Raw genomic sequence first — 72089 nt, 5'->3', positions numbered from 1 at the left:
GGAACATGTGCAAGTCTTTGATGCCAAACAATATCCATTCTATTCAGTGTAGCTTCATTACAAGATGACACAGATGGAGACAAAACATTTTGACAAGAACTAGAGTTACACAATGAGCTAGAGCTAGGAACAACAATAGTAGAAGGTAAAGATGGAAAACTATAGGCAGGAGGCACAGTAGAAACATTTTGAGCTGAAGAAGAGAATGCAGTAGTGCAAACAAACTTGTAAAGTCCATCCTCTAGTTTACCAAGCTCCAGAGGCATCTTCAGAGAAGGGCCCTGTAGCAAGCAAGAGTCAGAACTAAACTATGCTATGCATCTTAATAACAAAACAAGTTTGTGCACAGAAATCAGATTATGTTTGAAAGAAGGAATGTAGAGAACATCTGGAAGAACGATGGAAGGATATAAAGAAAAAGACCCAGTGCAAGTAACTTTAACATTATATCCATTAGGAAGTGTGACAAAGTAAGGAATATGCAAAGGTGTAATGTTGGTTAAAAGATTTTTGTTATAAGTCATGTGGTCAGATGCTCCTGAATCAATAATCCATTTATGAGGTGAAGACTGACTCAACATGCAAGCTAGAGAACAAGTCACGACTTTTGGAATGAGCACTTTACCAGCAAAGTTAGTAGAAGCCATGAGGTCAGACTGAGGAGCACTTTACCAATAGTTGCATTTGCTGTAATTTTCTTTCCTTTGGTGAATTTGAAATCAGGAGGAAAACCATGAAGCTTGAAGCACTTATCAATTAAGTGTCCACTCTTCTTACAATATTTGCAGAATAGATTTCCTTTGGCTTGATCAAAATTCACTCTTTGACCATATTGTCTCTGAGTGTTGGAACCAGGAGACTTATAATTTGTGTTAGGACTAGAATGATTATTGAGGTTGATTTTGGCAATGAAGGCAGCTGAATCAGGACCAAACTGAGAATTGGAGTTGATCTGCCTTTGCCTTTCATCTTGAAGAAGAATATTATATGCACTGTCTAGGGTTGGAGGTGGTTGCATCATGAGCAAGTTGCTCTTGACATCGACATAGACTTCATTAAGTCCCATGAGAAACTGATGAAGTCTATCCTCTTCCTCCTCTTTGAGAATACCTTCTTTTGCACCACAAGTGCAGTGATTTCCATGGTTTTTATGAACAATCCTCAATTCATCCCATAATTTCTTTAACTTGTTAAAATATGATGCAATATCTAGGGAGCCTTGACAGGTAGAGGCAAGTTCTTTCTTAATTTCAAAGGCTTTAGTTCCACCTACTGTTCCATATCTTTTATTTAACTGTCTCCATATGTCTTCAGCTGTTTTAGAATACTGGACACTATCCACAATGTCAAGGGATAAAGAACTTGTTAACCATGAAATTACCATGTTATTACACCTATCCCATTGATTAGACTCTATTGAATTATCTGGAGGTTTAGGTAAACTACCATCGACAAATGCAATTTTGTTCGTAGCAGACAGGGAAACAATGATGCTTCTTTTCCAACCCCCAAAGTTTGTCCCAGAAAAGGTAACTGGTATAAGAGAGACACCAGGAACATCTAATGACTGAACAAATAGAGGACCGGAGGGTTTGGGAATAAACTCACGTGTGCCAGACACATTTTCATCAGTAGATCCCATTGTTACTATAACATTCAACAATCAACAATTTTCTGACGAATATTATGCAGAAGGAAACAGATACACAGTGTTACCGGTTTCTTCGCAACCGGAAGTACAGCCTTCAAAACAACACTTCCCAGCAACGCAACAACAATGATGAAATAGGATGAAGTCGTGAAACCCTAGAATTCTTGACTTTGATGACAACTACAGGAACTTGTAGATAATCTTCCACAGTCACTCAAGCAGCAAATACAACTCAAAAAACGTCGAGAGAAGTTAGAGTCGACCAGAAATCCGTCAAAATCAGTATGTAGAAGACGAAATCAATACCTCCATGAGATTGAAATCCTCAACGAAATTCGACGAGGGTAACATCGGAAGATAGAGGGAGATGAGATCGATCGGAATCCTGCTCTAATACCATGAGAACATGAGGAAATCGATCTAGATTTGAGAAATTAGTATTAGGGTTCATGAGAGAGAAGAGAGGAAAAGATGGAACCTTCCAGATCTGATTCTGAGAAAATAATCCTGATGGGCTGATTCGGGTGCCCCTTTCGCTTATATATGGCCCAAATAAAAGTCAAATACAGGTAATATAAAGTGGGCTAGTTCAGTAATTACAAAGGAGCCCAATTACACAAAACACAAGTAAAATAAATAAATGTTGCACTATAAGCAATGTAAGTCTTTCCTTTTGGGCCCAGATGTCATATAATCCATGAGCCCAACATAGATTTTCAGTTTTTATTATGTTTTATCTTTTGCAAAATTTTCGTGGATTTCGAGATGTTCCGAATCGTTTGAGTTAAGTTATTTCCTTGTGATATTGGGCAAATTCCTATATTGCACCTTCAGTCATTATGTTTTCACATGTAAGAACCAGTGCATTTTGAGGCGTAATACGTGGACAAATATCTTCTTTAATTGTATCCTCTACATTTGCTGTAGCTGCACCTTCTAATGGATGTGAACATTTCTGATCTTATCTAATCTTGCATGGTTGCACATCCATCTTAATATTCACATCTTTACGACACTCATCTTGTGGATATTTTGGGGGTTAAGAGTCCTAGAATTCACTCCAATACAACATTGCTAGTCTGGCCGTTCTATAAAATTTGCCTTTCACTTTGGTAGGTAACTTAACATTCCTCTGGCACTCCTTTGTTTCAACCATCCTACATCAATCCTGCCTCCTGGAACATCGAGCCTGCATATTTGAATTGTAGTGCATGTATTGTGTCTTACTTCTACTTATTCTAAATTCCTTACTCTCTTAAGTGTTTCGCCATTTGTTTGAAACTTTTGATTGACACCCACTCTAATTTCATTGATTAACACAATATCGTTTGCAGAGAGCATGCACCATGGTACCTCATCTTTTATGGTACTGTTGGTCAATCATCCTAATTTTCCTCTTGTTGTATCCAAAAATCAGTCAACAGTGTAAACAGTTGGATAGTATCTGGAAGTAAAGAAATTAATCAAGACTATACGCTAAAGATGAAAAGAAGCAGGTCCATGGACCATGATCACTAATTTGCTTTTTCAAGCAAAATAGCATAAAATGATGGCTCGTTGTTTGAAATTCAATATACTGGTGAATTTATGTCATATATTATCAATGAGTAGAACTGCTCACCAGGTAAAATATGATTAGAGAAAGCTATAGAAGAGACTTTAAGATAGTAGTGTAGAAATTAAAATTATTGGATAATTTAAGTTCATAATAAGAATTAATTTGATTTGGGCTGCTCTGGTGAGTTTTTCAACCTGCTGCTTTTAAGATCTTTTTGCTGGTGGGGAAAGAAAATGTTGCAGCCTTGCATAACATTTAGTGGTCGTTTCGTTGGAATACGATTTATACCGGTATAATTTATGCCGGTATAAGTTATATTGGGATAAGTTATGCTGAGATTAGTTATGTTGGAATTGTTGTTTATTCATTGTTTGGTATGTTGTATTAAGAATGACAATTGCATAATTTCTAAGAAGAAGGTATAAGTTATACCGGTACTAATTACCCCACCTTCTATAAGGTATAAGTTATCCCAGTGTTAAAATTAACACCGGGATAACTTATACCTGGTTTGCTAACCAAACAGAGTATTAAGGTGGTATTAAATTTTTATACCACCTTTATACCTTCTTATACCTCATACCAAACGACCCCTTAGTTGTCGATGGATTTCCAAGAGAAAGTTCAAGAATAACGTAATTAAGTTTGCTTCTAGCTTACGTTGTGTACTGCTTTACTTTCTCTATTACAGTTTATGGCGTGGTATTTCACTTGATATTGGAAGATGATATTTGACTGTTATATTATATTAGTTATAGTGGAAAAAATATTAAATTAGTGTTTGAAAGTTAGTCCGGTAGATAAAACATCTCGTCAAAATTTGGAAGTAATGTGAATTGTTTCATCTAGTAGAGAACTTGTATAACTGAATTGTGTCAAATATTGTAGAACATTCCAAAATAGAAAGAGCATCATATAACTTGAAACTGAGGGATTGTTATTAGATTGATAAAAAATATTGCTATCAACGGCCTCTCAAACTCTCAACTTCTCAAAAATTTGTGTATTGTTGCCTTGGCCACTGTATGCTCAGTATTAAATTCAAGAAAGGATACTTTGCTTTCCCGAGTTGCCTTATCAGATGTTGCATAACGATGTGACTATGATGTTAGCGTATAGCAAAGGCAGATAAAAGAGTAATTTGGTTTTCACCGTCTTGTTTTTTTTAAAAAAGTATTTAGCATTCGCCTTTTGAATTTACCAATGAACAGGCTGAACAGAGTGTTACCATGTTTGATGCAGGCAATTGAAGATGGAAGCAGCTGCAACTGAGCGAAGCATGCTTTTCTTTGCTTCAGTGCCATAAGATTATTGTGCTTCTTTTATCCTCATTCTGCATTATTGCTTTTGAGTATTCTTATTGGTATTCTCATGTTTAGGCATATTTGTTTATGCCAACCAGGTCCTGTGTGTTCTTTTGAGACATAATGTGTTGTTGATTGAAGTGCTTCTTTTTCCTCATTCAATTGTGATTCTGCATTCAAATTGTGCACACCATTGTTTGGAAAGACCATCCCGTTCAACCAAAAAATGCGTGTTCTTTTGAGACATAATGTGTTGTTGATTGAAGTGCTTCTTTTTCCTCATTCAATTGTGATTCTGCATTCAAATTGTGCACACCATTGTTTGGAAAGACCATCCCGTTCAACCAAAAAATACGGTCTCATTGCTGTTTAGCAACCTCTTTTTTTTTGTCGTAGTAGATCTTCATGTGATAAGAAAGCAGACCAAGTATTCAGTGGAATAGTTGAGGTTTGCACCAGCTGACCAGGACATCATCTTCGTTAGAAAAATGGTCCTTCTGAAGCACAACAGTTCGATTGATGTAGAATTATATTCTGCTGTGCATTTAATTAATTGAAACTCTGTTTTATTTTGGTTCGTTTTCAGATAGCTTTACTCAACAAGTGAACAAGTACTTGCCTCTTGTATCAGCTACTCAGCTATAGTGTTTCCATTAGGTTAAGGTTCTCTTAATATCAGATTCTTCGATCAATTAGGGTCTCTATTGAAACTCTTGTTTCCGAGAAATACCATGAGATGTGTTGCAAAAGTGCAGTCATATTAGTTTACACTTGCATCGCAAAACACTTGTTGGCTGAATTCCCACTTTACAACTAGTGGTCTATCTAGATATTGTCTAGTGACATCGACCCTTTTCCAAAGAAAATTATTCTCTTTTTTCTTGCTGGTCTTTTATCATCATAAGTGAGAATGATACAACTCCAAAAATTCAGATTAAGAAAAGAGAAATCGAGCTTGTCTAAGAACAAATGTGAAGAATTGCTCTTGAACAGCTTGCTCTGCGATTAGAACTCAACTGAGTTCAGGATGTGTGTGTGAGAGAGAGAGTCTTATTTCTCTTAATTTTCCAGGTGCCTTACAATTGAGGGGGAACATTAGCTTTATAGCAGGGAGTGGGAAAGTTAGTTATAACTAACTTTTGAAATTAGCTACATACGTGCTTCTCACATGAGCTTCTAACTAACCTAACGACCCTATCAATTCAAATAGAAATTGTTATGTTAATCTGCGACAATCAATTCTTTAAAAGAAAGTGAACAAGAATCGAAATGTCACTCATTGTGATCATATCAATTACCCTCCACTTCCGATAGTCCTTGACCCCAAGGATTGAAGTGTGGAAACTTTTGTCGAAGCTCATGGTACACCTCCTTAGGGCTGCTTATCGAGCGGATTGGGCGGTTATTTACTCTTAACGGTTTGACTTATCGGTTATCGATTTTTAAATGTGTTAATCCGCTAGCCACCCGATAAGATATCGGGCGGATTGGTATCGGTTTAGCTCTTATCGGCCTAATTCAATCTATATTGCGTGCATTAATTGTTTGCTGACAGCCTAGCATACAAATTCAGAATAGGAAATTACACATTGAGTCCAGACATACATGTCTGTTAACGCCTACATAAGAATGATGTAATGTGTCATGTGTTGTAGAGTGAAAAAAGCAGAACACATTGTGGGCTTTATCGGCCTAATTCAATCTATATTGCGTGTATTAATTGTTTGCTGACAGCCTAGCATAAAAATTCAGAGTAGACCTTAGAAATATTGATTCTTGTTTATCATGGTGTTTTCTGGTTTCTTGAGTCCATCAGTATTGACTTTAATCTACGTTGGTCGATGATTTTCATTTATTGTGGACATTAAAGTAATCAAAGAGGAAAAGAACGGTTTTTGCGGTGCAAAATTCCCAACAAAAGGACAAGCAAGAAAAATGGAGTTGTCATTTGTATTACTGTATAGTTATGCCACATCCTTGGAAGTTACGAACTAGGGAGAATTCAAGAATTCAACTCTTCAATCACACGGTATTAAAGACTGTAGTATACGTATTTAGGAATTAGGCGTTAGAGATAGAGTACTGGAAGTGGAAGGATTTTTGATATTTAATATATATATGGATAAAAATAAATTATATATATATATAAATATATATATTCTTAACGGGTTAACGGATTATCCGTTAAAAAAATTAAATAATCCGGCCCCAAACCGATAAGTCGTTAATAAAAAAATTTTAATCTGTTCCCCGCCATTAAACCGTTAACCCGATACCAATAAACCATTAAGCATCGGTTTCGGTTCGGTTTTCGATTTCGGTTCGGTTTTGAACACCCCTATTCCTCCCATGTACAATCCTCTTGTGCAGCACTGAACCATTTGGCCGAAATCTGAGCAACAATTTTTCCATGCTTTTGAATCATCCTCCTATATAAGATAGCTTCTAGTTCCAGTAGGACATGCCCAACCTCTAAGTGTACTACTAGTAAGGTGACTGAGGCAGAGTGAGAGCCTATCTTTCTTTTTAGTTGCGAAATGTGAAATGTTGGGTGAATTTGAGTACCAACAAGTAAGGCTAATGTGTATGCTATTGACCCAACTCTTGCTATGGTTTGAAAGGGACCAAAGAATTTTGCTGAGAGTTTCTAAAAGCCATGCTACTTAAGAGATAGTTGTCTGTAAGGTTGCAGCTTGACATATACCCAATCTTCAGCATCATATCTTCTATCAGTTCTATGTTTATCAGCCTGCATCTTCATTCTATTTTGAGCTCTTTCTAAGTAGAACATGAGGGTTCTTAGTGTAGCTTCCCTGGCTTGTAAGCTCCTGTGCACCACATCTAGCGGAGAGTCAAAATTCATAGGAAGGAGTGGAAGTGACTTTTGGCCATAAACTACCTCATAAGGTTTCATGTTTATGCGAGAGTGGAAAGTGGTGTTATACCACCATTCTTCCAGAGGCAACCACTGTGGCCATTCCTTAGATCTTTCAAAGGTCATGCATCTTAAATATCATTCCAAACATCTATTGACAACCTCAGTTCGACTATCTGTTTGAGGGTGGTATGCAGTTGAAGTCAACAATGACACCTTTTGCAGCTTGAATAATTCTTTTCAGAATCTGCTCGTAGATACAACATCTCTATCTGATACAATGGATTTAGGCATTCCATGTAACTCGAAGACCTGCTCCATGAATACTTGAGCCACATCCAAAGTAGTGTATGCATATTTGAGGGCTATGAAGTGAGCAACCTTGCTCAACCTGTCTACTACAACAAGAATCACTTCCTTCCCAGCAGCTTTAGGAAGCCCCTCTATAAAGTCCCTAGAGATGTCTTGCCATACTTTATTGGGTATAGGGAGGGTTGAAGAAGGCCGGGATAAGCTACATTCCCGACCTTGCATTTCTGACACACATCAAAACTCCTCACATAAGTATAGACATCCTACTTCATCTTCTTCCAATAGAAGTCTTGTTTGAGCCTCTTTAAAGTAGCTGTAATACTAGAGTGACCACCCATAGGGATATCATGATAAAAATCTATCAACTTAGTTCTAATTACATCATTATTCCTTACTAGCATCTTGCCTTTCCTCCTCAAGATACCAAATTGGTATCTATAGTAAGGCATGTGGACATGTGCAACCTGTATATTCTTAGTGAGTTGTTGAAGTGCAGGATTTTGCACTCAGGTGCCCTTAAATACTTCCAATAGGTCGAACTATACACCATAAATACTATGTAGTTTGATAGAATCTTCCTTTCTTGACAGTGCATCAGCCACCACATTTTCCTTTCCCTTCTTGTAAGCTATGGAGTAGTCCTAGCCAAGGAGCTTGACCAACCATTTATGTTGGTTTGGAGTGGTAATCCTTTGCTCCAGAAAGTATTTAAGACTGTGATAATCAGTCTTAATTACTTGTTGTTATGCGTTAGTACAACCTCAATTCCTCCACCAGATGCATTAGTCTCCATTGTAAACTCTTTGGAAAATTCTGGAAAGGCTAGGACAGATGCTGATGTGATGGCTAGTTTCAGTCCTTCAAATGCAACAGTGGCTACATAATTCCAATGGAAATTGTATCTCTTCGAGAGGTCATTTAAGGGCCTTGAAATTACTCCATACCCCTTTATCAATATCTTATTGTAGCATGTCAAGCCTAGGAATCCCTTCAACCCTTTGAGAGTAGTTGGTTGAGGCCATTCTAGGACACATTCTACCTTGTGTTTTTCCATAGCCACACCTTGCTTAGAGTTGACATGCCCCAAGTAGTCGATTTGTGTAATCCCAAAAGCACATTTACTTTGCTTTATGAACAAGACATGAGATCTAAGGATCTTGAAGGCTTCCTTTAAATGAACTAGATGATCAACCCAGTTTTAACTATATATTAAAATGTCATAAAAAAAGACCATGAAATATTTTTTGAGACAACTGTGAAAAATTTGGTTCATTGGGCGTTGGAAGGTATAGGGGGAAATAGTTAAACCAAAAGGCATTACTCGAAACTCATAGTAGCTATGGTGATTCCTAAATGTGGTTTTAGGTATGCCAGGTTCAAACATTTAGATTTGATGGTACCTGACCTTAGTTCCAACTTAGATAAGTATTTGGCACCATGTGGCTCATCTAGCAATTCTTCAATCACATGTATCAGGAACTTGTCATTCACTTTCTAGTTGTTTAATTCCTTGTAGTCCACACATAATCTCCATGATCCATCATTTTTCTTTACCATTACAATAGGTGAAGATTAAGGACTGGTACTATGCCTGATAATCCCAGAAGCTAGCATCTCATTCACCATCTTTTCAATCTCATTCTTCTGTATAGTTGGATACCTGTAGGGTCTGATGTTGATAGGAGAAATTCCTCCCTCGGAGTGATCCTATAATCATGTAATCTTGGAGGAGGAAGCTGTGTAGGGACCTCAAACAGATCACTATATTTTTGTAACACCAGCTGCAACCCACTTGTCATCTCTGGTTCCTTTGGCATACCCTTCAGTGTAAACATGCTAGCTTCAGTTCCTTGCTGTTGTCCTTCTAGGAACAGGTCCACATAAATCATTTACAGCTCACTGGTTTAGCTAATAGCTTGTCCATGCTGGCATGATGTATCATCTTGGTTGCATGAGGCTGAATACCCCTCAGTGAGACCTTATGCCCCATGATGCTGAACTACATTTTGAGTTTCTTAAAGTTCCACATGACATCACCCAAAGTGATTGACCACTGAATTTCCAGAACCATGTTATAACCTCCAATTGGTAGGACTAACATGTCAAAATCAAAAGAGACACCTTGCATCTTCCAAATTAGCTTCTTGCATATGTAATTGCTCTGTACCATTTTCCCATTAGCAACATATACAACAAAAAGGGAAATAACAATCAAGACACAGCCTAATTTCTTGGCAGTATTTAGGTCCAAGATATTATGAGTGCTGCTAGAGTCTATTAAAACTTGCAATACCTTTCCCTTGACTGATACAGTTACCCTCATGGTTCTAAAATCATGCAATCCATTCATGGCACGGACTTACACATGAGGTAGGATAAATCCTTCAACATCAGTTTCCAATCCTTGGTCTATCATGGTTAATAACTCAGCAGGGTCTAACATTACTTCCTCCTCTAATTCGACTTCTTCATTACCCTTATCCACTTCCATAGAAAATAATTGCCTCCTGTTCTTACACACATGTCCAAAGCTATATTTTTCATCACAATTATAACACAGAACTTTGCTCCTTCTCTCTTCCGTGTCAGCAGGAGTTAGCTTCTTAGCATTTTTGTAGGTAGGCTTTGCATTACCAGCAGTAAAATTTTAGGGTTTAGTGAGTGGTTGGTTGAATTTAGAGGAAGTTGATCTAGAGTGGTGAGAAAAGAGGGGGTTAACAGAAAAATATTGGGGGTACTTTTGGTTAAGGAAGGGACTGGTGTGCCCATGAAAACTTATTTCTGCACTACTATAATTTGTTCCTTAATCTTGGCTAAACTAATTGCCTTACCTGGTTTTAACTTTTTTACATTCAGGCCAAGTTCAGATTTCAGACCCTTAACAAAACAACTAACAATATTCTCTTCCGATAGTTCAACTCTAGTAAGCAATTCATCAAACATGCCAACATAATATTGTACAGAGTTTACCTGTCTCAAATCCTTGAAATCTCCCATTGGGTCATCGAACATTTTAGATTCAAATCTTGCATATAAACACCCTACATACTCCCCCCCCCCCCCAACGAGGCCACTCTCTAGTCAACTTGTGTTTCATGAAAGATTGGTGCCATTAAAGTGTTTTTCCCTCTTGTTTACACGAGACCAATTTCATCTTAGAGCCCTCAGGAGTTCCATCCACTACAATGAACTGCGCACATTTGTACAACCAATCATTTTATCCATAACCATCAAACTTGGGAGACTTCATGTAATAATCACGAGTGGCCAGCTGGTAACTTCTATTTCTTGCAGCTATCACTTCTGGTCCTTCATTTTCTGCAGGAATTTCAGGTTGATGATTTTCATTGGTGACCAGATTGGTCATCAACATCTTCATGATTTCCTCCATAGCTTGTGTCACTTTGAGATCCACAACACTTCTTAGCTTAGAAACAAAATTAGTAACTGCATCCATTGAACCCTTGTGACTGTCGATTTCCTTATGCAACTCCTGCATACGAGTATTGTGATCATCCATCTCCACAGATACAAGGAATGAGGATTCTGATACCAATGATACAACTCTAAAAGTTCAGATTATGAAAAGGAAAGAAATCAAGCTTGCCTAAAGAACAAATGTGAAGAATTGCTCTTGAATAGCTTGCTCTGCGATTATAACTCAACTGAGTTCACGATGAGTGGGTGTGTGTATGAGAGATATATATAGAGAGAGAGAGAGAGAGGGTAAATGAATCTTATTTCTCTTAATTTTTCAGATGCCTTACAATCAAGGGGGAACATATTACCTTTATAGCAAGGGAGTGGGAAAGTTAGTTATAACTAACTTTTGGTATCAGCTACATAACCCACTTATGCACACGTGCTTCTCACGCGAGCTTCTAACTAACCTAACGACCCTATCAATTCAAATGGAAATTGTTAATCCGCAACAATCAATTCTTTAAAAGAAAGTGAACAAAAATAGAAAGGTCACTCATTGTGATCGTATCAAAGAACCAATTGCCAATGTTTATGGATGCTTTCGAGCTACTTTTGGGCTTATTGCGCATCTTACGTTTCTACTTGTGTGTGCATTTTCATTTTCTTTATAAAATTTATCTTTCTTCCTCGTCATAAATATGACTATGGAATAATTTGACATTATGCCAATGTTTTCACAACTTGTAGCTTACAAAGCCATTTAAGTTATATTATCACTGTAAGAAATTTTACACCATCAAGTTATCTTGCAGGTTATCGATTTTACTTTCAAAATTTTAAATCTTCCAAAGTGAAATATTAGGCGCCATCACGGTTCAAATGTGGAAATTTTGGGTCGTGACAATATATATATATATATATATATATATATATATATATATATATATATATATATATATAACTTAAGCTCCTTTAAAATACGCCGCAACAAATATGAAATGTGAGCATGATCTTCAACTGTATTCTCCTCGAACAATTAGAATTGAACAAACTTATATCAGTAGAGTATTAATTATTCACCGATATTGAGTTGGACATTCCGAACTTCTAGCCGATCATCCATTAATTAACTTACCAAAGATCTGCAACTAGGTGTGTGGCCTAGATATTAATGAAGTGAGTTGAAAAATATAAGGTCTTAGGTTTAAATTCCAACAAGGCAAAAATACTAGAAGGTGATTTTTTCCGTTTGTCCAAGCCTTAAAAACAAAGTTACTGTGTTGTTGGAAGGTAATAGGTATCCCAAAAACTAAATAATTTTTTCCAATTTGTCCAAGTTTGGTGAACAAAATTACTCGATATTTGTGCTGGTGCAAAGTAATAAATACCTCATTGAATTAATCGACATGCACACAAACTTATCTAGACACCACGGTTTAAGAAAAAAAGATCCCAAATAGAGTAGGAGCTGGAGTACTGTTACTATCAAATTGTTCTCTATGAATGCTCAAGCACCCATTGCTTTGACTAACCATTCGTATTTATAACTACGCAACTGGTAATCATAACCAATAGGGGCTTTAGCACCCAAGTTGAGTACTCAACAACTGATCATGGGCCTTATATATTAGATTACTCCGGCATCCATGAAAGCTCAATTTATCAGTCGCTTATCAAGGAAGTCAATAGCTGTATGATATATGCTAATTACGGGATGCGAGGCATGTCAAACTCCAACTATGTTCGGAAGACTTTATATACAAACTTATACTTGTATGGGTCTAAATTTGGACATCTTGGTAAATGCAGACAAATAGGGTCGAGGACAGAGTCGACCACGGCACAATGGCGAGGAGTCATCTCAAGAAGGATTGTTGGCGAGGTTAAGTAGATGGAACAAGGAGGCTGGGATAGGATAGCTTAACAATAGACATCAGGAATATTCCATTGGATATTCCTTATGTTATACTTTTTAGGGTTTCTTAGAGTTATCCCTTATAAATAGGATGCGATAAAGAACATTGGGGGAACTTCACTTTTCTTCATAAGAGCCCTTTGTAAAGAGTTGACTAAGAAGCATATACAAATATTATCTCGTTCACTGACTACTTGGCCCCAACATGCGTTATTCAATCTTTGTTTGTTAGATCCAAAGATTCCTTATCCATCCTCACCTTCCATCATTCCACATTGTTGTTAGAAGAAAGAATCACCCAAGTCATCTAGCATTTGGGTGATAGATTCCTTCTTATTACATTTATTGTTATTATCTACATTTATTGCTAGTTCATGTTATAATATTTATTGATAATCATTGAGTATACATCCGCTATTCAATATTCTCAAACGTTGTTCATCCCGCCAATATCCCCTAATATTGGATCTAGAATTTATTATATTTAACTAGGATTCACCCTCCATTTCATCATAATTAGTTTAACAAAAAGCTTAACACTTTTTTATCAAACAATTTGGCCGTTTGTGGGGAGGTTTTAGTTAAAATTTTAGTTTCTTCTAGATCATAAAGAAAGATAGCCATCTTTTTCTCGTTTGCACAAACTAAAAATGGCAGAAAAAGGAGATGAAAGACAGAAAGCAATAATGGGTGTCACTACGAATATCTTAAACACCATCAACGAGGATGACAGAGAAGACGAGGATAATGTAACGCCGAGTGCTACACCCAGGCGGAGTGATTCACCTCCCCCTCATGTAAGTGTAACCACTTCACGCGAAAGGGGAGCTTCCACGTCCACAGCTGAGGAAGCGCCACCAATAGTGAAAAAATTACTGGAGGAGTGGCTGACAAGTACTCTAAAGAACATACTCGACAAACCCATTCAAAGGGCGAATAGAAACGTCGCGCAAGCGGATATCACAGCGACCACCGGCGAACAACCTTCTCCCCCAATAGGTAACACTCACACCGTTGTTGATGCAGGGTAATGATGCACTTGCAGCCATTCTAAAGAAAATGGAAGAATTGGAAAATGAGAATAAAGCACTCCGCGACCAGATGAGGGAACATCAAGAAAGGGTCGACAAGATATCGGGCGCCCCAAAACTGCTATCAAAATAGGATGTTGGCCGATTCTTCGAACAACCGTATAGCGAGGAGGCAGCCCTGCATGATATACCCAAGACCATCAAAATGCCACCGTATTTGAAGATATACGATGGCACCACAGACCCCGAACATCGTATCATTCAGTACGTCACAACGGTAAAAGGCAACGACCTTTCAAAGGAACAGGTACTATCAGTGTTACTGAAGAAGTTTGGAGAGACCCTAACGGGGGGAGCCTTAACCTGATACTCACAATTATAACACGTTCAATAACAACGTTCGAAGAAATGTCCGACAAGTTCGTCACCGCCCATGCCGGGGCTAAAAAGGCGGAGGCCAGGGTGAATGATATATTCGCTAGGAAATCACCTGGAGAGGGACTTAGAGACTTCCTTGCTCGGTTTAACAGGGTAAGAATAAGCTTACCAAATGTATCAGAAGGGATGGCAGTGACAACTTTCCAAAATGGGTTGAACAGGAATGGGTCGAGAGTGACTAGAAAGTTATTAAGCAGGCTCATGAAATACCCGCCCAACACTGGGGAAGAAATCCACAACGTATACTGCACCGAGGTGAGAGCAGACGAGGATGACCTTAACGGTCCAACCCAATGGTTAACGTCGGTCCAAACGGAGTCAAGGAAAGACTGTCGTAATGACGGTGGAAGAGATCAGTTAGGTCCACGGCTCAATCGAGACATGCATCAACCCTACATTAGAACAGGCATCCCACCATGTCCTCGACATGTGGAAGGGTCGTCCAGGCCACATACAAGGACTCATCGAAACGAAATAGGTATTCCTCCACTCTTATCCGCTCATAATTTTTGTATTTCCCCTTCAGAAATAGTGTACGAACTAGAGAAGATTGGCACAAAGGTGAAGTGGCCACAAAAAATGAAGTCCGACCCAAGTACCTGAAAGTCAAACGTCCTCTGTGAATTTCACCAGGAGCGAGGTCACAAAACCGAGGACTGCATAGCCTTACGGCAAGAAGTAGAGAACATGTTCCACTAAGGGCACCTGAGGGAGCTGATGAGTGACCGAGGACGAGCCAACTTTGCCCGTGGACGAGAACAATACCAAGGCCCTTCAAAGCCACCCTCCCCCGCCTACACTATTCAAATATCATCAGTGGGGGCGATGAAGCAACAATCAACCACATGAAGTTTACCACCATACATAAACTGAAGCAGTCGATCACCCATAAATGGTATGATAACCTCGAAGATAGTATAATCTTCGATAAGTTAGATACCCATGGTTTTACTTTTCCTTACTTCGATGCTCTTGTCATTACTTTACGTATTTCGGATACTGATGTAAGAAAGAATAATGGTAGACGGTGGAAGCAGCCCGTGTATTATCCATCCTCGAGTTCTCACACAAATGAGACTCGAGGAAAAGATAGTACCACATTGAATAACACTAACAGGTTTTAACAATCAGTTGAGCGAGCCTCTGGGGAGATAACGCTACCCGTTCTGGCCGGGGGTGTCACCCTAGAAACAACGTTCCATGTCATAAACCAGGACACAACTTACAATGCCATCATAGGGAGACCATAGATACACGCCATGAGGTCCATCCCATCTAGTATGTATGAAGTAATCTAGTTCCATACTCCATAGGGATATTCAGCATCTGAGGCGAATAACGCACAGCCCTAGAATGCTATGGCATCGCTCAAGATTGTACATACACTCAACAGTTAAAGGGAACAGACTTAGAAGTGTAGCAATTCCCAAAGTCAGGGGCCGAACTTCACGCACAAAAAGACGTCATCAAGGACCCCGACGTCGGAGAAGCCGCATGGTCGACGGTAGAAGACCTCAATCTCATCCAACTAGATAACAACGATAATAGCAAAAACGCTTACATCGGCCATAAACGCTTACATCGGCCATAAACTCTCAGAACCAAGTAGATTCCATAAATTTTTGATTGACAACGCCTTCTCCCATATAGATATGCCAGGTATCCCAAAAGACGTTGCCACACACAAGTTGAACGTCGATCCACTCTACCCTCTGTATGGAAAGTAAGAAGAAAATTCAACGCCGCAATCAACGAGGCCGTCAACGATGAGGTGGATAAACTACTCGCTAACAGTTCCATCCAAGAATCAAAATACCCCCAATAGGTCACCAATGTAGTCGTGGTGAAAAAGAAAAATAGGAAGTGGCGGATGTACGCAGATTTCATGGACCTAAACAAGGCCTGCTCGAAAGACTCCTTTTTGTTGCCTCATATTGATCAACTCATTGAAATATGGTGTAATCACTTTGGAATCACTTCAAACCCTTGTCGTATCTATTTAGAAGGTTTAGGAGAAGTTTGGAGATGAAGTTTAGTTGAAAATGAGTTAAAAATAGGTGTCCAAATCGTTTATAAAGTGAAGTAGGTCGACCACTGCCTAAGTGGGTCCCATTGGGAGCCGCTTGTGCGGTCTCGCGAAAATGCAAATATCTCTCTACTCTGATATCATATCGATGAAAGGTTTAATGCGTTAGAAACTAGACTCGTAGATATTCAATTTGGTAGGTAGATAACCCCATAATTCCAAGTATATTGGGATAAAAGATCAACTACATTTGACGTAATTTTCAGCATATTTATGAATGTAACTTGTGATGACCTTTGCCAACTTTTGTTCCACAACTTGCTTGCCTTCAAAACGTAGCAAATGACTATCATACGACTAAAATGACTCATAGAATAACCTCCTTATAATGTTAATAACCCTAATCTCACCCCAAAGTACATGTTATAATATTCCAAACTTGTCGATTTTCGACGAAACTTATTTTCTTCAATTGGTTTAGCTTCTAAGCTTTCCAACCCTCTTGGTACTCGTTATTCATGATTTTAAATATTTGTAACCTCCAAGGTAACCTGATTATCTTACTTTATTTGCTTCCAAATATAATCTTATTTCTGAGCTTACATCAGTTGACTTACGACGTACTCTCACGTACGAAAAATGGTGTGTAACACCAACACTTAAAATAAATAAGGAAACTAAACTAACAAATAACAACATAATAATATAGAATAAGAGTAAAACTCAAAAAATATATATACATAAGTCTAAAACCAAACACCGTCTATACAACCTCCCAAGATTTGGTTTACAGAGTACATGAGATACTAAGAATACTACATACAAAGTCTGAAATAAAATGTATTACTATTTGATACAAGAAAAATAGTAGTAATGAGAGAGAAAGTGACTCCAGAGTTTACAGATGGGAAATCGACACTACCTCAAGTCTCCCTGATAACCAAGCTATGCTCCTCTCTCAACACTGCTAGGACCCACACCAAAATCTACACAAGAAGTACAAAAGTGTAGTATGAGTACAAATGACCCCATGTACAAGGCTATGACAAGACACTTATCATATAAACATGTACAGTTAATAAGCAACAAAAATAGCAATAGAGATACCATTAATGATAACAAGAATAAAAGGCAAGAAATAGTAAAAGCATCTGATAACAGAAGTGATAACCATATTTTTTGAATAGCATAACCAAAACCCTTTTCAGTAGCTCAAATTAACGGGGAAGAAACATTATCTATAATCAACACAATCAAAACCCATAAAGAAAGGTTATATCAAAAACGACACCAACATTTCATAAAACATACATTTGGCACACACCGATCCGACACACATACAAATATTGTTGCAATGGTAACCCGATCTCATGGCCATACTATTGTTGCAGCGAGCAACCTTGTCCTTATCATAATATTGTTACAACGGCAACCCGATTCAACATATCAATTAAAACAGAATAATCCAACAACACATCCAATAATGAACAAAATTTATAATAACTATTGAGAAGAATAAATAAGCATAAATTTACTAAGAAAAAGATGAGCACGAACAAGAAGTAATGGTAATTACCAAATTCTAGAGCTAATCTTACTCATGTAATGCAGTAAGGATCCAAACAATGTTATTGACATGCAAACGATCAAATGATCACACAATCCTCAACATTCATAGGGAAATAGTCCATGAACAAGAATGGTATGAAACAAGTATAGACATGTTCTAGTAACAACATTTATTAAGTAAAAGCATGTATCTAATAAAAGCATATAATAAGTGAAAACATTTATCAAGTAAAAGCACGCAGCAAGTAAAGCATGTGACAAGTAAGGCATGTAACAAATAAAATCATGGAACAAGTAAAACATGTAATAGATAAAGCACTGAACATGTAAAAGCATGTAATAAATAAGACATAAAATAAATAAATTCTACCGACATGCTTTGATCTGTGACAATGTATATACACTCGTCACCCTGCATATACTCCATCCCCAACACACAATTCATGTAGCAAATAGATCCAATAAAATTCTAATTCTATTAAATCAAGGTTAACCACGATACTTACCTCTTTTCGAAATCAAATCAATAATCCAACACCAATTTTCCTTTAGCACAAGGCTCCAAACCACTCGAATATAGTCAAACAACGCTTAAGTAAGTCAAAACAAGCTTTAAAAACTACCCAAGTATAAAAAAAGTTTGATCTAAAAACTCAACAAAAAGTCAACCCGAACCCACATGGTTGAAATCCCAAAGTAAGACCAATTCCTGTTTGCCCATTCTCTCCCGAGTCCAAATAAGTGATTTGTTTCGAGATCCGACTTAAAATCAAGGTCTAAATCTCTAAAATACAAAATCTTAAGTTTCTACCTGAACCCCAATTTATACTATATGAAATCTTAGATTTATGGATGAAAATCTATTAAGAATCATAAAAATTAATAAAAAAGAAGTTAAACTTACTAACCTATGAAGGTGAGATGAAAATCTTTTCAAAAGTTTCCTCTACACGAAGTCTAGATCTAAAATATGGGAGAAAATGAACTAAAACTCTTATGATTACCCCTTTTCCCAGCTGCAGATGTCACATGTGTGGCAAAAGTAACGTAGAAGCAACACCGCAAAAGCGGACATGTGTCAATACAAATGTCGTAGAAGCGACAATGTTCCTTAGAAGCGGTCATCATATCTGCGGACCAAGGATCACAGATGTGACCTTCCCCCTTAGTCAAGTTGTTCCTAGATGCTAGCAAATATTTGCATATACGGTACTTCACCTGTACTGGACGATGCGAGCCAAACCACCGCAGAAACGGACTCGCACCTTGTGATGACCCAAAAGGTCATCATTTATTTTAAAAAACAAATTTCGTGTTCCGAGGCCTTAAAAACCATTTTTTGTCTCAACTCGATTTGCGTGCGCAGTACGGGCGTGTAGCCAGAAAGCCAATACATGAAAATCTATGAAAAATAATGAATTTTGACTTTAAAATAAATTAAGTTGACTTCGGTCAATATTTTCGGTAAACGGACCCGTGATTTGACGGTCCCGGAGGGTCCGTAGGAAAATATGGGACTTGGGCGTATGCCCGGAATCAAATTCTGAGGTCCCATGCCCGAGAAATAAATTTTTAAAAGAAATTATTTTGCTGAATTAATTATGAAGTAAACAAGAGAATTTATGTTTGAAACCATTGGTATCGGGCCCGTATTTTGGTTCTGGAGCCCGGTACAAGTCTTATATGTGATTTAAGATGAGTCTGTGAAATTAGTAAGAAATGGACTTGAAACGATGTGAATCAGACCGTATTTGAGAAAGTTGGAAAATTTGAAGTTCTTAAGAAATTTCATGATTTTGATGCTAAATTTGTAATTGTTGGTGTTATTTTGGTGGTTTGAATGCACGAGCGAGTCCGTATGATATTTTTAGGTTGGTTAGCATTTTTGGTTTGGAGCCCCGAGGGATCAGTTGAGTTTTGGATAGGCCATAGAGTAGAATTAGACTTGGAATTTTTTTAGGTTTCAGTTGTTCTATTGCAAGACTGTAGGCTTCGCATAGCCAGGCTCGCAAATGAAACTTCGCAAATGCGAGGGCTGGTTCGCAAATGCGAACTAGCCTATTTGCGATGCCCCTCCCCCCAGTTACTGCCTTAGTCGCAAATGCGACTCCTGTATCGCAAATGCGACTTCGCATTTGCGAGAGGTCTATCGCAAATGCGAAGAAGACCGAAAAATAGACTGGGTCGCAAATGTGACATTTTGTTCGCAAATATGAAGGTCTCAGAATTCTTGAGGGTTCGCAACAATTGCGACATCAGAGACCTGTAAATTCATAACTTAGATGCATTACCATTTTTCACACTCTTTCAAAACCAAAACACCTTGGGGCGATTTTTCAAAGGCAACTTCTTCTCCAAATAGATTGTAAGTGATTTCTAACTAGTTTTCTTCAATCCTTAACATCTTTTCACATGATTTCAACTCAAAATCAATGGTTTTCATGGGGGAAATTGGGTGTTTTGGGTAGAACCTAGGTTTTTTAAATTTTGGGAATTTGGACTTCGATTTGAGGTCCAATTTCAAAAAAAATCATATATTTGGGTTCGTGGGGGAATGAGTAATCGGGTTTTGGTTCGAATCTCGGGTTTTGATCATGTGGGCCCGGGGGGCAATTTTTGACTTTTTGGGTAAAACTTTGGAAAGCTTATTTTCATGCATTAGAATTGATTCATTTAGCATTTATTGACGTAATTAAGTAACTTATGGCTAGATACGAATGAATTGGTGGTGAAATCAAGAGGTAAAGTGATAATTGAGGCTTGAATTATGTTCGTGGCATCGAGGTAAGTGTTTGGTTCTAACCTTAGCTTGAGGGATTAGGAGTCGTGTCTTATTTGCTATGTGTTAATTGTGGAGTACGACGTATAGACATGGTGAGGAGTATCTATGTAGGTGCCAAGCATGCACGTGAGTCTTGTATTGTAATTGTTATGACTCCGTTGTGGTTTATTGTGCTTCATATGAGGATTATCATTATTGTTCCCTTGTCGGGATGTTATTATCATTATTGTTCCCTTGCCGGAATATTATTATCATTATTGTTCCCTTACCGGGATATTATTGTCATATTATTGTTCCCTTTCCGGGATGTTTGTTTTGATATTATTGATCCCTTGCTGGGACCCTTTTTTTTGATTGGCGTTGATAAAAGAGATGGGAACGGGTTGCACGCCTACAATGGTAATAAAAGAAATGGGAGCGGGTTGCACACCTACAACGGTAATATCTGAAATGGGAGCGGGTTGCACGCCTGCAACGGTAATATGTGAAATGGGAGAAGGTTGCACGCTTGCAACGGTAATTTGTGAAATGGGAGGGGGTTGCACGTCTGCAACGGTAATTTGTGAAATGGGAGGGGGTTGCACGCCTGCAACGGTAATATGTGAAATGGGAGCGAGTTGTACGCCTGCAATGGTAATATATGAAACGGGATCAGGTTGCACGCCTGCAATGGTATTACGTGTGTACCTGTTTCTTCTATTTCCTTATTTTTTTTGGTAATTGATTTATGGCATTGCTTATGTTTCTCTACTGTCGTTCTGTTGTTACCTGTTACTCGCTGCAGCATGTTTCCCCGAATTTTAATTGTAATTAAATTCTTCTATTTTCGTTGTATATGATTTAACTCCACATGTTTATTTGGTAGTCTGGTCCTAGCCTCGTCACTACTTCGCCGAGGTTAGGCTAGGCATTTACCAGCATATGGGTTCAGTTGTGCTGATACTACACTCTGCACTCTTTTGTGCTAATCCCAGTGCTGTAATTTTTGGACCGCAGTGAGGGTGCTGTCTTCAGTCCACACAGGCGACCCGAGGTAGTCCTGTAGACGTCCGCGGGACTTGGCATCACCTCCTATCTTTCCTTTATCCTAATTCCTTTACTTATTTCAGAAACGGTGTATCTTTTATCTTTCAAACTTTGTATGTAGTATTCTTAGACCGTCTGTGAAACTGTGACACAAGTTCTGGGTAGTCGATGCTCAAGAAGTTGTATTGGATACATATTCAGATAGTTTATTGCATTTCTTCCACTTATTGTATATTCTGCTATCTACACGTTATTGCTTCATAATTGTTAAAGAATATAAAAAGATAATTTGTTCAAACAGTCGGCTTGCGTAACTCACATTAGTAGGCGCCATCACGACTCTCGAGTGCGGGAAATCTGGGTCGTGACAAGTTGGTATCAGATCTCTAGGTTACATGGGTCTCACAGTTCACGTACAAGCTTAGTAGAGTCTGAGGGATCGGTACAGATACGTTTGTATTTATCCCCCAGAGGCTACAGAGTTAGGTAAAAATTCACATTTATTCTTTCCTGTCATGCGATTTGGTTTCTCAATGCTAATTGAACTTATACTCTATTCTTTCACAGATGGCGAGAAAACGCGCTTCCTCATCTACTGACCAGCAGCCCGAGCCCCCAGCAGCAACTCCCACGAGGGGCAGAGGGCGAGGCCGTGCTAGAGGCTGAGGTAGGGCGGAGCTCAGCCCAGAGCAGCAGCACCAACGGCGGAGCCTCAAGTTGACTTTGATGATGAGGTTCCGGCCCCGACAGTTCCGGTGGGCCCAGTTCAGGTCCCAGAGGGGTTTATTGCTACCCCCGTACTCTAGGATGCTCTGGTCTATCTAGTGGGCCTTATGGAGAGTGTCACCCGGACAGGCTTGCTTCCTATAGCACCGGCCGTCTCTCAGGTTGGAGGAGGAGCCCAGACTCCTGCTACTCACACTCCAAAGCAGGTAGCTCCCCATTTCCAGACTCCAACAGTTCAGCCAGTTGGAGCAGTTCAACTGGGTATGGTAGCTCAGACCGGTGATGGAGCAGCTATGTCTGTCTGCGCTTTATGGAGGTTGGACAGGTTCACCAAGCTCTTCACTACTATTTTCAGCGGCGCATCTTCTGAGGATCCCCAGTATTATCTATACAACTATCATGAGGTTCTCAGGAACATGGGGATAGTGGAGACCAATGGGCTCGATTTTGCTACTTTTCGCTTGTCGGGATCCGCCAAGACTTGGTGGAGATATTATTGCTTGGCTAGACTAGCCGGATCACTAGCTTTAACTTGGGAGCAGTTTACTCAGCTATTTCTAGAGAATTTTCTCCCCATCACTTAGAGAAAGGCCTATTGGAGGTAGTTTGAGCGTCTCCAGCAGGGTTCTATGACCGTTACTCAGTATGAGACCAGATTCATCGACTTGGCTTGTCATGCTCTTATCATAGAGAGAGAGAGAGAGAGAGAGAGAGAGAGAGAGAGAGAGAGAGAGAGAGGGTGAGGAGGTTCATTGAGGGACTTATCCAGCCTATTCGACCTCAGATGGCCAAGGATACGGGAAGTGAAATTTCTTTTCAGGAGGTGGCCAATGTGTCCAGGAGAGTTGAGATGGTTTAATCGTAGGGAGGTGGTCAGGGGTCTAACAAGAGGCCTCGTCATTCAGGCAGATTCGGTGGCACCTCATCTGGAGGCAGAGATTCTTTTGGTAGAGGCCATCCTCGTAGTCCTTTTCAGTCAGCACTTCAAGTTTCTCATGGTGCTTTAGGTGGTCGTGGTTCTCATATACAGTATTCTAATCAGCAATCCTATAGTGCACTACCAGCTCCTATCAGTGCACCGCCGTTTTAGTGTTTTCAGAGTCGTCACCCCCAGCAGCTGAGGGCTTGTTTTACTTGTGGCTAAATGAGGCACATTGCTAGGTATTGCCCTTGAGCATCGAGCAACTCTCAGCATCAGGGTTCCCGTGCCATGGTTTAGGCACTGAGTGTTCCACATCCCGCCCAGCCAGCTAGAGGTAGGGGTAGAGGTGCTAGAGGTGGAGATAGAAGTATTAGAGGTGGAGCTTAGGCCGCTAGAGGTGGAGGCTAGCCAGCAGCAGGTTGTCCTAGAGATATAGTTCAGGGTGGTGGGGCCCAACCCCGATATTATGCTCTTCCAGCCAGGCCCGAGGCTGAGGCTTCCGATGCAAAGGTACTGTTCTGGTTTGTAGCAAAGATACTTCAATTTTATTTGATCCAGGATCTACATACTCCTATGTGTCATCTTATTTTGCACCATATCTGGTCATGCCTAGTGATTCTTTAAGTGCTCCTGTTTATGTGTCTATACCGATGGGTGATTCTATTGTGGTAGATCGAGTCAATCGTTCATTTATAGTTGTGATTGGGGGTCTTAAGACTCGTGTAGATTTGCTTCTGCTGGACATGGTGGATTTTGATGTCATTTTGGGGTTGGATTGGTTATCACCATACCATGCTATCTTGGACTGTCATGCCAAGACTGTGACCTTAGCCTTGCCGGGTTTACCTCATTTAGAGTGGATATGGACTCCTGGTCATTCTACTCGTAGTGTTATCTCTTATATGAAGGCTTGACATATGGTCGAGAAGGGGTGTTTGGCCTATTTGGCCTATATTCGTGATTCTAGTGCTGAGGTTCCTTCTATTGATTCTGTGCCCATTGTTCGTGAATTTCCTACGGTATTCCCTTCAGACCTGCAAGTATGCCACCCAACAGGGATATTGACTTTTGCATTGATTTGGCTTCGGGCACTCAGCCCAATTCTATCCTGCCGTATCGTATGGCACTACCTGAGTTTAAAGAGTTGAAGGAGCAGTTGCAAGACTTGATTGAGAAAGGTTTCATTAGACCGAGTTTTTCACCTTGGGGTGCATCGGTGTTGTTTGTTAAGAAGAAGGATGGATCGATGAGAATGTGTATGGATTACCGGCAGTTGAACAAGGTTACAATCTAGAATAAGTATCCATTGCCGAGGATTGATGATTTGTTTGATCAACTTTTGGGTACCAAGGTATTTTCGAAGATTGACTTAAGATCTGGCTACCATCAGTTGAGGATTAGGGCATCCGATGTCCTTAAGACAGCTTTTCGCATTCGGTACAGGCATTATAAGTTCTTGATGATGTTATTCGGATTGACAAATGCCCCAACAGCTTTTATGGATTTGATAAACTGAGTGTTCAGGCCTTACTTGGATTCGTTCGTGATAGCCTTCATTGATGATATTTTGATCTACTCCCGCAGTTGGGAGGAGCATGAGTAGCATCTTAGAGTGGTTCTTCAGACTTTGAGGCATAGTCAATTGTATGCCAAGTTTTCAAAGTGCAATTTCTAGTTGAGTTCAGTGGCATTCCTGGGTCATGTTGTATCAGCGGAGGGTAATCAGGTTGATCCTAAGAAGATTGAGGCAGTATGAAGTATCCTAGACCAACATCAGCTACATAGATCCGGAGTTTCTTAGGATTGGCAGGCTACTATCGTCGGTTTGTGGAGGGGTTTTCATCTATCGAAGCCCCGATGGCCAGGTTGACCCAGAAGGGTGCCCAATTCAGATGGTCGGATGAGTGTGAGGTGAGCTTTCAGAAGCTCAAGACAGCTCTAACTAGGCACCAATGTTGGTTTTGCCCACAAGTTCAGGGCCTTATACAGTTTATTGTGATGCATCTCGTATTAGACTTGGTGCGGTGTTGATGCAGGATGGCAATATCATTGCCTATGCTTCGCAGCAGTTGAAGATTCATGAGAAGAACTATCCGGTTCATGATTTGAAGTTAGTAGCCATTGTTCACGCATTGAAGATTTGGAGGCATTATCTGCATGGCGTGGCATGTGAGGTGTTCACGGCTCACAAGAGTCTTCAGTATTTGTTCAAGTAGAAGGAGCTAAATTTAAGGCAGAAAAGGTGGTTGGAGCTATTAAAGGACTATGATATCACCATCTTATATCATCCGGAAAGGACAATGTGGTGGCCGATGCTTTGAGTAGGAAGTCAGAAAGTATGGGTAGTCTTGCTTATATTCCGTTCGGTGAGAGACTGCTTGCTTTGGATGTTCAGGCTTTGGCCAATCAGTTCGTGAGGTTGGATGTTTCTGAGCCCAGCCGTGTGTTATCTTGCACAGTCGCTCGTTCTTCTTTATTGGAGCGTGTCCGAGATTGGCAATATGATGATCCTTATTTGTGCGTCCTTAGAGACACGGTGCAGCACAGAGGTGCCAAGCAGGTTACCTTAGGAGATGATGGAGTTTTGAGATTGCAAGGTCGAGTTTGTGTGCCTAATGTGGATGGGCTTCGAGAGTTGATTTTAGAGGAGGCCCATAGCTCCCGGTACTCTATTCATCCGGGCGTCGTATCAAGATTTATGGCAGCATTATTGGTGTAGAAGAATGAAGAAGGATATCGTTTCATATATGGATCGATGTTTGAATTGTCAGCAGGTTAAGTATGAGCATCAGAGGCCAGGTGGTTTGATCCAAAAGATTGAGATTCCTGAGTGGAAGTGGGAACATATCACTGTGGACTTCATTGTTAGACTCCCACGGACTCAGAGGAAGTTCGATGCAGTGTGGGTTATTGTTGATAGGCTGACCAAGTCAGCACATTTCATTCCTGTGGCAGTCTCTTATTCTTCCGAGAGGTTAGCTGAGATCTATATCCGGGAGATTGTTCGTCTTCATGGTATGCCTGTGTCTATCATTTCGGACCGAGGTACGCAGTTTACCTCACGTTGCTGGAGGGCAATTCGGCGAGAGTTGGGCACACAGGTTGAGTTGAGCATAGCATTTAATCCTCAGACGGACGGCCAGTCCGAGCGTACTATTTAGATTTTGGAGGATATGCTCCGAGATTGTGTCATTGAATTTGGAGGCTCGTGGGATCAGTTTTTGCCTTTACCAGAGTTTGCCTACAACAACAGCTACCAGTCGAGTATCCAGATGGCTCCTTATGAGGTTTTGTATGGTAGGCGGTGTCGGTCGCCGGTTGGATGGTTCGAGCCGGGGGAAGCTCCATTGTTGGGTACAGATTGGACAAAGTCAGGATCATTCAGGATAGGCTTCGTATAGCTCAGTCCAGGCAAAAAAGTTATGCAAACTGCAAGGTTCGTGATTTGGCATTCATGGTCGGTGAGCGGGCATTGCTTCGAGTGTCGCCTATGAAGGGCTTGATGAGATTTGGGAAGAAAGGCAAGCTTAGCCCTAGGTTCATTGGCCCATTTGAGATTCTTGATCGAGTGGGAGAGGTGGATTACAGACTTACGTTGCCGCCGAGCTTATCAGCCGTGCATCCAGTGTTTCATGTGTCCATGCTTCGGAAGTATCATGGTGATCCATCCTACGTATTAGATTTTAGCACTGTCCAATTGAAGAAGGACTTGTCTTATGAGGAGGAGCTGGTAGCTATTCTAGATCGGCAGGTTCGTCAGTTGAGATCGAAGAGTTTTCCTTCTGTTCGTGTTCAGTGGAGAGGTCAACCCATTGAGGCATCGACCTGGGAGTCCGAGTCCGATATGCCGAGCCATTATCCTCATCTTTTCCCCGACTCAGGTACTTCCTTCTTATGTCCGTTCGAGGACGAACAATTGTTTTAGAGGTGGAGAATGTGATGACCCAAAAGGTCATCACTTATTTTGAAAAACAAATTCCGTGTTCTGAGGCCTTAAAACCTCTTTCTGTCTCACCTCAATTTGCGTGCGTAGTCTGGGCGCATTTCCAGAGAGCCAATATGTGAAAATCTGTGAAAAATGATGAATTTTGACTTTAAAATAAATTAAGTTGACTTCGGTCAATATTTTGAGTAAACGGACCCGGACCCGTAATTTGACTATCCCGGAGGGTCCATAGGAAAATATGGGACTTGGGCGTTTGCCCAGAATTGAATTCTGAGGTCCCAAACCCGAGAAATGAATTTTTGAAAGAAATTATTTTGCTGAATTAATTATGAAGTAAAGAAGAGAATTTATGTTTGAAACCATTTGTATCGGGCCCGTATTTTAGTTCTGGAGCCCGGTACAGGTCTTATATGTGATTTAAGATGAGTCTGTGAAATTTGGTAAGAAACGGACTTGAAACGACGTGAATCGGACCGTATTTGAGAAAGTTGGAAAATTTGAAGTTCTTAAGAAATTTCATGATTTTGATGTTAAATTCATAGTTGTTGATGTTATTTTGGCGGTTTGAATGCATGAGCGAGTCTGTATGATGTTTTTAGGTTGGTGGGCATGTTTTGTTTGGAGCCTCGAGGGCTTGGGTGAGTTTTGGATACGCCACGGAGTAGAATTGGACTTGGAAAAATTGCAGGGTTCAGCTGTTCTATTGCAGGCCTGCAGGCTTCGCATTTGTGAAGCCTGACTCACAAATGCGAGGGCTGGGTCGCAAATGCGAACTAGCCCAGGCCAGCCTTCCCTCGCAAATGCGATGCCCCCCAGCTACTGCCTTAGTCGCAAATGCGACTGCTGTATCAGAAATGCGACTTCGCATTTGCGAGAGGTCTATTGCAAATGTGAAGAAGATCGGAAAATAGACTGGGTCGCAAGTGCGACATTTTGTTCGCAAATGCGAAGGTCTCAGAATTCTGAAGGGTTCGCAATTGCGAACTGTGGTCACAATTTCGACATCAGAGACCTGTAAATTCATAACTTAGACGCATTTCAACCATTTTTCACACTCTTTCAAAACCAAAACACCCTAGGGCGATTTTTCAATTGCAACTTCTTCTCCTAATCGATTGTAAGTGATTTCTAACTAGTTTTCTTCAATCCTTAACATCTTTACACATGATTTCAACTCAAAATCAATGGTTTTCATGGAGGAAATTGGGTGTTTTGGGTAGAACCTAGGTTTTTCAAATTTTGGGGATTTGGACATCGATTTGAGGTCCGATTTCAAAACAAAACATATATTTGGGTTCGTGGGTCAATGGGTAATCGGGGTTTGGGTCGAACTTCGGGTTTTGACTATGTGGGCCCGGGGCGATTTTTGACTTTTTGGGTAAAACTTTGAAAAACTTATTTTCATGCATTAGAATTGATTCATTTAGCATTTATTGACGTAATTAAGTAACATATGGCTAGATACGAGCGAATTGGTGGTGGAATCAAGAGGTAAAGCGATAGTTAAGGCTTGAATTGTATTCGTGGCATCGAGATAAATGTTTGGTCTAACCTTAGCTTGAGGGATTAGGAGTCGAGTCTTAATTGCTACGTGTTAACTGTGGAGTACGATGTATAGGCATGGTGACGAGTATCTATACGTCGGTGTCAAGCATGCCCATGAGTCTTGTATTATAATTGTTATTACTCCGTTGTGGTTTATTGCGCTTCATATGAGGATTATCATTATTATTCCCTTGATGGGATGTTATCATCATTATTGTTCCCTTGCCGGGATGTTATTGTCATATTATTGTTCCCTTGTCGGGATGTTTGTTTTGATATTATTGATCCCTTGTCGGGACCCTTTTTTTATTGGAGTTGATAAAAGAAATGGGAGCGGGTTGCATGCTTGCAACGGTAATAAAAGAAATGGGAGCGGGTTGCACGCCTGCAACAGTAATATCTGAAATGGGAGCGGGTTGCATGCCTGCAACGGTAATAAAAGAAATGGGAGCGGGTTGCACGCCTGCAACGGTAATATGTGGAATGGGAGCGGGTTGCACGCCTGCAATGGTAATTTGTGAAATGGGAGCAGATTACATGCCTGCAACGGTAATATGTGAAATGGGAGCGGGTTGCACGCCTGCAATGGTAATATGTGAAATGGAAGCGTGTTGCACGCCTGCAACGGTAATATATGAAATGGGATCAGGTTGCACGCCTGCAACGGTATTACATGTGTGCCTATTTCTTCTATTTCCTTATTTTTGCTGGTAATTGATTTATGACATTCCTTATGTTTCTCTACTGTCGTTCTGTTGTTACCTGTTACTCCCCGCAACATGTTTCCCCCGCCTAATTTTAATTGTAACTATCTGCTTCTATTTCCGTTGTATATGATTTAACTGCACATGTTTATTTGGTAGTATGGTCCTAGCCTCGTCACTACTTCGCCGAGGTTAGGCTAGGCACTTACTAGCACATGGGGTCGGTTGTGCTGAGACTACACTCTGCACTCTTTTGTGCTAATCCAGTGCTGTAGATTTCGGACCGTAGTGAGGGTGCTGTCTTCAGTCCACACAGGCTACCCGAGGTAGTCTTACAGACGTCTGCGGGCCTTGGCGTCACATCCTATCTTCCTTTATCCTGTTTCCTTTACTTACAATGTATCTTTTATCTTTCAGACTTTGTATGTAGTATTCTTAGACCGTCTGTGAAACTGTAACACCAGTTCTGGGTAGTCGATGCTCTAGAAGTTGTATTGGATACATATTCAGATAGTTTATTGCATTTCTTCCGCTTATTGTAAATTCCACTATCTACCCATTATTGTTTCATAATTGTTAAAGAATACAAAAAGATAATTTGTTCAAACAGTCGGCTTGCCTAGCTCACATTAGTAGGCGCCATCATGACTCCCGAGGGTAGAAAATCCGGGTCGTGACAAGTTGGTATCAGATCTCTAGGTTACATGGGTCTCATAGTTCATAGACAAGCTTAGTAGAGTCTGAGGGATAGGTACGAAGACGTCTGTATTTATCGCCTAGAGGCTATAGAGTTAGGAAAAACTTCACATTTATTCTTTCCTGTCGTGCAGTTTGGTTTCTCAATGCTAATTGAACTTCTACTCTGTTCTTTCGTAGATGACGAGAATACGCGCTTCCTTATACACTGACCAGTAGCCCGAGCCCCCAACAGCAGCTCCCACGAGGGGCAGAGGGCGAGGCCGAGGCCGAGGTAGGGGCAGAGCTCAGCCTAGAGCAGCAACACCAGTGGCGGAGCCTCAGGTTGACTTTGATGATGAGGTTCCAGCCCCGACAGTTCTGGTGGGCCCAGCTTAGGTACCAGAGGGGTTTATTGCTACCCACGTACTCTAGGATGCTCTAGTCTGTCTAGAGGGCCTTATGGAGAGTGTCACCCAGGCAGACTTGATTCCTGTAGCACCGGCCATCTCTCAGGCTGGACGAGGAGCCCAGAATCCTACTACTCACACTCCGAAGCAGGTAGCTCCCTAGTTCCAGACTCTAGCAGTTCAGCCAGTTAGAACAGTTCAGCCGGGCGTGGTAGCTCAGATCGGTGATGGAGCAGCTATGTCTGCCGACGCTTTGTGGAGGTTGGACAGGTTCACCAAGCTCTTCACTACTACTTTCAGCGACGCATCTTCTGAGGATCCCTAGGATTATCTAGACAGTTGTCATGAGGTTCTCTTGAACATGGGGATAGTGGAGAGACCAATGGGGTCGATTTTACTACTTTTCGCTTGTAGGGATCCGCCAAGACTTGGCGGAGAGATTACTGCTTGGCTAGACCAGCCGGATCACCAGTTTTGACTTGGGAGTAGTTTACTTATGGGTGTTTATATGGCCGGGCTGACCCATTTTCAGCCCGCTTCAGCTCGGGTAAGCCCGGATCAGCCCGCTACTGTTCACGTTGGGGCGGGTTGGGACGGGTTGGGATGGGGTCCGGGTCGTGTACGTTCCCATTTAGACTAACGGTGCCTCGAACCCGTTAAGCCTGAATTCCCTTAACGGGCTGAACACGGGTTGCAGCCCGATTTCCGTTTGAATTTTTTTTAATTAAATTGGACCGTTCCCAACGGTCAAATTCAGAAATGACCGTTGGGGAACGGCCAGAAATTGCAGAAATGGACAATTTTGGCCCCCCCCCCATTAATAATATAGCCCTCCCACCCCAAAATCTATAAATAGCCCCCCTTCTTCTTCATTTTTTCTCACAAATTCACTCTCTTACTACTCCAATTCTCTCTCAAGTATCAAACTCTCAATTCTCTCTTGATATTATAGTTCTTAAATTCTCAAATCTCAAATTCTCAATTATTTATTATTTCAAGTTTCATTAATTATATAGTTTATCTATTACAAAATTATTATTATCAAATATCAATTATTCAAGTGAAGTGTGGTATCAATTATCAAGTATTCAAGTATTATCAACTATCAAGTTTCGGTCTATCAATTGAAGTTTGAATTTTGATATCAAAAATTCAAAATTAGTGCGACATAAGGAATCCCGGTACACTCGTTTCATCTCTTTCTCTTATTTGGTGTACACTTATTTTATTAATTAGTTTCTTAATTTAATTTCTTAATTTAGTTTCTTAATTTAATTTCTTACTTGAATTTCTTAATTTAATTTCTTAATTTAATTTCTTACTTTAATTTGTTACTTTAATTTCTTACTTTAATTTATATAATGGATTTACTTAGGGCGGCCAAAAAAGCGTGCACTAGAGGTGGTAGTAAGAAAACTTCAAAAAGAACAAGAGGTGGTGTTTGTTCTTCTAGTAGCTTTACACATATTTCTGAAAGTTCACCTGAAGATTTAAATGTAGATTATGAGCGAATGCAAGAAAATTATGGTGTAGATGATGATTTAGATGCTTTGTTAGATGATATTCAATCACCCAATAATCTTGACACACACCACCTACACCTGGTAATGCTAGTCAAACTCAAAATGTTAGGGGTGCAGGTGCAACAAGTAAGCCTCCTCTCCCTATTAAGAAGAATCAACGATTATGAAGTAAGTGTTGGATGTTTTTTGAAAGATTAGAAGATCAAAAAAAATATGTAAAATGTAAAATTTGTAGTGAACATTATAAACATGAGCCAGGTAAAGGAGGGGGAACGAGTCAACTTCGTAGGCATATGGAAGAGAAACACCCTCTTGAATGGGGAGTAGATGAGTTATCTGGGCAACAAAGACTTAACCCGAGTACTGGTGGGTTATTTGGGAAATATGATATTAAGAAAAATCGGGAAGAATTAGCTAAAATGATTGTTTTAGGTTGTTTACCTTTTAGTTTTGCTTCTTCACCGTATCTTGTTACTTATATTCAAAGAATTTATAACCCTATGTTTAAAGGTATTCCTAGAAGTACTTGTAGAGCTGATATCTTTAGGCTTTTTGGACAATATCAGACATATATACGTTATTTGTTCGCAAGTCTTCCTTGTAAAGTTTCTCTTACTTCTGATATTGGTCGTGCTGTGAATGGAAATGATTATTTGACTGTTACATGCCATTGGATAGATGATAATTTTTGTATGCAAAAACGTATTATTGCTTTTAAATATGATGAAGATCAAAAGTCATACTGGTGCATTTATAAGTAATACTATACATGAAGTTGCTATATTTTATAATCTTGCAGAAAAAGTTTTGTGTATGTCATTTGATAATGCTTCTAACAACACTGCTGCTATTACAATATTAAAATTGCATCTACACCCACCAATTCCTGAAATATTTCATGTTAGATGTGCATGTCATATTTATAACTTGATTGTGAAGAGTGGCCTTGAATTATTTAGAGATGAAATTACTTTAATTAGGAGAGCTGTTGGTGTAATTCAAGGAAATAATAGAAGTGCTAGATTAAATGCATTTAAGGAAAAATGTGTACACTATGGACTAAAACCAAGACTCATGCCTGAAGAAATAGTTACTAGGTGAAATTATACTTATTTGTTCTTAAGATGTTGTTATAAATATAGAATGCCTATAACTGAAGTTGCTAATTCTCATTGTACCGATCCGAACCGTTTGTTAACATCTAGAACTTGGGAAGTCCTTCATGACGTTATACAATTTTTACAAAAATTTTATGTGGCTACACTTGAGTTTTCTGGAGCTTATTATCCTACCATTTCAAATGGTTTAGTTCATATTGCTGAAATTTCTCTTTTACTACATAATTTGAAGCAGAAAGAAGGATATGCTACTGTTGTTGAATCTATGCTAGATAAGTTTAAAAAGTATTTCTACCCAATTCCCTATATTTACCTAATTGGTGCTATTTTAAACCCTACTGTCAAAATGATAAAGTGTCGCCAATTAATTAGAGCTTTATATACTTATATGGATATTGGCCCAACTGAAACTCCTGATATTGACACTTGTATTTCTGAGCTACACACACATTTACAAACTTTATATAATTATTATGCTAATATTGTTGATGCTTCTTCGGTTGTAGATGCAAATATTTCTTCAACTAATCCTTCAACATCTAGAACAACTATGGATGATGATGATTGTGTTCAAGATTATCAGATTTGGTCTACACTAGGAGAGCATCAACAAACCAGTATCAGAAATATTGATGAACTACAATTCTACTTGCAAAAGTCACCAGAGCCCCTCACAAAGGATTTTCTACCGCTGAATTGGTGGAGGATCAACTCAAATCAATTTCATGTTCTTTCGGCCATGGCTCGAGATGTGCTAAATGTGCCGATTTCAACAGTCGCATCAGAGAGCGCATTTAGCCAAGCAAGGCAGCAGCTAGGAGATACCCGTCATTCATTGGGCAGCAATGCTTTGGAAATTCTAGTGTGCTTCAGAGATAGGATAAGATCAGAACGGCGAAATCAAGGGCATGACGAGGTAGACGAAGAGGAGGACCAAAAAATTGGAGATATAATGGTTTAAGGTTCCGATTCAACCAATCCCGGAAACCAAGAACCTCATGTTGACATGGAAGAACGTACAAAAATGATGCAAAGCATGTGATGTACTATTTCTTATTTTTTTATAATTATTGTAAACTTTTAAGTTTTAATTTGCAAGTTCAAAAATAAAAAAAAATCAAAAAAGAACTTGCAAATTAATTTGAAATATTAAAAATATAAATGAAAGCCTTCGGAGTTTGTTCCTTAGATTTGCTTATTGATCTTATACTCTTATTAAATAATTTTTTGTAGCCACTTACTTTCCAATTTCAATTTTATAATTATAAAATACAAATTTCAAATTTAAAACTTTAAACTTTAAATTTCAAAGTTTAATTCTAACCCTTAAAAGTTTGCAAATACTTAACTATCAATAACATTGAATAAGAAAAATAAAATTTAAATTTAAAAAAAAAAATGAGCCCGGCCCACCCGAGCCCGCCAGAGCCCTAACCCGTACGGGCCCACAAAAACCCGAAAAATCCTAGCCCTATAACAGCTCGTTAACCCCAGCCCGCTAACCGAATGGGCTGGGGTTTTTCCCGTTCAGCCCATCCCAGCCCGCCTGATAAACACCCTTAAGTTTACTCAGCTATTTCTAGAGAAGTTTCTCCCCATCACTAAGAGAAAGGCCTATTGGAGGTAGTTTGAGCGTCTCCAGCAGGGTTCTGTGACCGTTACTCAGTATGAGACCAGTTTCATCGACTTGACTTGTCATGCTCTTATCATTACTTCCCACTGAGAGAGAGAGAGAGGGTGATGAGGTTCATTAAGGGACTTATCCCGCCTATTCGACTTCAGTTGGCCAAGGAGACGGGAAGTGAAATTTCTTTTCAGGAGGCAGCCAATGTGGCCATGATAGTTGAGATGGTTCTATCGTAGGGAGGTGGTCAGGGGTCTGACAAGAGGCCTCGTCATTCAGGCAGATTCGGTGGCGCCTCGTCTGGAGGTAGAGATTGTTTTGGTAGAGGCCATCCTCCTAGGCCTTTTCAGTCAGCACTTCAGGTTTCTCACGGTGCTTTAGGTGGCCGTGGATCTCATATGCAGTATTCTAATCAGCAGTCCTACAGTGCACCACCAGCTCCTATCAGTGCACCGCCGCTTCAGAGTTTTCAGGGTCGTCAGCCCTAGCAGCCGAGGGCTTGTTTTACTTGTGGCAAAACAAGGCACATTGCTAGGTATTTCCCTCGAGCATCAAGCAGCTCTCAGCATCAGGGTTCCCGTGCCATGGTTCAGGCACCGAGTGTTCCACATCCCGCCCAGCCAACTAGAGGTGGGGGTAGAGGTGCTAGAGGTGGAGGTAGAGGTATTAGAGGTGGAGCTCAGGCCGCTAGAGGTGGAGGCCAATCAACAACAGGCCATCCTAGAGATGTAGTTTAGGGTGGTGGGGCCCAGCCCCGATGGTATGCTCTTCCATCTAGGCCCGAGGCTGAGGCTTCCGATGCAGTTATCACAGGTACTATTCTGGTTTATAGCAGAGATGTTCAGTTTTATTTGATCCAGGATCTACATACTCCTATGTGTCGTCCTATTTTTCACCATATCTGGTCATGCCTAGTGATTCTTTGAGTGCTCCTGTTTATGTGTCTATACCGGTAGGTGATTCTATTGTAGTATATCGAGTCAACCTTTCATGTAAAGTTGTGATTAGGGTTCTTGAGACTCGTTTGGATTTGCTTCTACTGGGCATGGTGGATTTCGATGTCATATTAAGGATGGACTGGTTATCACCTTACCACGCTATCTTGGACTGTCATGCCAAGACTGTGACCTTAGACTTGCCAGGTTTACCTTATTTAGAGTGGAGATGGACTCCTAGTCATTCTACTCGCTGTGTTATCTCTTATATGAAGGCTCGACGTATGGTCAATAAGGGGTGTTTGGCCTATTTGGCCTATGTTCGTGATTCTAGTACTGAGGTTCCTTCTATTGATTTTATGCCCATTGTTCGTGAATTTCCTGAGGTATTCCCTTCAGACCTACCGGGTAAGTCACCCGACAGGGATATTGACTTTTGCATTAATTTGGCTCCAGGCACTCAGCCCATTTCTATCCTACCGTATCGTATGGCCTCGCCTGAGTTGAAAGAGTTGAAGGAGCAGTTGCAAGACTTGCTTAAGAAAGCTTTCATTAGACCGAGTGTTTAACCTTGGGGTGCGGCGGTGTTGTTTGTTAAGAAGAAGTATGGATCGATGAGAATGTGTATTGATTACCGGCAGTTGAACAAGGTTACAATCAAGAATAAGTATCCATTGCCGATGATTGATGATTTGTTTGATCAGCTTCAGGGTGCCAAGGTATTTTCGAAGATTGACTTGAGATTTGACTACCATCAGTTGAAGATTAGGGCATCCGATGTCCCTAAGACAGCTTTTCGCACTCGGTAGAGGCATTATAAGTTCTTGGTGATGTTATTCGGATTGTCAAATGCCCCAGCAACTTTTATGGATTTGGTAAACTGAGTGTTTAGGCCTTACTTGGATTCGTTGGTGATAGTCTTCATTGATGATATTTTGATCTACTCCCGTAGCCGGGAGGAGCATGAGCATCATCTTAGAGTGGTTCTTCAGACTTTGAGGGATAGTCAGTTGTATGCCAAGTTTTCGAAGTGCGAGTTCTAGTTGAGTTCAGTGGCATTCCTGGGTCATGTTGTATCAGCGGAGGGTATTCAGGTTGATCCTAAGAAGATTGAGGCAGTCAAGAACTGGCCTAGACCAACATCAGCTACAGAGATCCGAAGTTTCTTAGGATTGGCAGGCTACTATCGTCTGTTTGTGGAGGGGTTTTAATCTATCGTAGCCCTGATGACCAGGTTCACCCAGAAGGGTGCCCAGTTCAGATGGTCGTACGAGTGTGAGGTGAGATTTTAGAAGCTCAAGACAGCTCTGACTAAGGCATCGGTGTTGGTTTTGCCTATAGGTTCAGGGCCTTATACAGTTTATTGTGATGCATCTCGGATTGGACGTGGTGCGGTGTTGATGCAGGATGGCAAGGTCATTGCCTATGCTTCGCAGCAGTTGAATATTCATAAGAAGAACTATCCGGTTCATGATTTGGAGTTAGCAGCCATTGTTCACACGCTGAAGATTTGGAGGCATTATCTGTATGGCGTGGCATGTGAGGTGTTCACGGATCACTAGAGTCTGCAGTATTTGTTCAAGTAGAAGGAGCTAAATTTGAGGCAGAGATGGTGGTTGGAGCTATTAAAGGACTATGATATCACAATCTTATATCATCCGGGAAAGGCCAATGTGGTGGCTGATGCTTTGAGTAGGAAGTCAGCCAGTATGGGCAGTCTTGCTTATATTCCGGTCGGTGAGAGACCGCTTGCTTTGGATGTTCAGGCTTTGGCCAATCAGTTCGTGAGGTTGGATGTTTCTAAGCCCAGTCATGTGTTATATTGCACAGTCGCTTGTTCTTCTTTATTGGAGCGTGTCCGAGATCGGCAGTATGATGATCCTCATTTGTGTGCCTTAGAGACATGGTGCAGCATGGAGGTGTCAAGCAGGTTACCTTAGGAGATGATAAAATTTTGAGATTGCAAGGTCGAGTTTGTGTGCCTAATGTGGATGGGCTTCGAGAGTTGATTTTAGAGGAGGCTCATAGCTCCCGGTACTCTATTCATCCAGGCGTCGTATCAGGATTTGCGGCAGCATTATTGATGGAGAAGAATGAAGAAGGATATCCTTGCATATGTGGTTCGGTGTTTGAATTGTCTGCAGGTTAAGTATGAGCATTAGAGGCCTGGTGGTTTGTTCCAGAAGATTGAGATTTCTGAGTGGAAGTGGGAACGTATCACTATGGACTTTGTAGTTGGACTCCCACAAACTCAGAGGAAGTTCGATGCAGTGTGGGTTATTGTTGACAGGCTGACAAAATCAGCACATTTCATTCCTGTGGCAGTCTCCTATTCTTCCGAGGGGTTAGCTATGATCTATATCCGGAAGATTGTTCGTCTTCATGGTATGCTTGTGTCTATCATTTCGGACCGAGGTACGCAGTTTACCTCACATTTTTGAAGGGCAGTTCAGCGAGAGTTGGGCTCACAGGTTGAGTTGAGCATAGCATTTAATCTTCAGACGGACGGCCAGTCCGAACATACTATTCAAATTTTACAGGATATGCTCCGAGCTTGTGTCATTGACTTTGGAGGTTCGTGGGATTAGTTTCCTTTAGCAGAGTTTGCCTACAATAACAACTACCAGTCGAGTATCCAGATGGCTCCTTATGAGGCTTTGTATAGTAGGGGGTGTCGGTCGTCAATTGGATAGCTCGAGCTGGGGAAGCTCGGTTGTTGGGTACGGATCTAGTGCAGGATGCCTTGGACAAGGTCAGGATCATTCAGGATAGGCTTCATTAGTCTAGGAAAAAGAGTTATGCCGATCGCAAGGTTCATGATTTGGCATTCATGGTCAATGAGCGGGCATTGCTTCGAGTGTCGCCTATGAAGGGCGTGATGATATTTGGGAAGAAGGGCAAGCTTAGCCCTAGGTTCATTGGTCTATTTGAGATTCTTGATCGAGTGAGAGAGGTGGCTTACAGACTTGCGTGGCCGCCGAGCTTACCAGCCGTGCATCTAGTGTTTCATGTGTCCATGCTTCGGAAGTATCATGGCGATCAATCCCACGTGTTAGATTGTAGCACTGTCCAGTTGGACAAGGACTTATCTTATGTGGAGAAGCTGGTAGCTATTCTAGACCGGCAGGTTCGTCAGTTGAGATAGAATAGTTTTCCTTATGTTCGTGTTCAGTGGAGAGGTCAGCCTGCTGAGCATCGACCTGGGAGTCTGAGTCCGATATGCCGAGCCGTTATCCTCATCTTTTCCCCGACTCAGATACTTCCTTCTTATGTCCGTTTGAGGACGAACAATTGTTTTAGAGGTGGAGAATGTGATGACCTAAAAAACAAATTCCGTGTTCTAAGGCCTTAAAACCTCTTTCTGTCTCACCTCGATTTGCATGCATAGTCTGGGCGCATAGCCAGAAAGCCAATATGTGAAAATCTGTGAAAAATGATGAATTTTAACTTTAAAATGAATTAAGTTGACTTCGGTCAATATTTTGGGTAAACGGACCCGAACCCGTGATTTAATGGTCCTGGAGGATCCGTAGGTAAATATGGGACTTGGGCGTATGCCCGAAATGGAATTCTGAGGTCCCAAGCCCGAGAAATGAATTTTTGAAAGAAATTATTTTGCTGAATTAATTATGAAGTAAAGAAGAGAATTTATGTTTGAAACCATTGGTATCGGGCACGTATTTTGATTTTGGAGCCCGGTATAGGTCTTATATGTGATTTAAGATGAGTCTGTAAAATTCGGTAAAAAATGGACTTGAAACGACATGAATTGGAGCATATTTGAGAAAGTTGAAAATTTTGAAGTTCTTAAGAAATTTCATGATTTTGATGCTAAATTCATAGTTGTTGATGTTATTTTGGTGGTTTGAATGCACGAGCGAATCCGTATGATGTTTTTAGGTTGGTGGGCATGTTTGGTTTGGAGCTCCGAGGGCTCGGGTGAGTTTTGGATAGACCCCGAAGTAGAATTGAACTTGGAAAAATTGCAGGTTTCAGCTATTCTATTGCAGGCCTGCAGGCTTCGCACTCGCAAATGCAAGTTTGCAAATGCGAGGGCTGGGTCACAAATGCGAACTAACCCAGGCCAGCCTTCCCTCGCAAATGCGAGTTTTCCATCGCAAATGCGATGTCCCCCCAGTTACTGCCTTAGTCGCAAATGCGACTCCTGTATCACAAATGCGACTTCGCATTTGCGAGAGGTCTATCGCAAATGCGAAGAAGACCGGAAAATAGACTGGGTCGCAAGTGCGACATTTTGTTCGCAATTGCGAAATGTCTCAGAATTCTGAAGGATTCGCAATTGCGAACCCTGGTCGCAATTGCAACATCAGAGACCTGTAAATTCATAGCTTAGACGCATTTCAACCATTTTTCACACTCTTTCAAAACCAAAACACCCTAGAGCGATTTTTCAATTGCAACTTCTTCTCCAAATCGATTGTAAGTGATTTCTAACTAGTTTTCTTGTCTCCTTAACATCTTTTCACATGATTTTAACTCAAAATCAATGGTTTTCATGGGGAAATTGGGTGTTTTGGGTAGAACCTTGGTGTTTCAAATTTTTGGGATTTGGACCTCGATTTGAGGTCCGATTTCAAAACAAATCATATATTTTGGTTCGTGGGGGAATGTGTAATCGAGTTTTGATTTGAACCTCGGGTTTTGACCATGAGGGCCCGAGGGTGATTTTTGAGTTTTGGGTAAAACTTTGAAAAACTTATTTTCATGCATTAGAATTGATTCATATAGCATTTATTGACGTAATTACGTAATCTATGGCTAGATACGAGAGAATTGGTGGGAGAATCAAGAGGTAAAGCGATAACTGAAACTTGAATTGTGTTCGTGGCATCGAGGTAAATGTTTGGTCTAACCTTAGCTTGAGGGATTAGGAGTCGTGTGTTATTTGCTTTGTGTTAATTGTGGAGTACGACGTATAATCATGGTGACGAGTATCTATACGTCGGTGTCAAGCATGCCCGTGAGTCTTGTATTGTAATTGTTATGACTTCGTTGTGGTTTATTGCGCTTCGTATGAGGATTATCATTATTGTTCCCTTGTCGGGATGTTATTATCATTATTGTTCCCTTGCCGGGATATTATTGTTCCCTTACCGGGATGTTTGTTTTGATATTATTGATCCCTTGCCGTGACCCTTTTTTTTATTGGAATTGATAAAAGAAATAGGAGCGGGTTGCACGCCTGCAATGGTAATAAAAGAAATGGGAGCAGGTTGCATGCCTGCAACGACAATATGTGATATGGGAGCGGGTTGCATGCCTGCAACGGTAATAAAAGAAATGGGAGCGGGTTGCACGCCTATAATGATAATCTGTGAAATGGGATCGGGTTGTATGTCTGCAACATTAATATGTGAAATGAGAGTGGGTTGCACGCCTGTAACGGTAATATGTGAAATGGGAGCGGGTTGCACGTCTGCAACGGTAATATGTGAAATGGGAGCGGGTTTCACACCTACAATGGTAATATATGAAATGAGATCGGGTTGCACACCTGCAACGGTATTACATGTGTGCTTGTTTCTTCTATTTCTTTATTTTTACTGGTAATTGATTTATGGCATTCCTTATGTTTCTCTACTATCGTTCTGTTGTTACCCGTTCCTCCCCGCAACATGTTTGCCCCGCCCAATTTTAATTGTAATTATCTGCTTCTATTTCCGCTGTATATGATTTAACTGCACAGGTTTATTTGGTAGTCTGGTCCTAGCCTCGTCACTACTTTGCCGAGGTTAGGCTAGGCACTTGCCAGCACATGGGGTCGGTTGTGCTGATACTATACTTTGCACTCTTTTGTACAGATCCCAGTGCTGTAGATTTTGGACCGCAGTAAAGGTGCTGTCTTTAGTCCACACAGGTGACCAGAGGTAGTCCTGCTGACGTCCACGGGCCTTGGCGTCACCTCCTATCTTTCCTTTATCCTGTTTCCTTTACTTATTTCACAAATAATGTAACCTTTATCTTTCAGACTTTGTATGCAGTATTCTTAGACCGTTTGTGAAACTGTGATACCAGTTCTGGGTAGTCGATGCTCAAGAAGTTGTATTGGATATATATTCGGATAATTTATTGCATTTCTTCCGCTTATTGTAAATTCTGTCGTCTACACGTTATTGCTTCATAATTGTTAAAGAATATTAAAAGATAATTTGTTCAAATAGTCGGCTTGTCTAGCTCACATTAGTAGGCGTCATCACGACTCCTGAGGGAGGGAATTCCGGATCGTGACACACCTGCACGACTACCCATCATAGGTGCGATATATGCAGTACCATCAATAACACTTCTTGCCCAAAAAAATCTGAAATCAATCCGAAACACTTGAACCCCATGGGCCCCAATCCAAAAATTTATACAAGTATAAAAACCTCATACAAAAGCTCAAAAAACTTAAATAACATCAATAATCTTGAATCAACCATCAAAACTCACAGATTTTAAAGTACTTAAGTTCTAATTTTTAACTTTTACAATAAGCGCCGAAACGGCCTCGGGTTACTCGGTACCCCAATCAAACTTGCGTACAAGTCTAAATCATCATACCAACTTGTCAAAATTGTCAAAACACCGATCCAAAGTCATTTACCAACAATGTTGACCGTGGTCAGCTCCAACCATTTTAAAGCTCAAAGATGAGAGCATTAAAATATACTAATAAAGTTTATACTAAACACTATCTGCAGAAATATTAATGGTTCTATAATGCTTCATGTCAGCATGATTTCATGAATGGAAGAAACGCAGAAAAAGAGCAGATTTTATTACAAAAATCAATAGTTTTTAACTTAAAAAAACAGCAGCTTTACAGTTGCTAAAATATGAATTTTAACCTAGGAATAAAGTGATACTAACCTTGATTTTTGCTACCCGTAGAAGGTCGACGGATCAGTTGATTAGCAGCTTGTGCAGAGGTAGCTTCTCCTAGTGACAAAACAGTCAATGTTGCTAGTATGTTTGGATTAATTAATCCTGCTTGTTGAAGTTGAGCAATTACATCTGTAGTAATTTCTTGTCGCATAGTTCTTTTTTGTTCCTCCATTTTTCGAATCCTTTCTTGTATTTCTTGCACCGTATCATTTGTGGTGTTTGAAGTCGGCTCGGAATGGCCCGCTTTTCCTTTCAAAGTAGTCTTTGTAACTCCACGTCCATATAATCTTAAACGTCCCGGATATTCAGGACCCATGACAGATGAAAACACATCAACAGATTGATTGCCATCTACACTTTGTTGTGTTTTAATTTTTTTCCATTTCAGCCTAACAAAGTAAATTCAACAAAAGAATTAAAGTAAAAAAGAATAAGGAAGAAGAATAAAAAAATGATCTCATCTAAAACTTGCAAATAAATATTCGTACAATTTTAGTAGTTGTATTTTCGTAAGTCCTTGTACAAACGCCCAGGTTTTCTTGCTCTTGTGGCCACAAAAATGTCTTTAAGTGAGACAGATTCCTTAGTTTTTTCCTAGTCGCATGAAAATGGATATAAGAGATCTTTAAGAAACACAAGTTTAGATATAATAATAAATAAGAGTACACACCAATTCATTGCGAATTACAAGAAAACTTGTTTTACCAACAGTGTGTGGATCCTTCAACTTTTTCCGATTCTCCTTGTTAATTTTGGATGATTTATGCAAACAAAATGAGTCAATACAATATATCTAAACAACACAATTAGTAGCATTTTGAAAAGAAAAAAAAAACAGAAGAAAAAAAGACAATATGTTCATAAAACAAAGTACATTTTTTTACAACTTCATCAAGAGGACCTGTAGGGTTTAGAGGAAACAAAGTATCTTTAGCAGGTTTGCTACTTTAGGAAAAAATGAAAGCCCCCTTTTAAAGTCCTATATATAGACATTGCCTCTAAGTTCTTAATCAGATTTGATTAGATTATATATAGATGACATAAATTTATACGACATACTTGTGTGTTTCACAGGTATAAACAAGTGCAATAATGGAGAAAACAGAAGCTAATTGTGAAAGGAAACTAGTTGCTCACTTGCTCAGTTCGAACACTAACCGCTATCACAGTCTTATTAATTCAATCATCTAAACATAGTAAGAATCTTTCCTATTGTCATGATCTTTATCCAACAACCAATTAAAGAAGATGAAAAAGAGTTCCTAATGGTTTCTACAAGTCTGGACATGTCCATTATACACAGATATTAGAATATACTCTCAAGGTATGACTTCAGTAAAGCATTACAATAGAATATTTTAACATATACATGGTTATGATTCAGATCATATATATTAACACTGCCTAATTTTTGATCTTTTAAGAACCAAATATATCTCAAAGACAAACCAAAATTATCTAAAGCAGATTAATCCAGACAGAAGAAAGGGGCAATGTATCATTCATGTATCGATTATGCTCAAAACATTACTGGTGACAACATGATAATCCTATTAGCATGATATCTATACATTATAATATTTACTTCAAGTCATAACCATTCAGTATTTAGACTAATAGACGAATTATCTATGTATTCGACATAAAATGAAACCAACAATAAATTAAGTTACTGATAATGATCCAAGAGAAAGATTGGAACATAAGCCAGCCCCATATTAAGTTAGTTATGGAGAGTTAAATTCAGTTAGAAAATAAAAAGAAAATATGTAGCGCACTAACACCACATTTCACATAAAACAGAACTGAAAATTCAGCACCAGATGGTGTAAAATATAAATAAATTGCCCAATTCAAGTATTGGTGTAATTGTCTGCTCCTAAATAGAAGTTTCCAGAACTATACGACAATACTATTTAGGACAACACAAATTTAAATTCATATGAAATATCCTACAGTGTTACCTACTGAAGAAAATTATTTTGTAACGCAATTAGAGTTCTCCAGTATTAACAAATTGTGGAGACTATTGTCAAGACCATGGTTTATATTTACCTGTAGTTTATCAAAACTCCAATATTTCAGGAGTTCTTTAAACTGATATTCTGGTATATAATCAGGTCTTTTTGTCATTCGAACATCATCATTTTGATAGGCATCATAATGATCTTTCTTCAGTTGACTTTTATGCCTTCTCCAAGCATTTCCAATTGAATATAAAGTCCATGTTTTTGTAGCATCTGGAATATCATACTTCGACTACAATTTGATTTCTTTGATTAGCGAAAATTGTAACATACTTTTAACAAGTAAATGAACATTTGGATCAGAACTTCAAACCTTGGTAGATGTCCATAAATCATCTTTTGTGTCCATTTTCCTCCAGTCCAATATATCCAGTGGGCAATGGGTTGTAGTCCTTGCCAATGTACCGAGGAAGCTACCAAACTCTCTTACATCTTTTTTAGTAGGACCAATGGGCTGATTGAGATTGTTAAGTGTGATCACATTACGCATCTTTCGGCCATGGACACTACGCATTTGTGTCCTGCCTCTCTTTCTTTTTTGAGTCGCAGGACCAGAAGCTACAATAAAATACAAAAAATCAGAGGTCATGGATGAATTCAGTAAGATTCTAAGTTATGTGGTCTTGCCTTGTTCTTCAGATTGTTCATTAGCTGTAGGAGTGGTAGAATCTATTTGCATCTGCTCATCTACAATTTGCTCCTCTACAGATTGCTCCTCAACATGTCGTTCATTTGCTTCAGATCGTGGTCCTATTGTTGGTTGTTCTTCAATTAATTTTAGCAGATGCTCTTTCTCTGACCGTATAGCTTGAACAGTTTCTTTTGTTGTCAATGACATTCTTTTTTTTTTTTTGCCAAACATGATAAACTTCCAACTTGAACTTATGACAGGCTTTTTCCTTTTTTATTTTTTCTTGAAGACCCTTCTTGACCCATACTATCTAAATCTGTGCATGTTTAAGACAATCAAAGGTAATCATGTTAGAAGAAGGTTAGTTGAAGCATCAGGTAGACAACGCAATAATGGCACTGAACATTACCAAAAAAAGGAAGAAAAAGCATGACGCATTATATCAATAATAAGTACTTGAAACAATTTTGTGCCACTTACTTGAAAGATAAACTTTATGCAACTTACTTGGATTGTAATCTACAATTAGTAACACTTGTTGGTATATAATCTGTAAAATTGAAGCAATTCAGAATAAAACTCTAAGAAAAAAACAAATGCAAAAGGACTAAAAACATATAAACAAGAAAAATAGTCACATAATATTTCTAAGGAATGGCATTATTACTCGCTACAAAATAATGACGAGTATATATTTAAAGAAGTTTAGAATATCCTTCATCAATCATCAGCCTCCATCCAATCCCAATCAGTATCATCATACTCATCCTCCTCTTCCGATGTTTCCATAGTTGTATTAGATAAAAGGAAAAGAGTGGTGCCCTAACAACGAATAAGGTTTAATTACCAAAATCTATCTATCTCGTTTGTTACCCACTTTTATGACTTAGGAAAAAAATATACATATTGACAGAAAGCAACAAAAATGCAAATAAAGAGACTTACTTATAAGAGAGGAAAATAATTTTTTCCATCTGTTATCAGGTGAGCTAAAGCTCATATAGTTTACTTACTCATGAACTATACTTGAAAACGGATTCACAAACGGCATCATAATTCCTCTCTGGGAAATGGATTCCCAACCCTATGAACAACAACAACACACAATACCTCCCAAACCCCCAGATATTGATCAAAGCATGATCAAACCTAGCTTCAAAGATATGCTTACCACTTCGAACCCTTTACTCTTCACCACTATTAAAAATCATCAAGATATATATCCCCCAATGATGGACTCAGAAGATCAAGTAGTTGATCAACCAACCTTAACGACCTCAAAGGGTATCAAATTCATAACACTCTCTGATGAGGAGAAGGTACAAATCTATGAGCCATGGAAAAATTTAATCATAGTAAAGCTAGTGGGCAAGCGTATGTTACACCACTATCTAAAGAAAAAAATTCAAGAACTATGGAAACCAACTGAAGATTTCCAGTTGATTGACCTTGGAGTAGACTACTACATAATCAAATTCAAGAAAAAGGAATATGGACAAGGTAATGCATCAAGGCCCTTGGTTCATTAACGGACATTTCCTCTCTATTACGAGATGGAAACCAAACTTTGTTGCCACTCAAGAGAAAGTCACAAACTCTGCAGTATGGATTAGACTTCCTCAATTACCTACAAAATTTTACGATGGCAAAATTCTAGAAAAATTGGTAATGCAATTGGCCGGCTCCTAAAAATTGATGTTTGCACATCAACAACTCTGAGAGGTCGTTATGCAAGATTATGTGTGGAATTACTATTGGAAGTTCCAGTTCAACCGTTCATCTATGTTGGCCACCACAAACAAGCAATACACTATGAAGGTAAAAATTTTCTTTGTAAAAACTGTGGACGATTGGGGCACATAGCACAAAAATGCTCCTTTATTATTCAGAAAAATAGAGATAGAAATAATGAAGATACAAGCAAGGAATTATCAACAATTACAAATGATGGGGAAAAAGAACAATGGACAACAATTTCTTTTTCCAAAGGAAGACATCAAGGTGCAAAAGGTCCTCAAAAACAACCTATTGCAAATCCGATTAAACAAACTAATGGCCCAGGTATCCCTGTCAAGTTATTCAATGCCAACACCGGTAAGTATTTAGACACTCAACTCTTACAATATAAATCAAAAGATCACAGAAATACTACCCCATCACCACACACTAACAATCTTCAATCTTCGACTTTTTTGATTGGTGATCAAAATAAATTGACAACAAAAAACAACTTTTCTATCCTATCTGAAGAGCCCCTGGTTTTGAACAAAAACACTAAAGAAATTAATAATCAAAAAATTATTATTAATAAATCACATGCAAGTGAACAAATGTCACAAACTACCAATGATATTGACATGTTGGACACAATCGTGTCTTCTATTACAAATCCTACAAATCAATTAGTTAAGGTGGCCATGCAAAATAACGTCCATAATGACCCTACTACCCCCATTAAAAATCACAGCACTACTAATAATACTACCCTTTCTAGTGGGCAAATTAGTAACAATCTGTCCACTAACCACAATCTCAAAAGTAAGAACTTTCATCAAGATCTGCTTATCCACAAAGGCCTAAGCATGTTAGACAAATGGCAATGACAGAAGAACATCCAAGCCAAATGGCTAAAAATCCAGTACACGCAAAGGATTTGGGAACTCAGCCTATAAACTCCACCCTTGGGGACTCAAACGACCTGCAAAAGATATCCCCAATCATTACCTATCAACCAATCCATCCCTTATACCTAATAGCTCCTCCCCCACGCCTGATTTAGAGTTATTAAGTAACCTAAACACTGATCATAATGCTAACATTACCATCATCCCTAAGGAGGAGACAAAGACTTCTCTAAATTCTTCGACAAACCAGAATCACCATGGAAAACCTCCCATCTCTCCAACCTCAACCAGTAAACCCTCAAATAATTTATGTTCAACCACCTCACGCTCAAAACTATCAACCTGTGTCATGGATGGAGATGGGTATGATGGGCCATGCATGCTCGTTCAATATCCAGATAAATGGCTAGGACTCGATTATAATCCTCCACGACACTCAGTATCTAGCCCAGTTAGTGACAGAAGGCATGAGGTTGGCCATGAACAACCACCTCAATCAAGCATGGCTCAACAACATCCTTCAACCCTTAGCACCATCAGTGAACCCCTAGCTGGTTCATGCAATGAGGAACCAGTGGAACCTTCCTCCACATTTCAATCCAATCTATCCTCAAAATGCTTTAATGGACATGTCATTCTTCATGCCAGAGAATCTGTCTCAACTGAACCCTATTTTTCTTCCATGGGAACAACCTCAACCAATACAGGAGCCTCAGATACCACAACAACCTCCCTCCCCATCCCACAATAAAGTGCCTATGCCAGAACAAGTAGAGGCAGAAATGCAAGAGGAGGAGGAACCCCTAAACCTACTTTTAGAAAGAGTCCTAGAAATCTCAAGTCTCGACGGAGTAAAAGTGTTTCTCTTTTCGGAAAGGCAAGAGAAGAGGCATGTTCTCAGTTGCCCTCTAGCATTATACAAATGCTCGATGGACATAAGACCTCCACATGATCCAACTATAGGAAATCGAGCCATGATCCTAGTTCCATCATTAAGAAAGAACCTAGTTCTAGGGTAAGTGAGGAGAATGGGAATCCAGCCAACCAAAACCTTAATATTTCCATGAATCGACCTACTAACATTATCATTTGGAATATTAGAGGAGGGAACAATGATAACTTTAGAAGGAACTTCAGGGAAATGGTGGACACACATAGACCCTACATGGTAGCCTTATTAGAAACCAGGATGGGAAATCACATGGAGCTTCTAGACGATTATGGTTTTACGGAGTTCATAGAAGTACCAGCTGAAGGACAGGTAGGTGGGATTGTGGTCCTATACAATCATGAAATTGTCACCGTTCAGAATTTTGTTCGAAGGGATCAGGAGATTTATGCTACAATTGAGGTAATCCCTATTCATCAAAAATGGTTGTTTAGTGCTATCTATGCTAGTACATATATACTTCTTAGGAATAAGATGTGGTATAACATTGAAAGCATTAATAATAGCTAAAATGGACATTGGTTATTAGGAGGAGATTTCAATGATGTATTCTGCTCAAACGAGAAATTTGGTGGTAATAGTATAAAAGATAGTAGGGCTAAATATCTTTGGTCTAAGATTAATAATTGTAATTTAATTGATTTAGGATATAAAGGGTGTAAGTACACTTGGTCAAACCTTAGGCACAAGAATACGGGTTTGATTATGGAAAGATTGGATAAAGTATTAGGCAATGAGGATTGGATTAAGCTTTTTCCAAAAAGTTCCATTATTCATTTGCCTAAAACCCACTTTGATCACAATCCCATTTTAGTAGAATTAATTCCAAAAAATAATGTTCTTTATAAGCCTCCCTTTCGACTTGAAACCTACTGGTGTAAACACCCTTCTTTCAAAACTCTAGTCCAAGAAAATTGGTCTAATAATGATTATAATAGGGCTAGCAATTTGTTTATATAAAAAGTCAAGGTTTGGAAACACCAAGCTTTTGGTGATATTATGAGAAAAAAAAGAAAAATACTAGCCCGGCTTCAAGGCATTGGAAAATCCAAACATTACCCTTATAGTATTTTCCTCCAAAACCTACAAACTAGCCTTAAAAGGGACTACAATGACCTTCTACTAATAGAGGAAGATTATTGGAAGCTAATGTCAAGAGTTTTATGGCTTAATAAGGGAGATACAAACACCAAATTCTTCCACATCTCGGCTACTAACAGAAAAAGAAGAAATAGGATCAATTTCTTCAAAGATGATGCAGGGAATTGGATTAACGATCCTAATCTAGTCACCTCCCATGTTTGCAACTACTTTAATTCTATCTTTACCACCTCCCACAAAAATTCTAGCAGAATTAGTCCTTTAAAAAATATCTCCCAAAATGCCTTAAACCTCAATAGCCTAACCCCCTTCTTAGTATTGAGATTAAAAAGGCCATCTTCTCTTTTAAACCCTTTAAAGCGCCCGGACCGGACGGTCTACACCTGTTCTTTTTTAAAAAGTACTGGGATATACTAGGCCCCTCTGTCACAAAATTGTGCATGACATCTTTGAAACCCAAGAGATCCCCCATGATCTCAACAAAACTTACTTGTGTCTTATCCCAAAGATTTCCAATGCAAATAACATAAATTTTTTTAGACTCATTGGTCTATGCAACACTATTTATAAAGTCATCACAAAGATCCCTGCTAATAGACTTAAACCTTTCCTTGACCAACTTATTTTCCCTTACCAAGATAGCTTTATAAAAAATAGAAGGGCTTCGGATAATTCTATTATCATACAAGAGCTTATTTCAAAAATCCATAAGTTAAATGGGAAACAAGGTCATATGCTTCTGAAAATCGACCTTGAAAAAGCCTTTGAGCGTTTAGAATGGTCATTTGTGCACCACACCCTAACTTATTTCAAATTCCCTGCAAAATTTAAGAAAATTCTCTTATATTGCATCTCAACAAGCTCTATAGTTGTTCTAGTAAATGGCTCTATTACTAGCTTTATTCAACCAAGCCGGGAAATTAAGCAAGGAGACCCTATATCTCCTTACATATTCATCCTCTGCCTTGAAATGTTGTCACGTTACATAAACCATCAAGTTGACGTTAGAAACTGGGATCCTATTACATTAGGAAAAAAAGCTCCCAATTTCTCTCATCTTTTCTTTGTCGACGGCCTTACCTTAATGGCCAGAGCCAATCTAAAATCAAGCCATATAGTAAAAAAAAGGTCTAGACCTTTTTTGTAATCTCTCAGGCCAAAATATTAACACCACCAAGTGAAAAATTATCTTCCCCACAAATTGTCCTCCAAATCTTACTAATGAAATTACCAATATTCTTAATATTAAAAAGAGTGATTCCTTTGGTACTTATCTGTGCTTTCCTATCCTTAATAAATACCCTAGACCAAAAGACTATCAATTTATCATTGACAGAATGAGAGCCAAACTAACAGCTTGGAAAATAAAGTTCTTGAATATAGCAGGCCGGACAACTCTCTCTCATTCCTGTCTAAACTCAATTCCAAACCACTACATGCAATTTACCCTCCTCCCTATGAACATCCTCAAAAAAATTGATAAGGTACAAGGGATTTCATATGGGGTACTACTAATGAGAAACGAAAAATTCACCTCATTAATTGGTCAACCGTTTGTCAACCAAAAAACATGGGAGGCCTGGGTCTCCATAAAGCTAAAGACAAAAACTTTTGTAATCTTGCAAATCTTGCTTGGAGGACCATTACAAACCCTACCACTCCATGGGCTCAACTCATCATTAATGCCGCAAACACTAAAAACACTAGGAATACTTCTTTCATATGGAAAAGTATTCAAAAGGGGCGGGAAATATGTTCCAAGGGTATCAATTGGCAACTTCATCACCATTCTAACATGAATATTTGGGAGACCAATTGGATCCCTAACCTAGGGAGCCTTAGAAATACTATAGAAGGCCCTTTATCAAAAAATGACTATCTAAGAAATATTTTTGATGGCAAGAAGTGGCACCTTGCTAATATATCCCTCAATCTTCCTAATGATATCAAAGATTTCATATCAAAAATAAAAATTCTTGTACAACATCCTAATAATGATATCCCTATCTGGTCCGTTAATACAAAAGGTATTTTCACAACCAAAACTTGCTACTCCTTAATCAACACTAATTAGAACAATGATATGAATTTTAAGTGGATTTGGATCCTGCCATGGCCAAATAAGATCAAAATTTTTCTCTGGCAATGCCTTCACAATAGAATTCCTTGTAGACAATATCTCGCAAAAATTGGCCTTAATAGATCCTCATTTCCCTATATGTAGAAACCATATAGATGAATCTATCACTCATATCTTCCTTAAATGCCATGCAAGCAATCATATTTGGGAAACCATTGGATGGAAATTTTTTTATAGGGAGGATGGGGAACATTGGTTAATCCAATTAAAAATTTTTAATTATCCCTTCAACAACAATTTGTTAAATTAGAATCTTTTCTTCCCTTTTGCAATTTGGTATATTTGGATTAATAAAATAACAAAAACCAAAATAATACTAATTTTCCAATAAACATTGACCTCATCAGAAATAGAGCTATTGAATTCCGCCTTTTAACTGAAACTAAGGTGCTACCATCTCCAAAGCTCCATATTATGGCATAAACCTCCAATAGAATGGTTTAAATTGAACATTGATGCTAGCTTCCACAAAGACATGCAAATTTGTGGCGTAGGTGGGGTAATCAGAAATACTAAAGGCCACTGGATTGTTGGCTACAATAAATGTACTCATGCAAACGGTTGTCTACAAGCTGAAATCAAAGCACTACTAGAAGGATTAAAAACAGCCCATGAGTGGGGTATGTTTCCACTTCAAATTGAAACAAATTCCACGGAGGTAATTCTATTAATACAACAAGGTAATAATCTATATGCTAACACTATTCTAAAATGCAGGTCGTTAATGCACCAACAGAAGCAAGTAATCCTCCAGCAGGAATTCCGACAAGGGAATAGGATAGCTCACCAGCTAGCACATATGGGAATTGCCAATGCAAGGAAGAAGAAGAAAGTTTTTTGTTGCCCCACCTGAAGATGTTAAAATCCTAGTAGAACATGATGTACTAGAATAATGTGTTTTTGAAAAACTCTTATTATATGATGCTTGCAATACTTTAGCAAGCCTAGGTAATCAAAGTGTCCGATGTGACACTAACTACAAATCGCATGTAATGCATGTTCCGTAACTTTTAATATATATATTTTCCTGTTTGCTAAAAAAAACTATTTTTTAAACTTCTGAAACCATTTCATTGGTGAAAATAACATATGTCATCCTACTTGCATAATCTGTTAGATAATCTGAAATAAAGAGTCATAACAAAGGTTCTATCATGTACTTTCTAAATAAAACTTTCAATCAACAGACCATAAATTATTTAACCTTTCAATAAAGCAGTAAGAGAAAAAAATCACCCACACATTGAATAAAAAAATACATAAGAAACAAGCAAATCTAGCAACTAAGTAATTCAAAAGAAATAGAATACTTAGTACATCTAGCTAAATTATTATGTTTTGCAATTTTGGTAGATACAGATTAATGAGTTAGTTATCTATATTTTCAATGCTTGGTGGGATTTTATGTATCTTTCAGCAATAAAACCTGTTAGCTTTCTTATATTATTGAAGAGTTACCATAAATTGATGCCAAAAGAGTTATCTTCAGTTCCTACTACACAATGAAGAATATTTTACTTTAAAGCATCTATTCAATCATACCATTCAAATTAATTAAAAAACAACTAATTACCCACCCTTTATGTCACATATTACACTTTTTCTCAATTAACTCCCTAATCACTGGTCTTTGCAGGACTTCATTTTCTCCTCTTCTTTTGATAAGTTATTTTTCTCATATGGATCGAAAGCAAACAGAAATTCACTTATATCTAATACCTTCATTTTTCCTCCCTTTGATAAAGACCCAACAAGTACTTTATAAGCATAAAAGAAAAGCAAATTGGACATTGCGCGTTGTACTTCAACTGATCTTACAAGTGAAATATAATTGCAATGACAAATAAAGCAGCTATTCCCATGGTTTATTGCAATTTGCCTTTCACTTGCAAAATAAATAAATAAATAAGAACAAAAAATGTAACTTACCTAGTATAAAGGAAGAGAAGACTTACAAGAATGAATTCAATAAGTGCATACTGCCTTTTAGTTAACTAGCAAAATAAACCCATTCACCAATGAATATTCAATTTCATCCTAAAAAATATCATTACCTAAACCCAAAATCAAACTAAACCACCTAAAAATCTAATAACCCATCAACCAAAACTTATTCAAAGCAAATCCAAATATTGCAATTTTGCAATAAATAGAAAGGCAAACTCATCGCATACATTTTCCCATCAATAAAACAAAAGACAAATCATCAAGGATTTTCATATAATAAAGTACTAACCTTTTTGATTTAAAGTGGGTATGATTATTACCTCAATATTCTTAGTGGTAAAGACTGAGAGAGCAAAGAAATAATGAAAAAAATTGTTGTAGAATAAAAGTACAAAGGGGCTAGGGCAAGGGGGAGAAAAAGAGAGACAAAACCTGTTGGAATTTCTTCGGATCTTTGTTGGTGGATCAACTATATTTATTAGGGCTTGGGTACCGTGTATCTTTGTTAGGACTTTAATTTTAGTTTTTCTTTTTTTCCTCTCCGTCTCTTAGTTCTTTTCCATGAAAAATTGGCGGGTTAGTAAATTTGGAAGCGGCAATATAAGGAGGGAATGCAACACTGTTGCAATAGTATTTTTATTTAAATAACCATCACCATAGATATATATATTGCCACGTTTAAATAAATCGTCGCAAAAGACCTGTCTATGGCAAGGGTTATTCCCCTAATGTGACGGTTTATTGTATTAACTATCTCACTAGCCCCGATAGAATTATGCAACGATTATAACCGTTGCCATAGATTATCTTTTGCAACGTTTATATAACCGTTGTTAAAAACCCGTTGAAATAGGTCTATTTTCTAGTAGTGTGAGGATGAAATATTGTACTAAGACTTACTTGAGCCCCCAATCCTTTTTGGAAGGACCTCCAGAAGTTAGCTGTAAATTGAGACACCATGAAGTCGTACTATCTCCTTAATATAAAGCCTTGGATAATCCTATGAGGAATATGTAGTCCTAACGGGTAGAAAATGGGCTGACTTTGTAAGCCTATCAACAATCACCCTTATCGAATCGAACTTATGCTGGGTATGAGGTAAGCCTACGATGAAATCCATATTGATTATTTTCCATTTCCAAGTCGGAATCTTCATAGCCTGCAATAATCAACCGGGTTTTTGATGCTCAATCTTAACCTGCTGATAGTTAGGACACTGAGCAACAAACTCTGCTATATTTTTTTTCATTTTGTCCCACCAATATACTTCCCTGATATCATGATACATCTTTGTCGCTCCGAGATGGATAGAATAATGAGAATAGTGAGTTTCTCCCATAACCTGCCGACGCAGCCCTGTAACATTAGGCACACATAATCACCCTCGATATCTGAGGACCCCACCTTCTGTAATTTCAAACGGTATCTTCTCCTTCTGAGGGGTGGTATCCCTATAATGAACTAATACAGGATCCTCGTACTGGCATTCCTTTACTTCAGTTACTAAAGAGGATGTTGTCGTATCCTAAATAGTAATTCCAATATCACCTGAGTCCAGTAACCGAACTCCAAGATTAGCTAGCTGATGAACCTCATGGGTTGTTCCCCTCTTTTGGCTGTAAATGCGATAGGCTACCCATAGATTTACGGCTGAGGGCATCGGCTACTATGTTTTCATTCCCCGGATTGTATAAAATATCAACGTCATAGTCTTTAAGTAGCTCCAACCATCTCCTTTGACGTAGATTCAATTCCTTTTGCTTGAAGATGTACTAGAGGCTCTTATGATATGTATAGATATCAACATGAATGCCATACAAGTAGTGCCTCCACATCTTTAGTGCATGAATTACCGCGGCTAACTCTAAATCATGGGTCGGGTAGTTCTTCTCGTGCTTTATTAGTTGTCTAGAAGCATAAGCCACAACCTTACTATGTTGTATCAGCACATAACCCAATCCAACGCCTAAAGCGTCGTAATAGATAACATAACCATTGGTCCCTTCTGAAGCATTAGAACAAGTGCTGAAGTTAATCTGTCCTTTAATGCCTAAAAACTTTGTTCGCAAGCATCAGTCCATTGAAACTTTGCTCCCTTCTGAGTCAACTTTGTCAAAGGTGCTGAAAGGGAAGAAAATCCCTCCACAAATCTCCTGTAATAACCTGCCAAACTGAGAAAGCTATGAACCTCCATCGGTATTGTGGGTCTAGGCCAAGTCTTTACTGCCTCAATCTTTTGTGTATCCACCCGGATGCCTTCCCCTGAAATGATATGTCTAAGGAAAGCTACAGTATTCAACCAGAATTCACATTTAGATAATTTTGCATACAACTTCCCTTTTTGTAGAACTCTGAGCACAGTATGCAGATGATCTGCATGCTCAGCCTCTTAACGAGAATACACCAATATATCATCGATAAATACAGTTATGAACAGATCTAAAATGGGCCTAAACACATGGTTCATCAAATCCATGAATACTGCTGGGGCATTGGTCAAACCGAATGACATAACATGAAACTCAAAGTGCCTGTATCTGGTCCTGAATGTTGTCTTCGGAATATTTTCCTCCCTAACCCTTACCTAATGGTACCCGGACCTCAAGTTTTTTTTGAAAAACACTTAGCACCTTGCAACTGATCAAATAAATTATCAATCCTCGGGAGGGGGTACTTATTCTTGATCATCACTTTGTTCAACTGCCTAAAATCAATACACATCCGTAACGAACCATCTTTCTTTCTCACAAACAACACAGGTGCTCCCCACGGTGACGTACTAGGTCTGATAAAACCTTTTTCAAGCAAGTCCCTTAGTTATTCCTTTAACTCTTTCAGCTCTGCAGGGGCCATTCTATAAGGGGGAATAGATATTGGATGAATATCTGGTAGTAGGTCAATGGCAAACTCAATTTCTCGCTCTGGCGGAAGACCCGAAAGCTTATCGGGAAAAATATTGGGAAACTCATTAACCACCGGGATGGACTGAATGGTAGGTGACTCCACTTCCACATCCTGAACCCAAACTAAGTGATAAATACAACCCTTTCGATCATCTTCCTTGCCTTGAGATAGGAAATAAATCTTCCTCTTGATGATGCCGCATTACCTTTCCACTCCAAAATAGGATCCCCTGGAAATTGAAATCGGACTATCTTTGATCCATAATCAACGTTGGCATGACAAGAAGCGAACCAATCCATACCCATTACAACATCAAATTCTGCCATATCTCACTCGATTAGGTCCGCTACAGTAGATCGACTATGAACTACTATTATACAACCCCTTATATACTCACTTAGCTATCACTGAGTCCCTAACAAGTGTAGACACCTCAAAAGGTTTAACTAATTCAGGTTTTATTCCAAATTTACTAGCAACCAACGGAGTAACATATGATAAGGTGGAACCTGGGTCAATCAGTACATATACATCATATGAGGAGACTGATAACATACTTGTAACAACATCAGGCGATGATTCCTAGTCCTATCATCCTGCCAACGCATAAATGCGATTCTGAGGACTGCTCGAGCTAGATGCTTTGCCTCTACCTCTACCACGATTCATTGGTACTTGTGGACCTTGCCCAAGGGGGCGTACTGATATGACGAACCAGCTATAGATCCCACTGGCTGAGCTATGCTTGCATCACCTCTCATCGGACAATCCCTTATAACGTGGCCCAGATAACCACAAGTATAACAAATACCTAATCCCATATGGCATTGCCTGGTATGCTGCTTACCACATTGAGCACATTGTAACAAGGGCGGCCTCATCTTACTTGACTCACCCCCATACTGAGAACCTGAGGCCCTGAAATTCTTACTAGACCCTAAATATGTTGAACGATCAAATCTCTTACCACCAAACTGAGGGGGCACGCTAGCCGATGGCTGGGCTGGAGACCTCGGGTACTGTTTCCTCTGACCACCTCGAAATTCTTCAGAAGGACCCGAAGACCTTGCTTTCTTATTCTGGGCCCTGTCTGTGAGCACGTGATTTTTGCTTCACATGAATTACTCCTACAGAATCCCAAAGAATTAGATTTTTCTTTATTTTGTTTGCCATTTTAGGAATTATTGTAGAGTTTTCTTAATTAGTTGCAATTTTCTGTACGTGTTTAATTTTAGTTAAATCATGAAAAATGAAAAAAATACTCTACATTTTCATTTACGATTTATTTTACACTTTTAGGTTAATTAGTAAATTAATTATTTTATAAAAATGAAAAATCACAAAAATAACTCACTTTGCATTTTTAATTTTTTAATTTTGAATTTTATGGGTTTTCTCTTAATTTAGGAGTTATTTAATTTTTGTAAGTACTATTACTAGTAATTATCTTAATTTGGTAAATTAATTTAGTTTTAAGAGTTAATTTAGGTTTTAATTTTAATTTGAAAAGAAAAGAAAATTAGAAATTAAAAGAAAAGAAAAGAACAACAAAAGGCTGCTTGATCTGGACCAATTTGGCACAGGCCCAAGCCAATTTCCCCCCAAACCCGCTCAAAGTCCAGGGCCAAGTCACCCCTAACTCGGTCCAAGTCGTCTAACCCCCTAAATGACCCTGTTTTTGTAGCCATCGATCACAGCCGTTGGATTTCGATCATCCAACTGCTCGGAACAAATTGATCACTTAATATTTAACTGTCCCAACCCGGCCTACCCCCCAAACCAAACCATAGTCATTCTTCATCTCCCTTCTCCCAAACAACGAACCCTAGCCGCCCTTTAACCTCACGCCGCCTCCACGGTGAACACCACCGGAAATTGCCTCATGGCGGTTCCGGTGGTCAAATCAGTCCCAAAATGATACCACGAACTCCCCTGCATCTCCCCATTCCAAATCTTCACTCCACTTCCTTCGAATCAGGCCTGGTTCATTCGAATCGTAAATCAAAAATTCAGCCAAAACTTCAACCGTTCCAAATTGCTTCAAACTTACACCATATGACCTTCCCCTCTCTAAGCCCCAAACCACCATTAACCCCTTTTGAATTAGCCTTGAGTTACTCGAATTTCAAATCTCGTGACTCCGAAATAACCCTAATTTTCTTTCTTATCTTTTTGGGGATGTATTTGGTCGAATGGACTTAAAACCTCCATTAATCAACTGTTCTTGTTAGGAACAGTTGATTAATATTGGTCAAAGTCCATATTACACTTCAAGAGGTTCGACAAGCTTGTGTTTTGATCCAGTGTTCTTAAATTAAAACATGGTAAATCCCTTCTTCTTTTCTTTTGATTGTTTTAATTCATTTTTGTTTCCTCTCTGCATGACTGAGTGTTTTTGTTTTAACAACATAATTTTTGATTTTCTTTCAGTTTCTTGATTTTTCCTCTTTTTCTTCTTGTTTAATTCATCTTTGTTAGAAGCATGTTAAGTAATGGCATATGTTTAGGTTTAATTAGGTTTAATTGTTAGCTTTCATGGCCTGATCCTATTTGATTCTTTGACTGTTACCACTTCTGCTATCAATATTCATTCAAGTTCAGGCTCATTTAGGGTTTCGTTTGCTTTGTCTTGCTTTTATGTTCATAGCTGCCTGTTCATCTGATTTTTAGTTTTTGATTAGTTGTTAATCAGTAATTGGTTAAGTGTCTATGTCTGAATTACATGAGTTAAGTCTAAATAGGGTTTTTATAAACTAGTTTCCTTGAATTTGTTTTAATTATATGTTCCTTCTGCTAGTTTTAAAATTAGATTTTGGTGTTTGATTGGCTAGCCTGTTAATCTGTATGCTGAATTAGTTTAGATTTTAGGTTTTTCTTTATGATTGTTGTAGTTAGCTGGGGAGAACAATCCTAATAATAGATAGGCTGATTCAAATTCAAATGATAGTAGTTTTTTTAACCTTCCATTATTCTATTAATATCTGATGCATTTTTTGTTTTGTTTCAAGTTGTTTGCCCTGATGTGAAAATTAGTAAAACTTTAGGGGCTCATTTAGACTAGAAAAGTTAGGCTAGAACCTGAAATAAGTAGCAACCTAAGGGGTAAAAAGGGATTTTCACTTGGGCTGAAAATCAGATATTTCTAGAAAGTGTACAATTGTCCTAGCTGTTAAAAAATGTGCTGAAATATAGGACAGCTGTACCAAGGGCTATTAAAAAGGATTGTACTATTATTCCTTAGGATAAGGAATATGCTAAAAGATGCCCTCCCCTTAGGCAACCTATATATAGGCTCTATTTTTCTGAAAAAGACAGATTTCGGATATACATTTTCAGCAAGGATGTACTGCAAAAAGAATCATTTTCCTCCTCTTCTGAAAAAGTTCAAGTTTTCAGAACTTTTAGAAAAACTTTTCTCTTTGGTTTTCAAAAGGCTGAAAATGACTTGAAGAAAGGCTCTCTCTGGTTTCTTTTGGTTGAAAGTTCTGAGTTTTCAAGGACAGACTTTGGCTTGCTGGGCTGTCTTATGTTGTTGTTGCTTCTTTCTCTTTTGAATTCCAGTGTTGTTCTAGTGACCACCATTTGTTCTCTTTTCTTGAGTCCTATTTAGGTATGTAATCATGCTCCCATCATGAAATGAATCTATTTGTCTAAACTTGAAGTTCTTCATGAATATGTGTATGGCTGGGGGCAATGTGTGTTTATTAATGTCAAGCTTGTTTGGTATTTTGGTATGTGTTACAATAGCATGAAAAATGATATTAAAACTGATATCAATAGCCTTAATTCATAGTAAAACACTTAGTTGAGAATATTGTTCATGCTTCTTTAAGTAATATTTTTCTCTTCCTCATCTGATTTCCTCACTTAAATATCTTTTTCTATTCTGTTTTTTTATTATTTTTTTATTTTTTTGGTCATGAGATATAACCTTTTGGTTCAGCCACCAGTTGGTTGGATCAAGTGGCTTAGAAGCTTTAAGGTGGGATTTATATGTTAACAAAAGAAGTTGAAGCTGCTATGGACAAAGACATGTTCAAAAGAGGCAATGATCTTCTACTAGTATACAAGTCTGTAATAGTTTAGTTCGAGATTTGGTTAGTAGATTAGTGTGAGATTAGCTTGTCATTTAGAATATTTGTTTCAAGAAAACAGTGGCATGAATTAACAGCAATGCAAAGCTTGTTATTGGTGTAAAGTTTGTCATTCAATACTAGGAGTTGTGTAATAATTGGACTGTCTATGTGTCTGATTAAATAAGTTCTATATGTAAATTCGAAATTACATTTCACAGGTAGGTTGCAATTAATGCGCCTAAGTGTGAGTTCTTGGTATGTTTAAAGTATAATTATGTGAACAACACTCATTGAGTTAAGATGTCTCTTGCTGGATTTTTAGAGATTTGAGTGTTTGGTTTGGACTTGGTTAAGGTTCAAGCCAAGGCAGCCTGTTCAAAGTCATGTTTGAGCTGCCTTTATTTGAGTTCACTCTTTGCCTTTGGGGCTCAACTTCAGGCCCAAATGGCCTTTGAGCTCCTGTCCCATTTCTTCAAGCCTGATAAATGTTTTTTTTTTGTTTAGAGTTGGGCTAGATTTGGCCCTATTAAACGGTGCCTTTGATTTCTTATTGTATGCTCTTATAAACAAGTAATTATACATTTTGAGTCCAGCCATAAATAGTTTATGCTTGCAAATAGTTGTATCGTGACTAGCATTCAATTTTGTGATTGTAAATTCGAATCTCTTTAATTCAGAAAGGAAGCTCTTTTGTAATTAATAATTTATGTATACCATAGCTAGAAATGCAAAAAGGTGGATAGGCCCAGCCGGTGCCAATGCACAACTGAGCCCGTCTAAAAATATAAGCCCAACGTGGGCTATCTGTCTACCGCCCAAATTTTAGTTTTCAAAGCTGATTCAATAGCAGACTGTTGCTGGCCCATTTTCCCTTGTCCCAAAACCTTTTTTTAAAACCTTTTCATAATCAGTTAGCCCTTTTAAGCTTAAGTAATTTCAAATAGGAATATCCTAGATGGACTTAATTAATAAGTTTTTTTTCCTCCAAAACCATTTGAGGTGTGCCATGTTTTAAAATTCATAACATATGGCCCTCGTAACCTTAATTAAAATTTGTGAATTTTAAGTGTGCCATGATAAACAAAACCCCTAAGTCCATGGCCCTCGTATAATTAGTAACAACTCTTTAAGATCGAGGTGTGCTATTATTAAATTTTACATGGCCCTCGCAAACCTCTTATTAATTTGACCATCATAATTTCCTTTAGGCCCGATTTAGATTAGTATTGCGATTATATATACGTTCGCGTAATATGATTGCAAATTTAACTTTAAAAAGACTCGAGGGATGCGTTCGTGCAACTTCAACCAAACTTTCTTAATAAATCAACAAAAGCGTTATTAATCGTCGACACGTTCGCTTGACCTGATTTTGACGCGCCAAAAGAAAAGAGTATATGTACGCGCAACTCAATTCTTTAATTACGAATAATCAAGCAATTAAAAGCGATAAAATGGTAAATGTACATAGAGACTAAAAAACAATAGTTAAACAACTTAAGCCAAGTAATAATTTCTAAGCGACCGTGCTAGAACCACAGAACCCGAGAATGCCTAACACCTTCTCCCAAGTTAACAGAATTCCTTATCTAGAATTTCTGGTTCGCAGACTCTTTAAATAAAAATCGAAATTTCCTTGATTTGGGATTTTAAAATAAACCGGTGACTTGGGACACCAAATAAACTATTCCAAGTGGCGACTTTAATAAATTAAATAATCTCATTTAGAATGATGTCACCAAATACACTGTCATGCTCACGATTGGCCCTTTATTTCTGCTTGCGCTCCTCTACACCCTGAGCGTATGCCTGAATACGAGAAATATCCATGTCTGGCTGAAGTGAGACCGACATACAATCGTTATGCAAGTGAGGCTCTAATCCCATCATGAACCGGTGAACCCGATCCTCCATCTTAGATACAATAGTGGGAGCATATCTAGCCAATGAATCAAACTAAAGACTGTACCCCGAACACTCATGTTATCCTACCGAAGGGTCAAAAACCTATCAACTCTGGCCCGTCTAAGCTCTGGTGGCAGATAATGACGAAGAAAAGCTTTTGTGAACTCCTGCCATACTGCTGGAGGGGTATCCTCACATCTGGACAATTCCCAAGACTCGTACCAATTAACTACAACATCTCGGAGCCTATAGGAAGCTAGCTCAACTGACTCACTTGCAGTGGCCTTCATTACCCTTAATGTCCTCTACATCCTATCAATAAATACCCGAGGGTCCTCGTTTGGATCTACCCCAGTAAGTATCGGAGGGTCTAAATTAATGAAGTCACGAACCCTCACACTGACGGACCTATCAGCATGACCAATACCTACTTCCTAACGCCGAGCCTGTACGGCTACTAATCAGGTCAATAACTGAACAACATCTTTCATCTCCTGACCCGGTGTATCTGGCTGAGGAACTAAACGTACAGGGCGGGCGCTGGAGCTGATGCCCCTCGAAACTCTTCTGGAAAGGGCAGGGTATGTAAAGTCTGATATGAAATCTCACTATGAGACTTTCCCCGAGTCCTGAAGAATCGTTGCGCTCGATTAGTAGTCTTACCAGACACGGACTTTCCCTTTTGGGCTACTGTAGTCTTTGGAGGCATCGCTGAAAATATAGCATATCGTTAGGAATATGAATTCTTATATCGCACGATATAAGACAAAAAAAGAGGATAACATCTTATATGTCCTATAGCCTCCTGTTTATAAGTGTGGTGCATAACACACCCATAAACAAGACTCTACTAGACATGTCTGTAGACAACCCTAGGACAAAACTGCTCAGATACCACTTTTGTCATGTAACGACCCGACCGGTCGTTTTGAACTTTTGCACTTTGATCGCCAGTTTCCGGGCATGACTTGCCCCGCATAATGTATTATGACTGATGTAGATCGTTGGTTTTGGTTTTCAAGAAAATCGGAATGAATTTGAAAGAACAGTCTCAGATGAAAGCTTTGAATTTGAAAAGTTTAACCAAGAGTTAACTTATTTGTATATGAGCTCGAAATGGAATTTTTATGATTTGGTTAGCTTCGTTAGGTGATTTATGACTTAGGAACGCGATCAGAATGCATTTTTGAAGTCCATGGAGGGATTTGGCTTGAATTGGCAAAGTTAATATTTTGGCGAATTCCGGTTGATAGGTGTGATTTTGATCCGAGGGTCAGAATGAAATTCTGAGAGTTTCTGTAGCTTCGTTATGTCATTTGTGATGTGTGTGCAAAATTTCAGGTCATTTGGACGTCGTTTGGTCGACTTTTTGATCGAATTTGGATTTCGGAAGTTTTGGAATTCTTAGGCTTGAATCCGAGGGTGATTTGATGTTTTGATGTTGTTTTGAGCGTTCCGAAGGTTGGAACAAGTTTGAATTATGTTATGGGGTGTGTTGGCATGTTTGGTCGGGGTCCCATGAGGCTCGGATATATTTTGGAAGAAGTTTTTGGAAGATTTTGTCGTTTTGAGCATAAGCATGTAATGATCCAAAGGTCCATTTTTAGTTCTAGAGATCGAAATTTGATTTCGAGACTTTCGGAATTTTGATAATGAATTATAGGACTGATCTGGAAAGTTTGGTCTAATTTCATCAAGTCGCGATTGGGTTTTTGACACGAAACATGAGTTAATTGTTTAACGAGCAAAATGGGTATTGAACTGAGCAAATGAGCTCTGAATTGAGTTTCGACTGAAGAGCTATGTTCATATTATTATTTGTGACTCATAGGAACAAGAATCATCGAATTCCGAGTTCGTATGATGGAGTTAGAGCCTTTTTAGTGAAAAGCAAAGTTGCTGCAATTTTCTAGGCAGTTTCTGCATTTTTCGCACGTGTGAACAGTAACCGCACCTGCGTGAATAGTATCCGTGTACAGTACCATGTACAGTAAACATGAACAGTATCCGTGTACAGAATGTTGAGTTCTGAAAATGGGACTTCGTCCCATTTTCCATTTTACCAAATTGGAGCTCGGGGAGAGGCGATTTTCGGGAGATTTTTAAAGAAAACAACGGGGTAAGTTGTCTTAACTTAATTTTGGTTAGATTATCCGAATCTATTACTAGTTTTGGCATTTAATTGGTGATTTTAGTTGGGAAAATCTTGAAAACCCTATTGGTTTAATTTGAAGATTTGAGGGTCGAGTTGATGTCGGATTTTAGTAAAATTAGTATGGTTGGACTCGTAGTTGGATGAGGTTTCATAGTCCGTATTTTTTGTCGGGTTCCGAGATTTTGAGTGCAATTTCGTATTTTTAATGAAAAATGTAGAATTTCTTATGGAATTAATTCCTATAATTTTTATTAACCGAATCGAATTATTGCGGCTAGATTCGAGGCATTCGAAGGTCGATTTGAGAGACAAAGGCATCGCGAGCTAGAAGATTAGCCGGTTCGAGGTGAGTAATGATTGTAAATGATGTCTTGAGGGTTTGAAACCCCGAATTTGCACATCGTAGTGATATATTGAGGTGAGACACGCGCTGGATGATGAGCGCGAGGTCTTTTACTACCGGGGATTGTGACTTGGTCCATCCCGATTGATGATTTTACCGCATATTTGATTGAAACTTATTTGTTGCCATCATGATTTAGGCTGATTGTCATACTTGGGCTTCGTGCCAATTATTTGAATCCTTTGGGAATTTTTATCACTATTTCCTCACTGTTTTGACTTATATTTAAACTCAGTCCTGTTGATAATTATTGTTTTACAAACTCAGCCGCTTTTATACAGATTTGAAAACTCAAATGATATTTCTAAATGGTATTTTGGGCTGATAACTACTGTTTTACAAATGCCCGAGGGGCTTATGATGACTTCTGGACCCAAGGGCCATATGTGAGGATATGCTGAGTGATATGAGGCCGAGGGCCTGAGATACTATTTATGCCACGAGATGGCTTGAGTGATGTGAGGCCGAGTGATATGAGGCCGAGGGCTTGAGATACTACTTATGCCACGAGGTGGCTTGAGTGATGTGAGGCCGAGTGATATGAGGCCGAGGGCCTGAGATACTATTTATGCCACGAGGTGGCTTAAGTGATGTGAGGCCGAGGGCCTGAGATACTTTATATGCCACGTGGTGGCTTAAGTGATGTGAGGATATGCTGAGTGATGATGCCACGAGGTGGCTTGATATAGCGCTTGGGCCGTAGGGAGCCCCTCCGGAGTCTGCACACCCACAGTGAGCGCGGGTACCCATTGTTCTGAGTGATTGATACTACGCCCAAGAGGCTGATATGAGTGATTGTGAGGTAGCCCGAGGGGCTGATACTATTCTGAGAGTGAGCCCGAGGGGATGTTACTGTTCTGATACTATATCTGAGGGGCTGGCACTGTTCTGATATTGAGCCCGAGGGGCTGGTTCTGTTGATATTATTCCCGAGGGGCGGTTTGTTGTACATGTTTTTCCCGAGGGACTGTTTACATTTCTATCATTTTTGTTACTCACTGGTAAACTACTTGCTTTACTTATTGGAAAAAAGGGATTTTCACTTGATTTCTCACTGCTTTACTGTTTAAAGTGATTTTACTGCTTCAGTATGGAATACCTTGTATTTTTGCGTGATTTATTGCCTTCAGTCTTTATTTATTATTATTACTCACTGAGTCGGAGTACTCACATTACTCCCTGCACATTGTGTGCAGATTCAGGTATGTTTTGGCTGATCGGAGGCAGAGTCATCAGCGTTTAGCAAGGTAGCTGCCGGCGTTCGTAGCACTGCTTTTCTCTTTCCTCATTTTATTAATCTGTATTTGTACACTCTAGGCTATTAGTTGTATTTATACCCTAGTAGATGTTCGTGACTTGTGAGACCCCGGTTAGGGCTGTGTCGGGTTGTGCTTCCATTAATTATATTATTAAATCATATTTAAACTGTTTATTAATGTTTAACTATTTTTGAAAAGGCGATATGGGTTTGTTGGCTGGCCTTGTCTTCACGAGAGGTGCCATCACGACCGGAGCAAGGTTTGGGTCATGACAAGTTTTTATTAGTGCCTAGGTTACATAGGTCTCACGAGTCATGAGCAGGTTTAGTAGAGTCTCGCGGATCGGTACGTAGACGTTTGTATTTATCCTCGAGAGGCTGCAGAACCTTTAGGAAAACTTCACATTCTTGAATTCTTATCGTGCGTCCTTTGATTCAGCTTGAAATGTAACTCTTTGAATTCCTTCCACGCGTTCGTATGCGCGCATGAGCGCTCAGTATCAGATGTGCCTTGATGGCTTGTGATTCCCCGATCGAGGGACGAGTTGTGATCTCTGTGAGTTTGATGTTGGGCCATTCTGGAGGACTTGAGGCAGAATATTTGCCTATGGCTTGAGCACCAAGGTGCTGATTGTGTGAGCAAGTATTTTTGATCTTATATGTTCGGTAGTTTCCCTATTAGTGGGAGTGATGGCTAGATAACTATGTGATGAGTATGCTAGTACTGCGAGATGTATCCATTTTGATTTAAGGTATAAACCCGAGTTATGGGTGTGCAAAGAGTCTTTTCATGTGTCCTAGTTGGGAGTGAAGTAAATTTCATATTGCGGTATGAGTTCAGACTTAGGAAGACTAAGTGACTGTGTAATGGTTATGACGGTAGAAGGTATACATAAATGTTAGTTTAAGGCGAAGAAGGTGGGTTATCTCATGCGAAGTGTTCTAAGGTTGTACGATCCTTATGTGTCTATTAGATTTGCGAGTGAAGGATATGTGTTGTAACTTAAATAGGGTCGCTTAGTGAGTGGATGTAACTGTTGCGAGAGTGGAATGCGAGATTTGCAGAAAAGTAAAAATTCTAGATGATCTGTGTTTTCACAAGCTTATAAAAGATTTGAGTTTAATCTCATTATGGTATTATGGAATCAATAAAGTATAATCGTTATGATTTATTGAGCGTGTGTTGATCTATCGCTTCGAGCCAAGTGGGGAAGTCCACTATTGAATAGTTGATTGCACGGTTATGTGCTCTAATGGTTCTAGTTCGAGGCGTATTTGTAAATCAGTTGTGGCTCGAGTAAAGGAAATTTCAATAAAGGCTATGTTATGTTTTATGGGTGTACGAGCATCGGGGAATGACTTGAGTTGTGGTTGGTAACGAATGCTCGGTGCATAGAGTATGAAGTTGCTTGGTTATATTGGAATGAGGTCACATTCTGCAGTGTCGGAGTGCTAATGAAGCACAAGTTGTTCGGTTCGTTTAATCAATCTAACTACGGTTTGAGTAGTGTGGATGACTCTAGAGAATGGTCCTATTGTGTTCAAAACTCTACATGCAATAATTGGAGGCTTCTAAGTTGTACTTATGGATAGAAACTGAGTTTTCAGTGGAAGATGGCAAGACTTGTGGTATTTTCTATATTAATTATGGGATTCTATATATCAGTATTGGGTAGGTGAAGGTAATGGCTTTGGGGAACACTTAAAGAGTATTCAGCGGCTTAGGAGCCTTAGACGGTGTAGCTTTATGCTTGGGTTTCGTGTGATAAGCCTAGGTTGAGGAAATTGTGGTGCTACAACAAGAAGGAATATCAAGTTGAAGATGAATCAGAAGGAATTTAGATAGATGGGGTATCTTGAGAGTAGACCAAATCGGTATGGTAAGGATATGATTAATTCCTTGTGTGTGTTCGAGGTAATGAGTTCCTACAGCTATTTTGCAACAATGCTCTTGAGTTTTGATGGCTTGCTTAGCTTGATCTAGTTAGAAGGATTCAGCCCTGGCAATTGAATTTGTGCAAATGGAATTGGGAGAGTTCTTATTGATTTCTACCGTGGTTGGAGAGGTGCAATTTCTCCGAGTGTGAGAAGCATAGGATATGTAATGATTTTTCTTCTAGATGGGATCAATGGAAGTTCTTGGCTAGATGAGTTACAGTTCAGTTATGAAAGGAAGTTCATAAAACTCTTAGGCAGCGGGTTGCCTCAAATGATTAAGGAAATGGTACTGCTAATTGGAAATGATTTGACTAGAGTCTATATTTTAGTAAAAGGGCAATGTTATTAAGTTGATAGCACTTTGGTAGTATTGCGGCACCTTCTTTTTAGATCAACTGGTGATATTCGAGTTTGCTTGGTGGCACAGGGAAATTTTAGAGTATCTATAATGGAATGATTGGGTATTATAGGTATGGCATATATTCGGACGGCGAAATTGGGATAGGATATGGTGATTCATGTGTCATATGGACGTGGAGACGGAAGTTCTCATATTCAGGTTATGTTGTGATTGTAGAACGTACGTATCAGCACTGTTTAGTGACTACCGAGATTTGGAGGCCTGAATGGATCTTTCTTTGCTTGGTATGTTAGATTTTGGATGTGATGTTGGATATTTAGACTGATCGTCTCAGTGTTGGGTTATTCTGGACTATTGTGTTATGGGCTAAGTTGGAAATGACAAAGGTTGAGTGGCGATGTGTGTGGGGTTATGTTCTAGTGGAGTGGTTTATATTTCATAGACCCAGCGGACGGCTGGGAAGGATTGCTTTTCTTAATTGGGCCTTCATGATAGATATCAGTGCAAAGGTTTCTACCATTGATTCAATTCTGGTGTTGAGGAACTTTTGAGAAGCATTTCTTGTGACCGGGCATGTTGTCGGGCAAGGTTGTGGATTTCAGTATTTATGTGATGTCGGCCACCGTATCGTATGGCTCTGGCAGGAGTTATGGTAGTTGAAGGAGCAACTTTAGACTTCCTTGGTAAGGGTTCATTGGCAGGCCAATGTGGATGTGTGTTCTAGCTCGAGTCGGCTTGGTTGGCCCCGAATTGTATTGTTGAGGGATAGATTGATTCGACCGTTATTGAGCTTATTAGTAATCTAGGGAGATCTATGAGTTGCCTTTCTGTGTTGCAAGACATTATGATTTATTGGTTATGGGCACATATGGTGCGGTTCTAATGGGGTTCATAGTGGAAGTCGAGCGGGAAGAGTAATCGGGTGTTGCTCGGTGAATGGTGTAACGGTTACGTCCTATCGGGTTTGCATGGTATATGTTACTTGTTTCACCATTGGTGTAATGATTTGCTTTGGTTCCAGACGTCAAATTGTGCACGGTTGTCAATTTCGAGCATAGTGACTTGAGGTGTCCTATGTGGAGTAGTGTTTGGATAGGATCGCGCATTGTAGCGAAGCTATGTGGAGATATGACCTTGCGGGTTAGATTCGTGTGTCTTATTCTATGATGTGAGACGGGTTCTCAGCCCTGCGTTGTGGTGGTACTGGTGAGCTTGAGGTATAACTCTTTCATTTGAGTCATTTTCATGATTTGAGTATGTTCGGACCGTTGCTTATTGGTGCGCGTATTATGCTAGATGTGGCTTAGTCCTCTATTGGTGTGACATGTCACCAGGGTAGTCTGTTGGGTCAGAGGAGATCGTTGGGATCATTAATAAAAATAATCGGATTCGATTTTAGCATGTTTGATGGGTAACATCGAGGTTCGGTTCAAAAAACAATTTGCTATGGTAATTGCTAGAGGAGAAATGGCTTCATGAATGGTCGATCTGAGAAATGGTTATGGTTTATTGCGTGTTTCATTTATCATTGGTGTCACACCTCCTTTTTCCGCATCCGCGAGGGCGCAGGGGAGTTTTTCCAGTTAAAGGACAATCGAAACGGGATTGGTTTATTTATTTCAAAGTCGCCACTTGGGAGATTTAGGGTGTCCCAAGTCACCAATTTTAATCCCGAATCGAGGAAAAGAATGACTCTATATTACAGTCTGCGTACCAGAAATCCGGATAAGGAATTCTGTTAACCCGGGAGAAGGTGTTAGGCATTCCCGAGTTCCGTGGTTCTAGCACGGTCGCTCAACTGTTATATTCGGCTTATTTATCTGATTTTAAATATAATTATGAACCATGTGCAAATTTTATCTTTTAACCGCTTTTGTCATTATCATTATTTTTACGAGAATTGCAACGTCGTGAAAACATATCTCGAACCACGTTACATCAATGTACCCGTGGTTATCGATATATCTCGACTCGGTTGAGATTTGGATTTGGGTCACATAAATGTGCACCCGAATTAAGGAAAATAAATTGTTAAAGGCGCGCCTAAAGCAACTAGCGTCTTGTTATTTTGGGAAAAGTCGTAAAAATTCGTTAAACGGCACATCCCGAATTCTAAATACTTTAATATATACATGCATCTAGAGGGCCCCACAGCTTTGTACATTTTGTTTGTCGAGGCTCGTCTCGTTCTATTTTTAAAAGGAATTTGCGACGTCATGGACATGCATCTCGAACCACGTCACAATCAATGTACCCGTGATTAGAAACACATTTCGAATCCGTCGAGATTTTGATTTGGGTCACATAAATGCACACCCGAATTTAAGAAGGTAAAATTATTAAATACGCGCTTAAAGAGGCTATCGCGTTATTATTCCGGGAGGGTCGTGAGATTTGCTAAACGACCCACCTTAGGGACTGAATGCTTCAACATATATATATATATATTTAACAAGGGCCCCGCAATTTGTGTGTTTTTCTTTATTTTTGTCGAGGCTCATCTCGTCCTTATTTTAAAAGGATATCCTATAGCAACTACGTTTCTTGTTGCGTTTGTCTCTACTAATTGAAAACAGTAGATAGCCCCAGTTAATCACATGCTTGCAAGTTATCTATACAGAATTCCGAGTGCTTGCACAAAATCAGAAGCACGGCCACGTACGCAGTTGGCCGAGCAAAAATTAAGGGCCCAAATCCAGCCCATGCGTGATGGACCAGACCTGGGCCATTGTTTGTTCGATGCA

The 72089-nt window shown here is 39.1% G+C and overlaps 2 protein-coding genes across 14 annotated transcripts in view; one reads left to right on the top strand and one right to left on the bottom strand.

Annotated features, from left to right (window-relative positions):
- LOC107789416 (transcription factor TCP2) overlaps positions 1-4675 on the top strand; it is a 19186-nt gene extending 14511 nt beyond the window's left edge. For all 3 annotated transcript variants that reach the window (XM_016611213.2, XM_016611214.2, XM_016611212.2), the window contains one exon: positions 4452-4675. The gene's annotated coding sequence lies outside the window, so the exon portion shown is untranslated. The remainder of the gene's footprint in view (positions 1-4451) is intronic.
- A 12575-nt stretch (positions 4676-17250) lies between these two features.
- Positions 17251-54924, bottom strand: LOC107789417 (uncharacterized). Of its 11 annotated transcripts, none has more exons than XR_012707464.1 (9): positions 54778-54924; positions 46065-46134; positions 45581-45900; positions 45267-45511; positions 44982-45185; positions 43597-43668; positions 43415-43520; positions 42912-43315; positions 17251-17519 (listed from the first exon to the last, which is right to left on the bottom strand). XR_012707464.1 is itself a non-coding variant. In XM_075249349.1 (7 exons), exons 2-6 carry the CDS (start codon positions 45813-45815, stop codon positions 43419-43421), a joined length of 858 nt encoding a protein of 285 aa, XP_075105450.1. In that variant the 5' UTR covers positions 45816-45900; positions 46092-52731; the 3' UTR covers positions 42802-43315; positions 43415-43418. The 11 variants fall into 11 exon arrangements, 2 of the variants coding, with proteins under 2 accessions (XP_075105450.1, XP_075105451.1); XR_012707463.1 differs by having other exon boundaries at positions 46092-46134; XR_012707458.1 differs by having other exon boundaries at positions 46092-46134; positions 52738-54793.
- Between the last annotated feature and the right edge of the window lie 17165 nt (positions 54925-72089).

This window comes from Nicotiana tabacum, chromosome 3 (genome assembly GCF_000715075.1).
Source record: "Nicotiana tabacum cultivar K326 chromosome 3, ASM71507v2, whole genome shotgun sequence".
NCBI lineage: Eukaryota > Viridiplantae > Streptophyta > Magnoliopsida > Solanales > Solanaceae > Nicotiana > Nicotiana tabacum.
Note: the sequence above shows the minus strand (reverse complement) of the source record. Positions and strands in the feature narration are given on the sequence as shown.

What these genes read in the sequence shown, in the direction of transcription:
- LOC107789417 (XM_075249349.1), bottom strand. Translation starts at nt 45,815, where the DNA reads ATGTTTGGCAAAAAAAAAAAAAGAATGTCATTGACAACAAAAGAAACT. An exon ending in TGAACAATCTGAAGAACAAG is followed by an intron (nt 45,512 to 45,580) that starts GCAAGACCACAT and finishes ATTTTATTGTAG; the next exon opens with CTTCTGGTCCTGCGACTCAA. An exon ending in ATTTATGGACATCTACCAAG is followed by an intron (nt 45,186 to 45,266) that starts GTTTGAAGTTCT and finishes ATCAAATTGTAG; the next exon opens with TCGAAGTATGATATTCCAGA.